At 46.1% G+C, this 72,089-nt stretch overlaps 2 protein-coding genes and 1 non-coding gene across 3 annotated transcripts; all 3 read right to left on the reverse strand.

Annotated features, from left to right (window-relative positions):
- Positions 1-33,095: 33,095 nt before the first annotated feature.
- Positions 33,096-34,557, reverse strand: LOC109778321 (cytosolic sulfotransferase 5). Its single transcript, XM_040386606.3, is given in 3 exon segments — positions 33,096-33,739; positions 33,948-34,379; positions 34,381-34,557. Coding segments are annotated over 3 exon segments (1,014 nt in total). The 5' UTR covers positions 34,467-34,557; the 3' UTR covers positions 33,096-33,243.
- A 3,306-nt stretch (positions 34,558-37,863) lies between these two features.
- On the reverse strand, positions 37,864-37,936 carry TRNAE-CUC (transfer RNA glutamic acid (anticodon CUC)). The gene has a single exon. It is a non-coding gene; the product is annotated as a tRNA-Glu (tRNA).
- An 881-nt stretch (positions 37,937-38,817) lies between these two features.
- Positions 38,818-40,863, reverse strand: LOC109778319 (cytochrome b-c1 complex subunit 9, mitochondrial). The gene is made up of 3 exons (XM_020336871.4): positions 40,618-40,863; positions 40,472-40,519; positions 38,818-39,104 (listed from the first exon to the last, which is right to left on the reverse strand). The coding sequence occupies exons 1-3, from the start codon at positions 40,708-40,710 to the stop codon at positions 39,054-39,056; spliced, it is 192 nt and encodes a 63-aa protein (XP_020192460.1). The 5' UTR covers positions 40,711-40,863; the 3' UTR covers positions 38,818-39,053.
- Positions 40,864-72,089: the final 31,226 nt, after the last annotated feature.

The raw sequence follows: 72,089 nt of genomic DNA on the forward strand, positions 1-72,089 counted from the left end.
GCGGAGCCCATGGCGTGCAACCGTGTAGAGCATGTGGGGCCAAGCGGACTCGTCCCCGGCGTCGACGAACTTAGTTATGCATGGAAGTTATTTCGGACCTGATTACATTTCCCTTTTGCCTCTTAAGGTTCTTGCATAAACTAGGATCAAGTATTGCAAATCTCATTTTAGTCACATTGACATGGAAGGAATCCGTAAAGAAAGATCTGAAGGATTGGAGTATATCAAAGAACTAGTCATGGACAGGGGTGCGTGAAAGCTTGCTATCCATGTGCCAGAACTATAAGTTGACCGCGAGATTTTATGGGTTTCACCTCTAGCCTACCCCAATTTATTTGGGACTGAAGGCTTTGTTGTCGTTGTTGTTGTTAGCTTATTGTTTTTAAATGTTCAAATAAATACAGAAATATTACCCCATCCACATCATCTATCTACCATTATCAATCTCTTCACCAAACTAGTGCACTTATACAATTGAAAATTGTATTAGGTTTGCTGGGAACACAAGAGACTTCTTATATCAGGGTTGCTTGAGAGGAAAATACAACCATCCTACACCTCCCACAGATTGATAAATCTTAAGTTATCCACTCGAGGAAAAATTATTGTTGTTCTAGAAAACTCTGTGTTTGGAGGTCCAACAAAGTCTACAAATATAGAAGTTATATGGTAGACATGGGCGAGCAAGGGATGGGGAGGTCGAAGAGTGCGAGGGGCAGAGACGGGAGGTACAGGATGAGGCGAGCTATTGTATTTGCAACACGGTGGTGGCACCGGCAGATGAGAGCGCCCAGGAAAGTGGTCATGCCATGAAGTGCTCATGCTGATGCCCAGGGATGTAGAAAGTTGTCGAGAAGCTACACTCCCAGACGATGGCTCAGCTCCATTTTTCGTACAGAGAAGTTGGCTGAGGAGTTGAGGGTCGTGGAGAGTTAATGAACAGACCCATCTTTAGCCACGTACCCCTAATTTGACCCCTCAAATGCCCGCGGACGCGCCCGGTCAGTGACCGGGCGTGTCCATTTAGAGTCCCTATTTATCCGTCCGGAAAGCCACACTTCTCATTTTCTTCTTCATATTTCCAGTCACGTGCATGTGATTGGCGAAGATGAAGAAAGAGAAAGAAAAAAATGAATAAAGAAAGAGAAAAGGTGGTCCGGGATGGGGCCGCATCCAACGTGGCGGACTACCAGGCGCGCCCGAGCGCGTCGGCGAGCCCTCATATCCTCCCCATATTTGAGATGGATATAAGGGTTCGCGGACAGCCCGAACGTATAGGATGATATGAGGGGTCCGGCTAAATGACGTTTTTCCTTCTCATTCATGTCTAGTCACTGACCGGGCACGTCCACGGGCATATGAGAGATCGTTTGAGCCGTCCGGCTGTAGATGCTCTAAGACCAATATGAGCACTCAGGTCTTGCTTAAGCCACGAGTATGAATGAAAAAGGTAAGGACTTCTTTGGTTCTAAGGAAAAGTGGAGGGAAAATGTAGGAGTAATTCTTGTGTATGGTGATACTATTTGTGCCTTTGGTTCAAAAGAATGGGGCAAATGAAGAACGAGACTAAGATCCTTAATTGCATAATAACATACTGTACTAAATTTCTATCTTTGTTAAAATGTCTATGTTTTTTTTCCGTTCGAGTGAACCAAACATCAAAGTTGATAGAAGTCCTACGTGTACCAATCAATTTTTTACGCGTGCATTTCTATCATATTTATATGTTTTTTCTATTTATGCGTTTTTAGAATCTCATGAACCAAAGTAGCCCTAAATGGGTAAGCACGGAGAGATGATACCCTATGCCATAGAACCCACAATAATGTCTAATGGCTAAGAGCATCTCCACTCGTTCGGCCCCCCAGCGCATAGGCCGGCGCTATTTCGGGCGCCCGTCCGGCGCTTTTTAGGCCCTAGGGGCGATCTAGCTCCCAGCCACGCCTCCAGTCGCGGCAAATTCAAACTTGGTCATTTCCGCTCCCAAAAAAAGCCACAAGTCTGGCGATCAGCGGCCCAGTTCGGCGATCACCTTGCTACAGTTCGGCGATCAAATAAAAAGTTCGGCGTACAAAAAAAAGAGATGACGCGTGGGCAACGCATCAAACGGCGGGGTCGGCCTCCGGCGTCGGCGGAGTCGGCGTGCGCGGGCTTGGTGGCGTCGGAGCTGCTTCTATGCTGGGCGGCGTCGGCGCGTCTTCTGTGCTGCTGGGCGTCGTGGAGGCATCATCGCTCGGGCTTGGCGGCGTCGTCGGCGTGGGCGTGGGAGTTGGTGGCGTCGTCGACGCCAGCTGGTTATGGATGAGGCCGCGCTCCACCAGGTACCACGCCTTGAGCTGCTCGTCGTTGCTCTGGAGCATGTCCGCCCCGCCCATCAGGAAAGCCAGGTCAGTGTTCCTCTTCTTTGCGACAACGTTGGTCCGGAGTAGATCGAGATTGACGGCGTTGTTCGTCATCAACACCGATCACCGCGCGTCGGTCTTCTCTTCATGCAGGGCTGCCCGGGCCTGTGCATCGGCGAGGCAATGCTCAATGGACTCTTGCACTCGCGCAGTAGTCGCGTCGGCGTGCTTCCCCTTCTTGGCCCCTTTGTTTCCTTCGGGGCGCCCGTCGCCCGCGCCCGGCGTCGGCGCGTCCGGCTGATAACCCACAAGTATAGGGGGTCGCAACAGTTTTCGAGGGTAGAGTATTCAACCCAAATTTATTGATTCGACACAAGGGGAGCCAAAGAATATTCTCAAGTATTAGCAGTTGAGTTTTCAATTCAACCACACCTGGAAAACTTAATATCTGCAGCATAGTGTTTAGTAGCAAAGTAGTATGGAGGTAACGGTAACAGTGGCAAAGGTAATAGTAGCAGTTTTGTAGTAATTGTAACAGTGGCAACAGAAAAGTAACTAAGCAAAGATCAATATGTGAAAAGCTCATAGGCATTGGATCAGTGATGGATAATTATGTTGGATGCGATTCCTCATGCAACAGTTATAACCTAGGGTGACACAGAACTAGCTCCAGTTCATCAATGTAATGTAGGCATGTATTTCGAATATAGTCATACATGCTTATGGAAAAGAACTTGCATGACATCTTTTGTCCTACCCTCCCGTGGCAGCGGGGTCCTATTGGAAACTAAGGGAGATTAAGGCCTCCTTTTAATAGAGTACCGGACCAAAGCATTAACACTTAGTGAATACATGAACTCCTCAAACTACGGTCATCACCAGGAGTGGTCCCGATTATTGTCACTTCGGGGTTGCCGGATCATAACACATAGTAGGTGACTATTGACTGATTACCGACAAGTATAGGGGATCGCAACAGTTTTCGAGGGTAGAGTATTCAACCCAAATTTATTGATTCGACACAAGGGGAGCCAAAGAATATTCTCAAGTATTAGCAGTTGAGTTGTCAATTCAACCACACCTAGATAACTTAATATCTGCAGCAAAGTATTTAGTAGCAAAGTAGTATGGAAGTAACAGTAACGGTAGCAAAAGTAGTATTTTTGGGTTTTGTAGTGATTTTAACAGTAGCAACGGAAAAGTAAACAAGCGAAGAACAATATGTGAAAAGCTCGTAGGCATTGGATCGGTGATGGAGAATTATGCCGGATGCGATTATTCATGCAACCGTTATAACATAGGGTGACACAGAACTAGCTCCAATTCATCAATGTAATGTAGGCATGTATTCCGAATATAGTCATACGTGCTTATGGAAAAGAACTTGCATGACATCTTTTGTCCTACCCTCCCGTGGTGTGGCACCCCGATCCGCATGGAGCAGGGGGCCTTCGCACGTCAGCCCAGGATTACGCCTGACGCACGACAGGTCCATGATACAGCATTCCAGGTACAATAATATTCATCAAATACATGTGTATATGATTACATCATTGATGAATGCAATTATCTGGCATAGCCCTAAGGCTATATGGATGGCAGCGGAAGTCTATTTAAATGGCGGCGGAAGTCTTGGTTTGGCAGCGTCTCATCTAGGCTGGGCTCCACAACTCACAGGACTGGCAAGATTACGGCCTAGCACGATGGAACAAACGAACGAGTAGGGCACGACCTACAAAACTGGCATGACACGCCAGGTCAGTACATTGAATGTACTTGCAAGACAACCAAATACATAGCATCCAAACAAACAGATGACAAAGCAAGAACCAAGCATATGAAACAACCTACCTCATAGCAGAAACTAAGCATGGCAATGGCGTATCAAACTTACTTCTAACATGGCTACCGCAAAGCATAACATATCAAAACATGGCATACCAAAGCATGGCATAAATTCAGTCAAAGCATGGCATGGCATCATGAAACAATGCTGAAAATAAACTACCAGTCATATCCGATGCAAACATAACATGTTAACTTTATGAAACCATCTACTGTTCTACCATAGTTCCTTAAAGGCAAATAACACTTACTACTCATGCAATGCAAACAAAATGTGCATCGAGTCCCTCGGACTCTCTTACCAGTGGGTTGCCTCGCAATCAAACGATGATCATGCACGGATCATCAACGAAACCACACTTGGTTCAACACTCACCGAGACCTTGTCTCGTGATCATACCAACTCATCATCGTGATTATTCACGACTGTCTCACAGTCCAAGTCACCACATTATTTCACATTATTCATCAACTTAGTTATATTAGGTTTATCCTCCATTTCTACCGAGACCTGATAGTGTGACCTACTACGAACTTGTGCCCATGACCGAGGACGCGGCTATCGATAGATTTAACACACACACTCTGCAGAGGTAGCGCACTGTACCCACACAACGAAACCCATGGCCTCGCACTCCCATTCGGCTGGAACAACGGCGTTCCGACAAAACCGATCTATTGCCATGACACTCTCCCGGCCACTCCGACCAACACCCCTTTTGGGTTTAGTCCTGGGTGGCCCATGCCTACCAAAGGTCTTACGGCCACCGTCGTGGCAAAAACGGTCCCAAACAGGGACAAAGCGCGCAAAACAACTCGGGCTCACAAGGTTCATGTCCGCCTACGTGATCAGGGTAGCGCGTGCCCATAACCTTCCCTACGTTGGAGGCACCAGTGAGAGGCATGACAATAGACCTATTAGGGCCTTCCCATTCCAAGGCAAATGTGGCTGCACTGGAAAAAGCCCAATTTGGTGGCACTATGACATCCCAGTGATGACGGAGGAGGTTTGTTATCCAGTCATATTATTAACTTCTTCATCATCGATCATTATGCGAGCATTATTAACAAGAATGCAACAACTAACATGCAACATACCGATGCAGTAACAAAACAACAAGCATTTCAAATAAACAATGATAGCATGCGAAACATAGCAATACCAAGAACTAGCAAAACTTATCAGTGCAACAGAATTATCATAGCATCGTTACTACTAACATGAACTAAACTAGACAGAGGCATGATATTATCAGTAACAACAACAAACTAGCATGTCAACTATTTCATGAGAGCACAAACATGCAAGACAGATAACAAAAGCATATAGCACGAATGGAATGACAACAGACGGAACAAACAAGAAACTACTGCAACTAAACACACACACGAGGTGCAAGCAAAGTCAACATGCAAGTTCGGGGCTCATGATAAGAGGTTGGCTTGCCTCGGGTCGAGAAATACTTCGGGAAAAAGTGTGGAATGATCGCGGAAAGATTTGCCAGAAATAGTTCTCTCTAGGAGGGGGCTGTTCACGGGCAAGGGTAAAGTGGTCATTTTCACTGTGTGAAAACATAATGAAAATGATACCAATGGAAAGAGTTCGATGAGACGAAGACGTGAGCGTTGGTTTCACATCAATCGGAGTTACGGTTGTCGAGATACGCAGGGTTGAAGTTCAGGGACCTATCGGTGAAAGTTTTCCAGCAAACAGGCCCCTGGAGGAAAAACTGAACGCGCCTTTCTCAGAAATATGCTTTCCAGAGAGGAAAGCGCATTCTAGCCCGAAGAGGAAGCGAATACGCTTTCGGTTAAGGGAAGCGCCTTTTCGGGAGTACGTGGTCACTTATCCACGTCAGCGCCTGGGGTCAACCCCTAGTGCGACTGACGTGTGGGCCTCGCGGAGGTGGGACCCGCCTGGCTTGCGTCTTCAACCTCCCGCTCGCACGCCCGCCGGGAAGAGGGAGGTTCTCTCCTCGACGGCGATAGCCGGCGCATCCGGCCACCGCTCGCGACGGCCGACCTACCCACGGGTTCAGGAGCGAGAGGCGCATCCCGTGGTGTTGTCAGCTGTCGTCGAGGGGCACTAGGGAAGGAGCAGCAAGGTGGGCGGCGGAGCAGGGCTTCGGCCTCCGGCGAACAGGGGGCTCCGGTGGGGAATGGGGTGGGCAAGGCAACGGGGAGGCTCACCGGACCCTGGGGAAGGCAGTGGTGGAGGTGGAGCGGCGAGAGGGGAGCGGCATCGCCGGAATCGAGGGGAGCCCAAGGCGGCGGCCGTGGCAATGGGGAGGGGTCAGAGAGCTCCTCGAGCTCGAGCTAGAGGTTCAGGGGGGCTTGTGGACTGCGAGGGGCTCGGGGGCGGGCTTAAATAGACGTGGGGAAGGCTCGAGGGGGAGGGGATGAGGTGACACGCGGCAGGCGACGTGTCCGTGCGCCGGCGATGGCCATGCGCGGCCAAGGCTCACGGGAAGCAACGGGAAGGCGACGAGGGGGATGCGGACGACGCGCGGGAGGACAAGAGGGGGAAACGGACAGGAGCGAGGAAACGACGACGAGCTCACGGATAGGGACGGTTCACCGACGGTGACGGCTCGTCGAGGAAGCAAACGAAGGGGGAAACGGGCCAAGACGCACGGCGAGGATGAGGCTGTGTTGGTTGACAAGGTTGGACGAGCCAAAGCCAGCCGGAGCTGCGCCACTGTGGCCAACAGCGGCGAGACCAACGATTTGGCCTGCATAGCCCCATGGTCACCACCGACTTTGCGCTCTCTAGTCGTCAACTAAGGGCCAAACCTTGTCTACAGCGTAGTCCTTCCAAAGCTCATTAAGACTGAGGTGATGGCACAGGCAGAGGTGTAGAGAGCAGAGGGAACCAAGCTCGACAAGTTTGCTGTTGCAAACTTGGCCACATCTTGGTGATCAAACCAGAGAGGTTAAGGGCTAAGATTGATGTCCTGGAGGTTTAAGCTAGCAAGGACTACGGTCCTGGGAAGTTGGAGGGGATTTGGACAAAGATTTAGCATAGTTGTAGTGCAACGGCCAAATCTGGTCCAGAAACCAAATGATGAAGGAGCACTCACTAGGAGTGTTGGATTGGGCTAAAACTTGGCAAAGCTTCCTAATTTGGTCATATAATGATGCTGTAAAAATATCATACCAAATGGACTTGCCAAATTGGTACTTTTTTCACAAGCATCACATCTGACCAGAAACTTTGGAAAAATCCAGGGAAATATTGGCTACATGAAATGAGCCAAAAGTTGGTCTAGGTGGGTTATTTGGATAGGAGAAGAATTGGGAATATTTTCAGTCATAATGGAGCAAGATAAAATGTACTTGCTTCACAAACTGAAAATTTGGACAGAAACCAAGAATTGCTCCTGTGCTCACATAGTTCAATTAATTGAACTGAATTTAGGTGGAGGCTAATGATTTGGAATACTTGAGAAGATGGAAAAGTTTCATCCCATTTGGAAACTCTATGAAGGTACTTCCTTCACAAGCATGCCATCTGGTCAGAAACTTTGAAAAATTGCACAGGGAGCTAGGATGAATGGATTGAGCTCATCTTTGGTATCCATGGGTGATTTATCAAGGTTAATCACCTTGCCAAATTGCAGCTCAATTGGAATTAGGAATAAAGCACTTCCTTTGCAAAAATTTCAAAGAGGGCAGAAACTTGCATTGGATCATGTGCTCAAATTATGATCTTTGGAACATGGGTTTGGATGGAACTAGTGATTATATAGCAAGGACAAGCTCCACAATTTATGTGAGAATTTTCCCTGCTATAAAAATAGTAGTTCCTTTAGAAAGTGGCAGAAATGCAATATTGGTATTAAATAGGAAAATGCAGTTTTCCATATTTAATTATGGCCAATATCTTTGCCAGAGCTTGGATTAGGCATAAATATCAACTCCACCAATTCTCATGAATTTAGGAGATGGCTAGCTATGCCTTTGGATTTTATTCCTCAGAAAGGCAAGAAAAGGAATAAATCATAATTCAAAAATATTGCATGGGACTTAGCAATATTTTTGCATATCCAAGGATTAGTAGGATAGGAGGGTCTCCAGGAATAGATGGGACGATCAACAGATTGAGGAAAATGATGGCTCCTTTGTATTCACAAAGGGCACATTCAAATTCCAAAGATTGGAACTAGGGTTTGAAAGGATTTGAGATGATGCAAAAGAGGTCTTGCCCACTGACAAAGACATGAGCAAGGTTTTGAAAGGTTGGAAATGGCAAAAGTTTCTCAGAGTCATCCAGCAAACTCAGGAGGAAATTTTGAAAATGAGTGCCAGGAAGGAATAACAGCTCAAAAATTGATAACCCAATTTTGGGGTTGTTACAAACCTTCCCCCCTTAAAAAGAATCTCGTCCTCGAGATTCCTAGGGTTACAGCACAAATGAAAGGGTAACCACTCCGGGGAAAAACCTCGGGGTTAATTTTAACCCTTTGGTTGGATTCGAAAGAGTTGGGGGCACCGATAATTGGTACACCCGGAGAGATATGGGCAAACACGGTTAAAAATCCACGGCTAGGGCACTCGAGATCAGACTCTCGAAAAATTGCTAGATGCACCCTAGTGAATAGTGGATTCACCTGCTGACACGTGGGTCCAGGGCCCACTGGCAGCCTCCTTCTTCTACCTCCGGCTAGCTGCTTCTTCGGTGATGCTGCTTCGTGTGCGGCTTAGCGCAGTGCGCATCTAGCCCCTAGGGCGATGAGGACCCTAGTGTCGTAGTGCGCGGCATGCACGGCGCCGGTGCAGCGAGCACTCACGTCGCGGGCCAGCACCTTGTCGGCACTGCGCGGATTCGCCTCCTGGATGCCGGTGATCGAGCGACGAGTGGTTCTCGTGGACCTCGCTCATCGTACACCGGGGTTGGGCTATGAAAGACGGCAGCGCGGCTCTCCTCCAACGCACAAACACAATGCCGCTCTACTACCTCTTCGGTTTGGGCGAGATCGAGCCGAGCTCCTTCGGCGAGGAGGTGTTCTTGGTGGCGCTGCGGTGATTCCTAGCTGCGCTGCTGGGCACGCTGATTGGCTCGTCGATCATCCTGCTGACGATCATCAGGTACGAGCGAGCTCGAGGCAACGCGCGGCCAGCTGCGGTGGCTTGAGGTGTGGAAGAAGATGGTGCACGGGGTGGTCCTCCGCCACGCTTGATTCTCCGACGCTTCGTGCCGGCGGAGTAATCGCGTGCTGCGGGGGAGCGGTGGTGGCGACTCGGCTGCGCTACGCTAGGCAGTGATGGTGCGGGTGGTGGGGTCCAGATGCAGGTGAGGTGACTGCGCCAGCTCAGCATCACACTGGGGTACAAGGAAGATTTCGTGGATTGCTCCACGAAAAAGTAGGTGTCGAGGTAGAATCGGAGTTGAAATCTGTATTGTGGTAGATGTACTGGATTGAATGAAATAAAGTTGGCAGCGTTCCTCCGGAAATGAAATCGGGAAAAAGAATTGGAGACAAGGAACTGCCAGACGGAAATGCCTCTGCGAGGCTCTGGTTTTGGAAAATCTGGCACACGGGGTATGCACAGATAGAGATAGGGATGCGTGACTTTGCTTTCCCCCGAGTACTGCCCGAAGATACTCGTGGGTGAACCGGGTATGCATGCAGTATGCAGTACACACAAACTAACAAACAAACCAATGCAACAAACATGCAATGCAAACACAACAGACAAATCATTCTAAGGTGTTTTAATGCTAGTGGGTATATGTAATCCTGGCATACATATACCTACACCAGCGCGCATTTTATTAAAGACTCGGGACGAGCCAATGTTGTTTTTAGTGTATGTGCTCTACTGATTAAAGTCTTATTAGCAACACATTGCCAACCCTGTCAAACATCTCTGCTTGACAGAGAGACAAACAAGCGCGAAAACAAAAGCACGAAAACACACACAGCATACGGATTACAGCATACAACAAAGCGCGAACGCTCTACGCGCTAAATGAAATTACTTACTCCGGGATACACAGTTCTATCCTCATATCGAGGATGAACCGACAGACCGACCTACTCGCAGAAACACCTAACTGCGTGACTGAGGTCATGCAGAGGGTTGGCCTTGCTGGGGCTCTCCGGGAGGACGAAGACTGAGCCAATCTCCATCTTCATCGTCTGACGGCACTATGGGTTGGGGTTCGACTACTGGGGGTGTGGCTGAAATCGATCCAAGCAAATGCTGCTCGTGGATCCGTAAAAGAGCCTTGTCGAGGGTGACGATGTTTGGTCTAGGCCACAACACAGGCTAAGAGGGTAGCATTGGTTCGGATGGCATGGGGTGGATGGCTTGAGATGCGAATTTACGAGCCTCACGATAAGCTTCCTTGACAACTCGTACCGCATCGTTGTCCAGGGTTCTAAACTCGGCAAGCATCTTGGAAATCATCATCCCCTGGGCAGTGATATACTGCACCAGGCGAGCGATTGCGGGGTCATCTCCTTGGATAGTGGGAGAAGGCTGAATTCCCGCTTCTGCCACAATGGGGAAAAAGCAGAACTCCCGCCTTTGTGCCACTTGCGGAAACTTGGTTTGGAGGTATAGGGTGGCCTCCACGGCAGCGGCCTGAATGGCTAAATCAGCGGTAGGCATGGCTCTACCCTGAAAAACCAAAGGCTGGCCATCTACTGCGGGACCTGGGCTGATGTGCACTCTTGCATCATAGCGATGAAGGTGAGGGACGGGTGTCGACTGGAACACCAGGTAATCAGGGCTAGCCTTACAGCCAAAGGCTTTGGTGAGCATCTCGGTAAGAAGGGGTGGAAAGCCAGTGTGGTTGATGGCAAAGGTGCGGCTGTGAAACTTGGGAGCTTTGAAGGTGCTAGCCATGGCTGGGGTGTTACTAGCTAGGCTTCTCTACAAGGACATGGCTGATTGAGGGGTGAACGATACGGCTAGCGGAAAGGGGGCTTTTATAGGCAGCTATGCCGGACATGACCGCATGGTGTGGCTCCCTTTCCTTAATGGTGAAGGGCATGCGGTGCGGCCGACCGGAAAAGATAGGGTTGCTATTCAATCCACTGATAACTAGGCGGGGACAGTGGGGTGAGGACGTGTCGGTCCCGACTGCGCCACCTGTTGACTAACAGTGGCCATGCCGGATGCCACGGATGGGTCTAATCTCTTAGGGCCATTACGGTTTAATGGTAGAGGTGATCTAATGCTAGGATAACCTATGCCAGCCTGGCTGCTCTGATACCATCTCCTGTGGCACCCCGATCCGCATGGAGCAGGGGGCCTTTGCACGTCAGCCCAGGATTACGCCTGACGCACGATAGGTCCATGATACAGCATTCCAGGTACAATAATATTCATCAAGTACATGTGTATATGATTACATCATTGATGAATACAATTATCTGGCATAGCCCTAAGGCTATACGGATGGCAGCGGAAGTCTATTTAAATGGCGGCGGAATTCTTGGTTTGGCAGCGTCTCATCTAGGCTGGGCTCCACAACTCACAGGACTGGCAAGATTACGGCCTAGCACGACGAAACAAACGAACGAGTAGGGCACGACCTACAAAACTGGCATGACACGCCAGGTCAGTACATTGAATGTACTTGCAAGACAACCAAATACATAGCATCCAAACAAACAGATGACAAAGCAAGAACCAAGCATATGAAACAACCTACCTCATAGCAGAAACTAAGCATGGCAATGGCATATCAAACTTACTTCTAACATGGCTACCGCAAAGCATAACATATCAAAACATGGCATACCAAAGCATGGCATAAATTCAGTCAAAGCATGGCATGGCATCATGAAACACTGCTGAAAATAAACTACCAGTCATATCCGATGCAAACATAACATGTTAACTTTATGCAACCATCTACTGTTCTACCATAGTTCCTTAAAGGCAAATAACACTTACTACTCATGCAATGCAAACAAAATGTGCATCGAGTCCCTCGGACTCTCTTACCAGTGGGTTGCCTCGCAATCAAACGATGATCATGCACGGATCACCAACGGAACCACACTTGGTTCAACACTCACCGAGACCCTTGTCTCATGATCATACCAACTCATCATCGTGATTACTCACGACTGTCTCACAGTCCAAGTCACCACATTATTTCACATTATTCATCAACTTAGTTATATTAGGTTTATCCTCCATTTCTACCGAGACCTGATAGTGTGACCTACTACGAACTTGTGCCCATGACCGAGGACGCGGCTATCGATAGATTTAACACACACACTCTGCAGAGGTAGCGCATTGTACCCACACCACGAAACCCATGGCCTCGCACTCCCATTCGGGTGGACCAACGGCATTCCGACAAAAGCGATCTATTGCCATGACACTCTCCCGGCCACTCCGACCAACACCCCTTTTGGGTTCAGTCCTGGGTGGGCCATGCCTACCAAAGGTCTTACGGCCACCGTCGTGGCAAAAACGGCCCCAAACGGGGACAAAGCGCGCAAAACAACTCGGGCTCACAAGGTTCATGTCCGCCTACCTGATCAGGGTAACGCGTGCCCATAACCTTCCCTACGTTGGAGGCACCGGCGAGAGGCATGACAATAGACCTGTTAGGGCCTTCCCATTCCAAGGCAAATGTGGCTGCACTGGAAAAAGCCCGATTTGGTGGCACTATGACATCCCAGTGATGACGGAGGAGGTTTGTTATCCAGTCATATTATTAACTTCTCCATCATCGATCATTATGCGAGCATTATTAACATGAATGCAACAACTAACAGGCAACATACCGATGCAGTAACAAAATAGCAAGCATTTCAAATAAACAATGATAGCATGCGAAACATAGCAATACTAAGAACTAGCAAAACTTATCTTTGCAACAGAATTATCATAGCATCGTTACTACTAACATGAACTAAGCTAGACAGAGGCATGATATTATCAGTAACAACAACAAACTAGCATGTCAACTATTTCATGAGAGCACAAACATGCAAGACCGATAACAAAAGCATATAGCACGAATGAAATGACAGCAGACAGAACAAACAAGAAACTACTGCAACTAAACACACACACGAGGTGCATCAACATGCAAGTTCGGGGCTCATGATAAGAGGTTGGCTTGCCCGGGGTCGAGAAATACTTTGGGAAAAAGTGTGGAATGATCGCGGAAAGATTTGCAGGAAACAATTCTCTCTCGGAGGGGGCTGTTCACGGGCAAGGGTAAAGTGGTCATTTTCACTGTGTGAAAACATAATGAAAGTGTTACCAACGGAAATAGTTCGACGAGACGAAGACGTGAGCGTTGGTTTCACCTCAATCGGAGTTACGGTTGTCGAGATACGCAGGGTTGAAGTTCAGGGACCTATTGGTGAATGTTTTTCAGCAACCAGGCCCCTGGAGGAAAAACTGAACGCGCCTTTCTCAGAAATACGCTTTCCAGAGAGGAAAGCGTATTCTGGCCCGAAGAGGAAGCGAATACGCTTTCGGTTAAGGAAAGCGCATTTTAGGGAGTACGTGGTCACTTATCCACGTCAGCGCCTGGGGTCAACCCCTAGTGCGACTGACGGGTGGGCCTCGCGGAGGTGGGGTCCGCCTGGCCTGCGTCTTCAACCTCCCGCTCGCACGCGCGTCGGGCAGAGGGAGGGGCTCGCCTCGATGGCGATAGCCAGCGCGTCCGGCCACCGCTCGCGACGGCCGACCTACCCACGGGTTCAGGAGTGAGAGGCGCATCCCGTGGTGTTGTCAGCTGTCGTTGAGGGGAAGTAGGGAAGGAGCAGCAAGGTGGGCGGCAGAGCAGGGCTTCGGCCTCCGGCGAACAGGGGGCTCCGGTGGGGAATGGGGTGGGCAAGGCAACGGGGAGGCTCACCGGACCCTGGGGAGGGCCGCGGTGGAGGTGGAATGGCGAGAGGGGAGTGACATCGCCGGAATCGAGCGGAGCCCGAGGCGGCGGCCGTGGAAATGGGGAGGGGTCAGAGAGCTCCTCGAGCTCGAGCTAGAGGTTCGGGGGGGGGGGGGGGGGGGGGGGGGCTTGTGGACTGCGAGGGGCTCGGGGGCGGGCTTAAATAGACGCGGGGAAGGCTCGAGGGCGAGGGGACGAGGTGACACGCGACAGGCGACGTGTCCGTGCGCCGGCGATGGCCATGCGTGGCCAAGGCTCACGGGAAGCAACGGGAAGGCGACTATGGGGATGCGGACGTCCCGCAGGAGGTCACGGAGTCAAGCGGGGCTCGAGCACAAGAGGGGGAAACGGACAGGAGCGAGGAAACGACGACGAGCTCACGGACAGGGACGGTTCGGCGACGGCTCGTCGAGGAAGCAAACGAAGGGGGAAATGGGCCAAGACGCACGGCGACGATGAGGCTAAGCTGGTTGACAAGGTTGGACGAGCCAGAGCCAGCCGGAGCTGCGCCACTGTGGCCAACAGTGGCGAGACCACCGATTTGGCCTGCATAGCTCCGTGGTCACCACCGACATTGCGCTCTCTGGTCGTCAACTAAGGGCCAAACCTTGTCTACAGCGTAGTCCTTGTAAAGCTCATTAAGACTGAGTTGATGGCACAGGCAGAGGTGTAGGGAGCAGAGGGAACCAAGTGCGACAAGTTTGCTGTTGCAAACTTGGCCACATCTTGGTGATCAAACCAGAGAGGTTAAGGGCTAAGATTGATGTCCTGGAGGTTTAGGCTAGCAAGGACTACGGTCCTGGGAAGTTGGAGGGGATTTGGACAAAGATTTAGCATAGTTGCAGTGCAATGGCCAAATCTGGTCCAGAAACCAAATGATGAAGGAGCACTCACTAGGAGTGTTGGATTGGGCTAAAACTTGGCAAAGCTTCCTAATTTGGTCATATAATGATGCTGTAATAATATCATACCAAATGGACTTGCCAAATTGGTACTTGTTTCACAAGCATCACATCTGACCAGAAACTTTGGCAAAATCCAGGGAAATATTGGCTACATGAAATGAGCCAAAAGTTGGTCTAGGTGGGTTATTTGGATAGGAGAAGGATTGGGAATATGTTCAGCCATAATGGAGCAAGATAAAATATACTTGCTTCACAAACTAAAAATTTGGACATAAACCAAGAATTGCTCCTGTGCTCATATAGTTCAATGAATTGAACTGAATTTAGGTGGAGGCTAATGATTTGGAATACTTGAGACGATGGAAAAGTTTCATCCCATTTGGAAACTCTATGAAGGTACTTCCTTCACAACCATGCCATCTGGTCAGAAACTTTGAAAAATTGCACAGGGAGGTAGGATGAATGGATTGAGCTCATCTTTGGTATCCATGGGTGATTTATCAAGGTTAATCACCCTGCCAAATCGCAGCTCAATTTGAATTAGGAATAAAGCACTTTCTTTGCAAAAATTTCAGAGAGGGCAGAAACTTGCATTGGATCATGTGCTCAAATTATGATCTTTGGAACATGGGTTTGGATGGAACTAGTGATTATATAGCAAGGACAAGCTCCACAATTTATGTGAGAATTTTCCCTGCTATAAAAATAGTAGTTCCTTTAGAAAGTGGCAGAAATGCAACATTGGTATTAAATAGGAAAAGGCAGTTTTCCATATTTAATTATGGCCAATATCTTTGCCAGAGCTTGGATTAGTCATAAATATCAACTCCACCAATTCTCATGAATTTAGGAGATGGCTAGCTATGCCTTTGGATTTTATTCCTCGGAAAGGCAAGAAAAGGAATAAATCATAATTCAAAAATATTGCATGGGACTTAGCAATATTTTTGCATATCCAAGGATTAGTAGGATAGGAGGGTCTCTAGGAACAGATGGGATGATCAACAGATCGAGGAAAATGATGGCTCCTTTGTATTCACAAAGGGCACATTCAAATTCCAAAGATTGGAACTAGGGTTTGAAAGGATTTGAGATGATGCAAAAGAGGTCTTGCCCACTGACAAAGACATGAGCAAGGTTTTGAAATGTTGGAAATGGCAAAAATTTCTCAGAGTCATCCAGCAAACTCAGGAGAAAATTTTGAAAATGAGTGCCAGGAAGGAATAACAGCTCAAAAATTGATAACCCAATTTTGGGGTTGTTACACGTGGCAGCGGGGTCCTACTGGAAACTAAGGGATATTAAGGCCTCCTTTTAATAGAGTACCGGACCAAAGCATTAACACATAGTGAATACATGAACTCCTCAAACTACGGTCATCACCGGGAATGGTCCCGATTATTGTCACTTCGGGGTTGCCGGATCATAACACATAGTAGGTGACTATAGACTTGCAAGATAGGATCAAGAACTCACATATATTCATGAAAACATAATAGGTTCAGATCTGAAATCATGGCACTCGGGCCCTAGTGACAAGCATTAAGCATAGCAAAGTCATAGTAACATCAATCTCAGAACATAATGGATACTAGGGATCAAACCCTAACAAAACTAACTCGATTACATGATAAATCTCATCCAACCCATCACTGTCCAGCAAGCCTACGATGGTTACTCACGCATGGCGGTGAGCATCATCAAATTGGTGATGGAGGATGGTTGATGATGATGACGGCGACGGATTCCCCTCTCCGGAGCCCCGAACGGACTCCAGATCAGCCCTCCCAAGAGAGTTTAGGGCTTGGCGGCGGCTCCGTATCGTAAAACGCGATGAATCCTTCTCTCTGATTTTTTTCTCCCTGAACGTGAATATATAGAGTTGGAGTTGAGGTCGGTGGAGCTCCAGGGGGCGCACGAGGCAGGGGCGCGCCCAGGGGGCAGGCGCGCCTCCCACCCTCGTGGACAGGGTGTCGGGCCCCTGGCCTTGATTCTTTCGCCAGTATTTTTTATTATTTCCAAAAATAATCTCCGTGAAGTTTCAGGTCATTCCGATAACTTTTGTTTCTGCACAAAGATAACACCATGGCAATTCTGCTGAAAATAGCGTCAGCCCGGGTTAGTTCCATTCAAATTATGCAAGTTAGAGTCCAAAACAAGGGCAAAAGTGTTTGGAAAAGTAGATACGACGGAGACGTATCATTGACTTGCAAGATAGGATCAAGAACTCACATATATTCATGAAAACATAATAGGTTCAGATCTGAAATCATGGCACTCGGGCCCTAGTGACAAGCATTAAGCATAGCAAAGTCATAGCAACATCAATCTCAGAACATAATGGATACTAGGGATCAAACCCTAACAAAACTAACTCGATTGCATGATAAATCTCATCCAACCCATCACCGTCCAGCAAGCCTACGATGGAATTACTTACGCACGGCGGTGAGCATCATGAAATTGGTGATGGAGGAAGGTTGATGATGACGACGGCGACGGATTCCCCTCCCCCGAGCCCCGAACGGACTCCAGATTAGCCCTCCCGAGAGAGATTAGGGCTTGGCAGCGGCTCCACATCGTAATACATGATGAATCTTTCTCTCTGATTTTTTTCTCCCCGAACGTGAATATATAGAGTTGGAGTTGAGGTCGGTGGAGCCTCAGGGGTCCCACGAGGCAGGGGGCGCGCCCTCCACCCTCATGGACATGGTGTGGGCCCCCTATTGTTGATTCTTTCGCCAGTATTTTTTATTAATTCCAAAAATATTCTTCGTGAAGTTTCAGGTCATTCCGAGAACTTTTATTTCTGCACAAAAATAACACCATGGCAATTCTGCTGAAAACAGCGTCAGTCCGGGTTAGTTCCATTCAAATCATGCAAGTTAGAGTCCAAAACAAGGGCAAAAGTGTTTGGAAAAGTGGATACGATGGAGACGTATCAACTCCCCCAAGTTTAAACATTTTCTTGTCCTCAAGCAATTCAGTTGACAAACAGAAAGTGATAAAGAAAAAGTTTTACAAACTCTGTTTGCTCTTGTTGTTGTAAATATGTAAAGCCAGCATTCAAGTTTTCAGCAAAGATTATGAACTAACCATATTCACAATAACACTTAGGTCTCATGTTTACTCATATCAATGGCATAATCAACTAGCGAGGAATAATAATAAATCTCGGATGACAACACTTTCTCAAAACAATCATAATATGATATAACAAGATGGTATCTCGCTAGCCCTTTCTAAGACCGCAAAACATAAATGTAGAGCACCTCTGAAGACCAAGGACTGACTAGACATTGTAATTCATGGTAAAAGAGATCCAGTCATACTTATACTCAATGTAAATTAATAGTAATGCATGCAAATGACAGCGGTGCTCTCCAACTGGTGCTTTTTAATAAGAGGGTGATGACTCAACATAAAAGTAAATAGATAGGCCCTTCGTAGAGGGAAGCAGGGATTTGTAGAGGTGCCAGAGCTCGATTTTTGAAACAGAGATAAATAATATTTTGAGTGGCATACTTTCATTGTCAACATAACAACCGAGAGATCTCGATATCTTCCATGCTACACACATTATAGGCGGTTCCCAAACAGAATGGTAAAGTTTATACCCCCCCCACCACCAACAAGCATCAATCCATGGCTTGCCCGAAACAACGGGTGCCCCCAACTAACAACAGTCCTGGGGGAGTTTTGTTTGCAATTATTTTGATTTGGTTTGAGCATGGGACTGGGCATCCTGGTTACTGGCCATTTTCTCGTGAATGAGGAGCGGAGTCCACTCCTCGTGAGAATAACCCACCTAGCATGGAAGATACGGACAACCCTAGTTGATACATGAGCTATTCGAGCATACAAAACAGAATTTCATTTGAAGGTTTAGAGTTTGGCACATACAAATTTACTTGGAACGACAGGTAGATACCGCATATAGGAAGGTATGGTGGACTCATATGGAATAACTTTGGGGTTTATGGAAGTGGATGCACAAGCAGTATTCCCACTTAGTACAAGTGAAGGCTAGAAAAAGACTGGGAAGCGACCAACTAGAGAGCGACAACCATCATGAACATGCATTAAAATTAACCAACACTGAGTGCAAGCATGAGTAGGATATAATTCACCGTGAACATAAATATCGTGGAGGCTATGTTGATTTTGTTTCAACTACATGCGTGAACATGTGCCAAGTCAAGCCACTCGAATCGTTCAAAGGAGGATACCACCCTATCATACCACATCACAACCATTTTAATAGCATGTTGGCACACAAGGTAAACCATTATAAACTCCTAGCTAATTAAGCATGGCATGAGCAACTATAGTCTCTAATTGTCATTGCAAATATGTTTCATTCATAATAGGTTGAATTAGGAACGATGAACTAATCATATTTAACAAAACAAGATAGGTCGAGTTCATACCAGCTTTTTTCATCTCAATCAGTCCATCATATATCGTCATTATTGCCTTTCACTTGCACGACCGAACGGTGTGGATAATAATAATAGTGCAAGCATTTAATACAAGGGAGAAGACAAGGTAATATGGGCTCTTAGTTAAATCAGCAATTATGCATATGAGATCCACTCAACATTTTCATCAAGGTCTTCTCCTCATGGCCCCCAAAGAAAAGAAATGAAATAAAACTATTTACACGGGAAAGCTCCCAACAAGCAAAAAGAAGAACAAGAAATCTTTTGGGGTTTTCTTTTAATTATTACTACTACAGGCATGGAAAGTAAGCTAGCTAAAAGCTACAACTATTTTTTTGGTTTTATCTTAAGGTTTTTCAAACACACAAGAAGAAGGCTTAGAACAGAAAGTAAACTAGCATGGATAGTACAATGAAAAAGTATGAGCACCGACAACTGGCATGAGTGTGAACATGAATGTAATGTCGGTGAGAAATACGTACTCCCCCAAGCTTAGGCTTTTGGCCTAAGTTGGTCTATTACCACGGCTCAAAGTTGCCCTCTCCGGTGTACGGAGGAGTGTCCTCTGGGTGCCACTGGTTGGCAATCTCCTCCGGATCCCACTTATAAACAGACTGTCGATAAGGGTCAAGTGGTGGCTCAGGCTCAGGCTCTGGAACTTGTGTCAGGCTCCAGTATGCATAAATGGCCTCTAGCAAGATGAGGTACGTGCCTGAAAGTAAGTTAAACAAAGAGGGTGCAGGAAAGGTAATAATCTCACAGTGAGTTTTATCAAATATCAAATTATACTTAAGCATCTTCTTCTTATTTTTAACAATAAATTCATGTGCTACCATACACTTATAATCTAGAAAAACAGGGGGCAGCAACTTTTCCTCTTTCTCATAATGCCTAATAGGTATCTCAAAGTGTTCAGCAAGGCGTGAAGCAAAGATGCCTCCGAAGATGGGTCCCTTTGTACGGTTCAAACTTAATCGTTTAGCAATAATAGCACCTAAGCTGAAAGTTGTATCACGAAACAAAGCATGGCGCAAAATGACAAGATCAGGAGCACTAAGATTTCCACTGTGCCCGCGACCAATTAAGCATCTACTAGCAAATATCGCAAAGTAACGTAGAACAGGAAAATGTATACTAGTAATTCTTGCATCGGAAACTTTCCTCGTTTCTCCTACATCAATTTTATCAATAAATCCATCCACATCACTACGGTATGGTTCCTCGATGCTGCCCACAAAGGGTATCTTGCAGACCCGACAAAAATCATGGAGTGACATCTCCTTAACCTCATCATATAAGTGAAACTCCACTGAAGGTGGTGATTTCTTAGCATGGAAATAAAAAATTTGCACGAAAATATTAGTGAGAAGGAGATATTATTCGCGCTGGTCGTGGAGGAAGTCGGTGAGACCTGCATTCTCAGCCAAGTAATAAAAGTCATCATAAATTCCGGCGGCTCTCAAGAACTCATCACAAGGCCATTCACACGGCCGAACCTCTGCAGTGCGAGGAAGATTGTATTTGGGCTTTTTATTCTCCTCATTTTGCTTATCCTTCGAGCTTCGGCTCGAAGAGCCTCTCAACAATCTCTTCAACATTTTCTCTCTCTGAAAATTTCTGAATTTTTTTAGTGACTCAAAATAAAAGTGAACCAAACTCAACAAGATTGATAGCAACTACTCCCACAAGTGCCTAGAGGCTATATCATGCATTAAAACTACTTTGGACCATATAAATTACATGCAAGCTCAAGAACAGGGTCACCTTAGCAGCAAAAATTTGCAATAATTAAAGCACTAGAACAAAAATTAATTGGACCATTGAAGGAGGCACATACCGAAGAACAATCCCCTAAAATAATTTTGTGAATGAAGCTTTGAGCAAGGAGATCGAAAATGGCAGCAAGATGAGCTAGAACACGGGTTTGAGTTACGAGAGGATTTTTTCTGGAGGAAGACGAAGTGAGTGGGTGCAGGAATAAGTGGAGGGGGTCCACGTGGGGTCCATGAGGCAGGGGCGCGCCCTGGACTCTCGTGGCTAGGTGGTGGCCCCCTCTGGTGTGTTCTCAGTGCCAGATATTCTTAGATATTCTACAAAAAATCATATTACATTTTCGAGACATTTGGAGAACTTTTATTTTCGGGGTATTTTTATTGCAAGGATAATTCAGAAAACAGACAGAAAATACTATTTTTGCTTTATTTAATCTAAATAACAGAAAGTAAAAGGAGGGTACAGAGAGTTGTGCTTTCTAACTTCATCCACCTCATGCTCATCAAAAGGAATCCACTAACAAGGTTGATCAAGTCTTGTTAACAAACTCATTCTGAATCGCATGAAACCGGAGAATTTTCGAATAGCACTAGGTCACCTCAACGGGGATATGCACGTCCCCAACAATAAGAATATCATGTTTCTTCTTGACAGTAGGAAGAGGAAATTCAAAACCTCCAATAATGATCGATGGAGTTTTTCCAATAGAATTGATACTGTGGACTTGAGGTTGTTTCCTCGGAAAGTGTATCGTATGCTCATTACCATTAACATGAAAAGTGACATTGCCTTTGTTGCAATCAATAACAGCCCCTGCAGTATTCAAAAAGGGTCTACCAAGGATAATCGACATACTATCGTCCTCGGGAATATCAAGAATAACAAAGTCCGTTAAAATAGTAACGTTTGCAACCACAACAGGCACATCCTCACAAATACCGACAGGTATAGCAGTTGATTTATCGGCCATTTGCAAAGATATTTCAATAGGTGTCAACTTATTCAAATCAAGTCTACGATATAAAGAGAGAGGCATAACACTAACACCGGCTCCAAGATCACATAAAGCAGTTTTAACATAGTTTCTTTTAATGGAGCATGGTATAGTTGGTACTCCTGGATCTCCTAGTTTCTTAGGTATTCCACCTTTAAAAGTATAATTGGCAAGCATGGTGGAAATTTCAGCTTCCGGTATATTTCTTTTATTTGTAACAATATCTTTCATATACTTAGTATAAGGATTCATTTTAAGCATATCAGTCAAACGCATACGCAAAAAGATAGGTCTAATCATTTCAGCAAAGTGCTCAAAATCCTCATCATCCTTTTTCTTGGATGGTTTAGGAGGAAAAGGCATGGGTTTCTGAACCCATGGTTCTCTTTCTTTACCGTGCTTCCTAGCAACGAAGTCTCTCTTATCATAACGTTGATTCTTTGATTGTGGGTTATCAAGATCAACAGCAGGTTCAATCTCTACATCATTGTTATTGCTAGGTTGAGCATCAACATGAACATCATCATTAATATTATCACTAGGTTCATGTTCATTACCAGATTGTGTTTCAGCATCAGAACTAGAAATATCATTGGGATTCTCAGGTGTGTCAACAACAGGTTCACTAGAAACATGCAAAGTCCTATCATTTTTCTTTTTCTTCTTCTTAGAAGGTTTAGGTGCATCAACATTAGTTCTCTGAGAATCTTGCTCAACTCTCTTAGGGTGGCCCTCAGGATACAAAGGTTCCTGAGTCATTTTACCCCCTCTAGTCATAACTCTAACAGCATTATCATTTTTCTTATTATTTAATTCATTGAGCAAATCATTTTGAGCTTTAAACACTTGTTCTACTTGAGTGGTGACCATAGAAGCATGTTTACTAATAAGTTTAAGTTCACCCTTAACTCTAGACATATAATCACTCAAGTGTTCAATCATATAAGCATTACGTTTCAATTGTCTACCAACATAAACATTGAAGTTTTCTTGTTTAACAATAAAATTATCAAACTCATCTAAGCATTGACTAGCAGACTTATAACAACAACAAAGCCTTTAGTCCCAAACAAGTTGGGGTAGGCTAGAGGTGAAACCCATAAGATCTCGCAACCAACTCATGGCTCTGGCACATGGATAGCAAGCTTCCACGCACCCCTGTCCATAGCTAGCTCTTTGGTGATACTCCAATCCTTCAGGTCTCTCTTAACGGACTCCTCCCATGTCAAATTCGGTCTACCCCACCCTCTCTTGACATTCTCCGCACGCTTTAGCCGTCCGCTATGCACTGGAGCTTCTGGAGGCCTGCGCTGAATATGCCCAAACCATCTCAGACGATGTTGGACAAGCTTCTCCTGAATTGGTGCTACCCCAACTCTATCTCGTATATCATCATTCCGGACTCGATCCTTCCTCGTGTGGCCACACATCCATCTCAACATACGCATCTCCACCACACCTAACTGTTGAATATGTCACCTTTTAGTCGGCCAACACTCCGCGCCATACAACATTGCGGGTCGAACCGCCGTCCTGTAGAACTTGCCTTTTAGCTTTTGTGGCACTCTCTTGTCACAGAGAATGCCAGAAGCTTGGCGCCACTTCATCCATCCGGCTTTGATTCGATGGTTCACATCTTCATCAATACCCCCATCCTCCTGCAACATTGCCCCAAATACCGAAAGGTGTCCTTCCAAGGTACCACCCGGCCATCAAGGCTAACCTCCTCCTCCTCACACCTAGTAGTACTGAAACCGCACATCATGTACTCGGTTTTAGTTCTACTAAGCCTAAACCCTTTCGATTCCAAGGTTTGTCTCCATAACTCTAACTTCCTATTTACCCCCGTCCGATTATCGTCAACTAGCACCACATCATCTGCGAAGAGCATACACCATGGGATATCTCCTTGTATATCCCTTGTGACCTCATCCATCACCAATGCAAAAAGATAAGGGCTCAAAGCTGACCCCTGATGTAGTCCTATCTTAATCGGGAAGTCAACGGTGTCGACATCACTTGTTCGAACACTTGTCACAACATTATCGTACATGTCCTTGATGAATATCACCTTCATCAAATCTATAGAGAGAGTTTACCTTTACTACCTGTGTCGGGTTATCAAGACCATGTATTTCTTCAATAGGTGGTAAATTCTTAACATCTTCAGCTTTAATACCCTTTTCTTTCATAGATTTCTTTGCCTCTTGCATATCTTCAGGACTGAGAAATAGAATACCCCTTTTCTTCGGAGTTGGCTTAGGAGTTGGTTCAGGAAGTGTCCAATTATTATCATTATTAAACATATTATTCAATAGCAATTTAGCTTGATCAACAATTCTTTCCCTGAAAACACAACTATCCAGGTGGTCTCTGGAAGCATCGGTTAGTCCATTATAAAAGATATCAAGTATTTCATTTTGCTTGAGAGGATGATCAGGCAAAGCATTAAGTAATTGGAGAAGCCTCCCCCAAGCTTGTGGGAGACTCTCTTCTTCAATTTGCACAAAATTATATATTTCCCTTAAGGCATCTTGTTTCTTATGAGCGGGAAAATATTTAGCAGAGAAGTAATAAATCATATCCTGGGGACTACGCACACAACCAGGAGTAAGAGAATTAAACCATGTTTTAGCATCACCCTTTAATGAGAACGGAAATAACTTAAGGATATAGTAGTAATGAATTTTTTGCTCATGAGTGAATAGGGTGGCTATATCATTTAATTTAGTAAGATGTGCCACAACAGTTTCAGATTCATAGCCATAAAAAGGATCAGATTCAACCAAAGTAATCAACTCAGGATCGGCAGAGAAATCATAATCCTTATCAGAAATACAGATAGGTGAAGTAGCAAAAGCAGGGTCATATTTCATTCTAGCATTCAAAGATTTTTCTTTTAGCTTAGCTAACAGTTTCTTAAGATCATATCTATACTTGCAAGCAAAAAAGTCTCTAGCAGTTTCTTCATCCATAACATAACCCTCAGGTACATCAGGCAATTCATATCTAGGGGGAGAATCTTCATCATCACTTTCATCAATATTATCAGTTTAAATAATTTCATTCTCTCTAACCTAGCAAGTTGTTCATCAAGAAATTCACCTAATGGCACAGTATTATCAAGCATAGAAGTAGTTTCATCATAAGTATCATGCAAAGCATAAGTGGCATCATCAATAACATGTGACATATCAGAATCAATAGCAGGTGTAGGTGTCGCAAGTTTACTCATAACAAAAGGTGAATCAAGTGCAGAGCTAGATGGCAGATTTTTACCTCCCCTCGTAGTTGAGGGATAAATCTTGGTTTTTTCGTCTTTCAAGTTCCTCATAGTGATCAACAGATATAAATCCCAAGTGACTAAAAGAATAGAGCTATGCTCCCCGGCAACGACGCCAGAAAATAGTCTTGATAACCCACAAGTATAGGGGATCGCAATAGTTTTCGAGGGTAGAGTATTCAACCCAAATTTATTGATTTGACACAAGGGGAGCCAAAGAATATTCTCAAGTATTAGCAGTTGAGTTGTCAATTCAACCACACCTGGAAAACTTAATATCTGCAGCAAAGTGTTTAGTAGCAAAGTAGTATGGAGGTAACGGTAACGGTGGCAAAGGTAACAGTAGCAGTTTTGTAGTAATTGTAACAGTGGCAACGAAAAAGTAACTAAGCAAAGATTAATATGTGAAAAGCTCGTAGGCACTGGATCAGTGATGGATAATTATGTCGGATGCGATTCCTCATGCAACAGTTATACCCTAGGGTGACACAGAACTAGCTCCAGTTCATCAATGTAATGTAGGCATGTATTCCGAATATAGTCAGACGTGCTTATGGAAAAGAACTTGCATGACATCTTTTGTCCTACCCTCCCGTGGCAGCGGGGTCCTATTGGAAACTAAGGGATATTAATGTCTCCTTTTAATAGAGTACGGACCAAACCATTAACACTTAGTGAATACATGAACTCCTCAAACTACGGTCATCACCGGGAGTGGTCCCGATTATTGTCACTTCGGGGTTGCCGGATCATAACACATAGTAGGTGACTATTGACTTGCAAGATAGGATCAAGAACTCACATATATTCATGAAAACATAATCGGTTCAGATCTGAAATCATGGCACTCGGGCCCTAGTGACAAGCATTAAGCATAGCAAAGTCATAGCAACATCAATCTCAGAACATAATGGATACTAGGGATCAAACCCTAACGAAACTAACTCGATTACATGATAAATCTCATCTAACCCATCACCGTCCAGCAAGCCTACGATGGAATTACTCACGCACGGTGGTGAGCATCATGAAATTGGTGATGGAGGAAGGTTGATGATGACGACGGCGACGGATTCCCCTCTCCGAAGCCCAGAACGGACTCCAGATCAGCCCTCCCGAGAGAGATTAGGGCTTGGCGGCGGCTCCGTATCGTAAAACGCGATGAATCTTTCTCTCTGATTTTTTTCTCCCCGAACGTGAATATATAGAGTTGGAGTTGAGGTTGGTGGAGCCTTATGGGGCCCACAAGGCAGGGGGGCGCGCCCCGGGGGGGTGGGCACGCCCTCCACCCTCATGGACAGGGTGTGGGCCCCCTGGTGTTGATTCTTTCACCAGTATTTTTTATTAATTACAAAAATATTCTCCGTGAAGTTCCAGGTCATTTCGAGAACTTTTATTTCTGCACAAAAATAACACCATAGCAGTTCTGCTGAAAACAGTGTCAATCCGGGTTAGTTCCATTCAAATCATGCAAGTTAGAGTCTAAAATAAGGGCAAAAGTATTTGGAAAAGTAGATACGATGGAGACGTATCACCGGCTTGTACGTCTCCTTGGCCTTGGCGAGGGTGCGCCGGACATCCGCCCACCTCTCGCACTTCTCAATCCGTTTGAAGACATGGAGGTACTAGAAATCTTGGTCGCTGCTGTCCTGGCGATACATGGCGAACATCCGCAGCAGCTGCGCCGAGGAACAAACAGTTGGTGGGCGCGCACGGCGAAGAAAAGTGGGATACCGGCGTGCCATACCTGATCCTCCATGCTGGCGCCGCTCTCCAGGCGAGCCGCGATCTCCTCGATGATCCTATGCCATTTGTTGCACGCCGTTTGGATGAGCCCTCAATGGTTCGCCATTGCCTTCGACCCGCGCTGCATGTAGATGCCTTTGAAGTAGGGGTCGACGAGCTTGCGCTCGTCAAACTCGGCCTTGATGCGCTCCCAATACGTGTCGATGCTCTGGTTCGTGCCAGTGATCGGGTCGAGGCAAATGACTTTCCACGCTTCGGCGAGACACTCCTGCTCCTTGGACGCCCACTTGATGCGCGGCTCGCCGGTCCTGGCCGCCCCCTTCTTCTTCTTCCGTTTCCTCACCGGAGCAGGAGTCGGCTCCTCCTCCTCCTCTGGCTCCTCCTCACCGTAGTTAAGCTCGCCATCCATGTCGCCGTTGAGGTCCATTGTGTCGTCCTGGGCAGTGAACCCGGGGGACGCGGCAGCGGCGGCGAGCCGGTCGTGATGATGTCGTCCATGTCGGCCTCGGTCGCGTCTGTGTCGCCGAGATGCAACGTGGAGGCTTGTGAGAAGGGAAGCGTGCCACGGCGGAGAGGGGGGCGTCGGGGAGGATGCGTAGGCCGGCGGTGAGTAGGTGTACGGAGGGTACTGCACGCCGGCGAAGGCGGGCGAGGGCGTGCGCTGACCATGGGGGAAGGTGATGTTGGGGTTGAACCCGCCGTGCGCGTCACCGTTGGCGTAGCCCGGCGACGGCGTGCAGCCCCAGGGTTGCGGCGACGACGAGAAGCCGGCCGGAGAACCGACGCTTTGCTGGCTCCAGGGCGCGTACGGGGCGTGGCCGCCGGGTGGATTCATCATCCCCGCGCGAGCCGCCTCGGCTTTTTGGGCCGAGCGCTCCGCCTGCTCCGTCGCCGCCGCAGCCGCGAGCGCCATGCTATCCCGGGCCTTCTTGGCGTTGGCCCTGTTCCGCCGGTCGGTGGTGACAGCCTCCCGGCGCTGAACTTCTGCCCTCCAGTCGGCGTTGGACATGCCCGGGGGCTTGGACGGCGGCGCCCTCGGCTTCCTCTGCTTCGGCTGGGCGACGGCGACAGTCGCATCCGTCGCGGCGCGGGGCACCACGTACTTCTTCAGCGGCATGGCGGCCGGCTGGGAGGGGAGGAGGAGGAGATTGGCGGGAGGAATGGAGAATGAGAGGGAAGCCAAGGGGGAAAGCGGGAAGAAACGGCGGGAAAAGGCCCTCCTCTAGCCGATGGAGCGGCCCCACGTCCATTTTCGCTTGTGCCGGCGCCCCAGCGTGCCGGGTTCAGCTCGGGTGCGCCGGCTGTTATTTCGGCCCAAACCGACGCTAAATGAGATCGTGGGAGCGCGACTGGGCCGATTTTCGCCGGCCGGCGCTAAAAAATCGCCTGGGGAAGAGACGTGTTGGGGACGCGGCTGGAGATGCTCTAATGGGTTCGTCAACCGGGACACGTTGAGCCTCAACGCAAATGTCGGTCAACCTATCAATACCACATTGTCGACATACGTGACAAACCATGCATGGAAGTGAGATGCCTACCGTGGATTTCCTGATCCTCCGAAGGTCGAGATACAATTGTATTTTTGTAAAGGGATAAGTATATTTTTCGTCCTCGAACTCTGACGATAGTATAGAAATCGTCTCTCAACTCCGAAACCACTAAAACGCAGTCTCTCTACTATTTAAACCGGATACTTTTCGTCCCTCACGACGTTTAAAGTGGTTTTGGTACGACGTGTACCCAGTTTTGACTAAAATCATCCACGTGGCCTGGTTTTGACTGAAAATGTGACCGTAAATGTGCAGTCTAGTTCATCATTTACAGCAAATGTGCAGTAATATTTCAGATGTCTGCTTCAAGTTCAAATGTGACAGTAAATGTGCAGTCTAGTTGATCATTTACAGTCAATGTTACATCTGGTGCTGCAAGTTTTCAAGTTGGAGGAAATAAAAGAGCAAAGAAAGTCCCAGCAAAACTACTGGACTAGTGTACTTGTACTCATGTTTGTGGTTATCCGTGGTTATGTCAGAATTCATGTTTGTGGTTGCTCGTAGTATTTCTCACTTACTTTGTCAGAATTTGAGAATTCCCTTGTGGTTTGCTTGTAAGACTAATCAGTACTATGTTTGTGGTTGTCAGATTATGTTTGTCATGCAATCTGTTCGGTTCAGTACTCTATCCAATCATCTATTAACAAGTGAACAATTCAATGCATTCAATTTACACAATTGTCTAAAATCGTATGAACAATCTGCTATGAATCCCATTCAGTTTATAAAATGGTCTGGAACTGAAACCATCTATTTAGCATACAATTTGCCGTTACCGAACTGGACAAATATGCGACTGAAATGCTCTGAGCAAACCCAATTTTTCATAAATAACATAGGTCAGATGACATGCAGGTCAAAACCAGGCCACGTGGACGGTTTTAGTCAAAACCGGGTTCACGTCATACCAAAACCACTTTAAGCGTCGTGAGGGACGGAAAGTATCCAGTTTAAAGTAGAGGGACTGAGTTTTAGTGGTTTCAGAGTTGAGGGACGATTTCTATACTATCGCCAGAGTTCGAGGGCGAAAAATATACTTATCCCTTATGTAGGAAGCAAACAATAATTTAACGAAATATGTATGTGGCAACGGTGTGGCAGATTGCAAAACTGCTACACCATCTCATCAACGTCCGCGGACACAATCCCGCCTGGCAGCCCCGATCACCGTTCCGCTTCTCCCGCGCGCACGATCGTGCAATCCTTTTTTTCCTCTTCGGGCAAAAAAATTAGCGCTAAGTGGGTTCAATCCCCCGCCTGGCAGCCCCGATCGCACCGTTCCGCTTCTCCCGCGCGAGCGATCATGTAATCCTTTTTTTCCTCTTCGGGCGAAAAAATTAGCGCTAAGTGGGTTCGATCCCTCAACCAACAGGTTCGCATGTAGGCTGAGTACCACTGGCATAATTTCATTTGCATGCGCACAAGCAAATTAGCTAAGTATTCAGGCTGTCAAAGTTTAGATGGATCCAAACCAAGATTGATCCATCTCGTGCTCGCATAAATAGAAAAGCTTGGGCACTCGCTAAATTAACCGACACTTCTATAAATAAACAACTGACTAGTGTTCAAAATTTGCTGCTACTATATATATCGGCATCTCAATTTCGGTACATCTCAACTTCTGCACTTCTATATTTGTTTTAGCTGATGATAGTACCTTTGGCCTGAATGAAAAAATTGTTGAACCATTCTCCTGGTAACCTCTGTGTAAATAGCATGTTAATTTATGCACCGCAGGCCTGATAACATATGAACACACACCATGGTAACTTTGACTGGGAAAAAAGTTGTTGAATTTTACCATGGTAACTTCTATGTTCATAACATGGAAACTTAAGCTCTGCAGATCTGATAACTCACATACAAACACAGTGGTGACTTTTGACCTAAGGAAAAGAGTTGGTGAAACACTCTCTTGTAATTTTTGTGTAAAATTTTTGGTAATACACGCACCACGGTGTTGGTCAATTACGTACAAACACCATGGTAAACTTTGACCGAAGAAAAAAATTGTTAAAAACATACCCCAGTAATTTCTACGTAAATAGCATGATAATATATGCGTTGCAAACCTAATAACTTAGATACAAACACCACAGTATCTTTTACCTAGGGAAGCCAACTTACAAGCATGTCTGCACCTCCGCGCCCCTCTTGACCACCTAGCTGGCATCACCACCGCCGGCGTGCGACAACAACATTGGCAGGAGCAGAAAGAGACTTCACTGAAAGGTTACATTGCCTAGTAGGCTCGCGAAATGTTCGATGAAGTGCGTGTCTGGTTCTTCCTGGTGTGGACAGTAGTTGTGGTCAAAAATGACATGTAACTTTTGATCAAATAAGATTTTTAAAGCAGCATAGGCTTGATAATTTGCATATAAACATCATGATACCTTTTTGACTCAAGGTAAACAAATATTGGAAAATATACCTACGATAATTTTTGTGTAATAGCATGGTAATATACGCATTGCAGACTTGATAACTTACGTCCAAAACATCACGATGATTTTTTACCTGGGAAAAAATACCGTTGAAACAATACTCTGGTAATTTTTAGGTAAAAAACATGGTTTTTAAGTAACTCAAACATGATAACTTACAAACAAAATCATGTTGATTTTTTGAACTGAGACTTTTTTGTTCGAAACATGTCCGGTAATTTTGTATGTAAATAACATGGTGATATAAACTCCAATAACCGATAACTTAGATACAAACATGGTAACTTTTTGACCCAGGAAACTTTTGTTGAAAAACACATCGTCGCTAGCTTATGTGTAAATAGTATGCTAATATACCTCCCACGTACTCGATGATTTACGAACAAAACACCGCAGTAACATTAATCAAGGGATATAAAGCTATTCAAAAATATACTCGCGATAACTTTTGTGAAAATAGCATGCTAATATATAAACCGTTCACCTGATAACTTGCGTATAAACAACGCGGTAAATTTGACTAAGGGGGAACACCTGAGACGAACCGTTCACCTGGTAAATTTTTTGTAAATAGCATGGTCACATAAGAATTCCATACTGATAACTTAAGTACAAACACCGCCGTGACATATTTGACCATGGAGGAAAAAGTTGCTGAAAAATATAGCATGGTAACTTCTATGTAAATAGCATGGTAATATAAGAATTCCATACCTGATAACTTAAGTACAAACACCGCGGTAATATTTTTGACCAAGGAGGAAAAAGTTGCTGAAAAGTATAACACGGTAATTTCGATGTAAATAACATGGCAATATAAGAATTTCATACCTGATAACTTAAGTACAAACACCGCGGTAACATTTTTTACCAAGGAGGAAAAATTTGCTGAAAAATATAGCACGTTAGCTTAAGTACAAACAGCACGGTAACATTTTTTAACAAGGAGAAAAAAGTTCCGGGAAAATATAGCACGGTCAATGTAAATAGCATGGTAATACACGAACGTCATACTTGATAAATTAAGTCCAAACACCGCGATAACATTTGACCAAGAGAGGAAAATTTGTTGAAATACATACTCGACAACTACTATGTAAACGGTATGGTAGTATGCAAACCTCATATCAGATAAGTTAAGTACAAACACTGTGATGATTTGCATCTGAAAAGGGAGGGAAGGGGACGCCCGAGTTTGTGAACCATCTGAACTGGTGTAAAACGTCCAGAAAAAAGGTTCCAAATCCCAGACAAGTGAGTTCAGGAAGGTACAAGTAGTGTGTAAGTTGAAAGAAACCAATAACATGGCCTAGCCGAGTTGTTCGTTGTTGCTAAATTAGTTGTGGTAGGTTGTCGGTTCGATTACTCTCCCATCGCATTTTTTCGCGTTTTTTCGAACTGCACACGTGTGTGCGCAGAATCGGGACAGGCCCGCCCCCAGCGGGGGAATCCGGGTGGCCCATAAAATCAGGAGAAGAGAGGGGTTCGTGCGGGGGGATCGGGATGGCCCAGAAAATCAGGAGAAGAAGGGATGGGTTCGTGCGGGGGGATCGGGATGGCCCAGAAAATCAGGAGAAGAAGGGATGGGTTTCGTGCGGCACGAGGGGGTGTGGTGGATTTGCAATCTGGCACACAGTTGCCAGTTATCACAGTCCATAATTTAATAGGTAAATCACAACTGCAATGCATATATTATGATTTAAGATCTGGGTTGTTTGGAATAGCAGTACGATATGAAAGACTACAATAGTGCAGAGAACAATTTATTCATAGCACAATCAACATAAAAAAAACATAACATCGGGAACAACGCCATTGCAGAAGAGAAGACTAACTAGCCAGTGGCGGAGCTATGTGTATAGCTGAGGGGGCTGTGCCCCCCCCCCCCCCCCCCCCCCCCAGCCCAACACAAATTCCTGAAGAATTTCTTTTAGGGTGGCATAATTAGAACAAAGTATTCTCATCAGCCCCTATAAACATGTATACTTTGCTTCTGCCCCCCCTGACATTGCAGTCAAGCTCCGCCAGTGTAACTAGCATCACTAGAAAGTGAAGCCTGACCCACGAAACTTCTCCTTGCATATCGCATCCAGACGTTTAGCCATCTCAGGTGTCAAGTGGTTCACCCAGTCTCCCACCACCCCATTCCTGAAATAGGAGTCATGCGAGAACTTGAAGAACACTCCTTGGGAGCCTTTCTTGTTCGCCTCTAAATTTTTCAGATTCTCCAAGCTGCAGAGCTGAACAATCTCTGCAACGACACCGGCCTCCTCCTCTGTGTCAGAGAATGGCCTCCCAAGGAACTGAGCTAGCTTCCTGACTTTGTCGAGCGGATCCTGAAGCATCTGCTCGTAGGTCAGGAAAAGCACTCTGCTTGGCTCTGCATTGCTTGCCCTCCAGTATCCGAGGATGTGATCCCAAAATGGCCCGCCGTTACTTGTGCCCTCACAGACAGTCTCGAACATCTCTTGGAGCGATATGTCAGGTTGAGCACGATTGACGAAGTGCCACAACGATACCACCATGTCCTTTGGATCCCTGCCAACGAGCCTACGATGTCATCTACTTTTTTAAGGAAAAACGTTATCATGGCTTACTTTATTTCAAGGTTTAGCAAGGGCTTGCATCATTCACAAGGAGAGCTGGAATAAAATCTGTTATGATTTAAGATCTGGATTGTATTCTTTTATGTCCTTTATGTTATACTATATCCCACTAAATTAGATAATTAATACAACAACACTACCTGCAAATGTAGACGATTTTGCAGTGGGGTCCTCCGGAGATGGACGGCGGCAGCACCGACAGCGGCATGTGCGTGCACATGAGCCTCGGCGAGGGCAGCGCGTCCAGCACAGCGTCGCGGCCGACGGCGAAGAGCCTGTCCACGAGAGGCACGCAGTCGTGTGGGTTGAGGCGGCGGAGCGGGTGGGCGGGGCTAGCCGGCGGGCACGCGGCGCGGGCCATCGTGGCGAACGTCAAGGCCTTGAGCCACGTGGTGCCGCTCTTGGGAACGCTCGCAAGAACCACGTCGCCGGGGCGCGCCGCGAAGCTGCGCTGCATGGCCATGATGCCTGGTGCCCACTCCTCTCGCACCCACACGCCCTGGTAGCAGCGCCGCTTCAGCTTGCTGTTGCTAGCATGGTTCTGGTTCGTCGGGAGGGACGCGACGGCGGCGGGGAGGGTGCACTGGGATGGTGCCGTCGTCGGCGTCCTTGAACGCCACGGGGCCATGGAGGAGACTAGACGTTTCGCTACCAAGCATCTCATCTGCTGAATGAGGTGATGGAAGGGTAGCTAGTGATCACATATACATATATGCCGCTGGGTTAAGGGCATCTTCCATGCACATACGTCTGAACCACACTGCTTGGGCGTGTTCTGTCATTCAACACAGATTTGTATTGATTCATTTGGTGGTCTAGACACATTTTTTTCTGCAAACCAAAGATAAAGTGGAGGGCTATACGGGCGTCCATTCGCTACCACGTCCGTTTCTGACTGCCCTGGCCCACCCAAACTCCCTCCTTCGCTCGCGCGCGCTTCCTGCCGCCGCTTCAGAGCGTCAGTGCCGCATTCATGCTCGACTAGAGCGGACGCGGCCTCTCACTTCTACCGGCATTGAAGCGGCACGCTGGTTGAGAGAGCATCGCTCGCGCTGCTTCCCAGTGCATGCGACTGCTCCGCGTTTAAACGACACCACGGTTGTATGTCACCCTACATTAATGAAACGCGGTTTGCCGAGGAACCTACTCCGACGCCACTCGTTCGTCTGTCTGCCATGCACCATTGCCATCCGCCCGCTATATAAACTCTAGCCCTGACCATAGCCGCAGTCATCATCCTCCGGTCCCTTTCTCCTCTCCGCACCAGTCCACCATGGCCTCCTCGCGCTTCAAAGCCCTCTAGGACAGACTCTCGTCGGAGCAGAAGAAGAAGATGGCCGTCATTGCTGCCGGCTGGCAGGTCGGCCAGCAGACGAAGGTCGTCGCCGCTGCAATGGAGGACGATCTGGCGCCACCCACCTCGCCGGTGCATGTCGGCCTCACCATCTGCGAGGCCCGTGCGCACTACACGGACATGCTGCGGGAGGAGCAGGAGGCCAAGTTTCAACACGCGCAGGCCGACCAGGCCTACAACCTCGGCCTCCTCTAGGAGCACCGGCAGGCGGAGGTGCAACTTGCCACTGGCATGGCCATCGTGTCGGGTGTGGACGTGGCAGAGCATGAGGCGTTGGTCGACTCCTACCGCTTCATCTGCAACATCCGCCGCGACCGCTGGCGGTACCGCCTCCATCAGGCGGAATTGGAGGCCGCCTGCAGGGAGTTTTGCCGAAGCGGCGGATGAGGTGTGGGGCAAGAGCGACAACGAGAAGGACATCACAACTCCGCCCGGCCGCGCCCGCCACGGCCATGAAGCTAGCATGTCTGCAGGCGCTGCCGGCGGCAAGGAAGAGTATTGCATGGTAGGTCGCCGCCACTCGGGTCCCAAGAGGGCCACCATTCCTCCCCTCCCGTTGAAGCCAAACTTGATGGACCGAACATCCTCGGCCTATTAGCCGCTTGGCGTCGATGTGGAGGTGGACAACTTCACTTCCCAGGGCTCTGGAGGCCGAGGTTACGGAGGTGGAGCTGGAGAGCGCCTAGGCCTAGGCGGAACTGAAGAAGGCGAAGGCAAGAGCCGGAGCTTCAGTTCTCGGGGCTCATGGCCAGACTTGGGAAACGGTTGTCGGCGATCATTTAGGTTAGGTTTAGAGTAGGGTTTAGTATGGTTTATATTTAAAATGTAATGAATCTTATCTGGTTTATATGAAAAATGTTCGAAATGTAATGAATGTCGTCCGGTTTGTATGAAATCCGCCGTGTTTGTATGAATTATGTTTCGTCCGGTCAGTTCAAATAATGGTTAAAATGTATGCATGATGTGTTGGATGGCCGGCTCCCGCATTCGTGTCCGCATACTAATCCCCTACTCACGGACAAATACCGAAACAAATTTACGGGTCAGCGTTGGAGATGCCCTGGTACATGCATTTTCAGCTTCCGAAGAAAACCTGCATTTTCCTCGACAGCAAGCATCTTTTCTTTCTTCTTTCCCGTGGAGCAAGCATCTGATCCTATGGAATCTTTTCTTCCCATACGGATGCTTGTGGTGTATATTAACTAGGGTTTTTTTTTTGTCCAACAAGGATCTTCTTTTTGGCCCATATATGGATGTCGTCCTGGTCATAATTCGTGTCTCTAGCATGTGTAGCTTTAAAAAATTTAAATTTTTGAACAGAAAACTGTTTCAAATGTCTCCCACATGTCAAGTTTTCAAACAGCTTTCAAAAGTTTTGAATACACACTATTCCAGACTAGCTTAACTCGAGAGAAACTAGAACTTTAAACATCTTACAATAGTGTGTGTGGGGTGAGGTGGGGGTGGGGTTTAATAAAGAAAATTGCAACTAAAAGAAACTCTACAAGAGTCGTTATATGTTGCATATGGAGCGCAAAGTCACCATATCTCAGCCTTCATAATATATTTTATGTTTTCTCATTCAGAAACTTTGATTGACTCCAAAACCAGACGTGTTATCACTTCATTTCAAAAGCAATCATGCAAAAAATAATTTAACAAGTTGCTTGAACAAATGCATTTAACCGGCGACACATGCAAATCACATGTTGCTGGCATGTGGACTGTACCTTCTCTGGCATGTGCACTGTCCTCTGCTCTCTCGTGTGTGTTGTCCCCTCTCCGGCGTGCACCTTCCCTTGCCCCGGCAGGCCCTGGAATGTATGATCACCATTCATCTGTCATCTCAAATTCTTGCGCCACTGGATCTATGGTATTCAAATCCAACATGATGAATCATTTATCGTCGGCTATCCCTTCATGTGTCGTTTAACGCCCCTCGGTTTCGAGCCTACATGCACCCATCAGTAGCTCCACCGACCGGAATACTGAGAGAGCTCCCGCTTTCATGACATCGTCTGCTCTCTTGCATAGTGATGGTGTCCCAGTCCAAGGGTATTTCACCACGTCGGTTCCTGATCTGGTGGGTCGGGCTAAGGACCCCTAGGTCGGTTCCATCCTGGGCCATTTTGGGCAACCCATGACACGCTACGAAGAAGATTATGGAAGCCTTGACGTTCAAGACAAGTAGTCAATATCCGTAGAGTACCCCGTCCACCGACGCAGCCGATTAGGACTCTTGTAATCCTAGGACTCCGGTGATGGTGTCACGGATTAGGGGGCACTCACCATGGCGCCTCCCATCTAGATGTCGACATGGCTTCAGAATGCCTGTGACACATCTGGTCTTGACATCTCTGTATGAGCAGGCTAGTTACTGATTTGGAAGATTAGTGCATGGCTAGGACTCTTGTAATCCTAGGACCCCGGTGATAGTGTCATGAATTAGGGGGGCACTCACCACGGCGCCTCCCATCTAGATGTCAACATGGCTTCAGAATGCGGGTGACACATTTGGTCTTGACATCTCTGTATGAACAGGCTAGTTACTGGTTTGATAGATTAGTGCATGGCTAGCCTTAGACAGCCGTGGGCCTGCCTCGCACACTGATGAATGATGAATGGCAAAAACGAAGGTTTCTCCTTAAAAACAGATAATTTAAGGTGTCTCGCTCAAAAACGGCTAATTTATTTACCAAAAATTCCGTCGCCGGGACTTGAACCCAGATCTCTTGGGTGAGAGCCGAGTATCCTAACCACCTAGACTACAACGGATTTTGCTATGATTTGGAATTTTGTTTTGAAGAACCGCAACATTAGGTCTGCGCTGAAAACCGCAGAAAATCCTGCCAGGCAAACCTAAGTATACTTCGGGTCCGCCAAATGACGAATTTGTGTGCATGAGCAGAAATGCGAACTGAAATATGATGGTTCATCAGCTGAATCAGGTTCAGGAGCATATCAAGTTATTGAAAATGCATGTCAAAGAGTTGAGACAAAGGACACGCAACTCGCCACAGATGATACCAAGCATGCAAGGAAAAAGAGATGCTGAATCTATTTGCCAGCAAAACTGGAGTACATTCGGGGCCCAGGAGTGACTAAATAATAGACGTGCGCATAATAAGGAATTCAACAACAACAAAGCCTATAGTCTCAAACAATTTGGGTACACTAGAGGTGAAACCCATAATATATCGCGATCAACTCAAGGTTCTGGCACATGGATAGCAAGCTTCCACGCGCCCTTGTCCATGGCTAGTTCTTTGGTGATACTCCAATCCTTCAGATCTGTCCAACAAATAAGGAATTCATGTGCCTTTAATTGAAACATCAAACTTGTTGTCGATAAGATTATCATGCAAGGCATGATCATATCAAGTTGCAACAATGGATGTCAAAGGGTTGAGAGTTGAGAATGTTGCCAACAACCACAGCACACTCTCCTTCAGATGAATGCAAGGAAAAATACTCCCTCCATCCCGAAATACTTGTCGGAGAAATGAATGAATTTAGACGTATTCTAGTTATAGATACATCCAATTTTAACCATTTCTTCGACAAGTATTTCAGGACGGAGGGAGTATATATCAACCAAATATTCATTAGCTTGTCCAAAAGAGACGAGAAACAGCATGCCAATTACATATGAGACATTAGAAAGAAGTCCAATTCATAATTTGGATAGTATTGAACTGGTTCCAGAGCGACCAGACATAGCAATCACTTCACTGTGGAACAGATTGGTACCATAGTGCTCAAAGGGAGTGAGTAACACCCAGCAAGAGAGTTTTACAATATTATTGTGCCAAAAGAAAATGCCAAAACATGGAGCTTTATAAGGTGCCTAATTTCACTTAAAAGATCATGGGAAATCTGGGCTTCAATGTCTTCACTCCTCAACCGGCCTTTGCCCCAGAACTGATATGTCTTGATACCGTTTCTGCATTTCCAAAGAATGACGAATTATAAGCCATGTGGCCTCAGCATTTGAAGCATTTAGCATATGCATTAATTGAGCAATACAAAGTTGTGCACAATCATACTCAATGAGTGAACAATGAGGTTGCTTAACCAAAATACAGCAACAATCAACAAGTATTCTGTAAAAGATAGACCATCATCCTGTGCTAAGCTAAAATGTGTAGGCACTCGTTTCCACGGCATTGTAGAAGTATATACAAGAGACTGTGCGCATATGAACTATTGAAAGTACACAGAATCAGAAGATGCAGTTCACAGTAAGAAATATAGGCTAACGGGAGTTTAAGAGAGAACTGCGGAAGGTTTGCTAATTGGTATAATATGATGTTGTGTTAGGTTACTAGTTACTAAAAAAACTTCTTATATTCTACTACTACATGAGTGTGAAACAAGCATACAAGAGCATGCAAGGACATAAAAGAAAGATTAGTTAGCATATATGGTAATCGAAAAAACTGTGCAAAGGATGTTGTGCCTACACATGGCGAATATGCATCAATATAGTTGTTCTTCGGTGATTGTAAAAGCTATGAATACATTTGTGAGTCAAACTCATCTATTATGTATCGTCAGTCAATATGCTATACGATATGTATATCTGCATGGAATATGCATTCCTCTCACCCAAATTGTTAATCATACGTGACAAGAATATATATGATATGTGGTCCAGGACACTATTAAAAGCCCTACAATCAAATATGATCATTACACACAATACCCGATTACATAGTCAGCTGAATTTAGCTATTTACAATGTATCACCAAGGCATTCCACATTGTCAAGAAATTATTGGAGAGTTTACACGCAAAATAACATATAAGTATCCACATGCAGAGAAATCATGCATTTAACGAGTATGAAATGCTGTGCCTACTCAACCTATACTCATTTTTGCTCAGTGTTACAAGATCACAAAGAACATAAGAAAACCCTGACCTCGGAATGAAGAATTGGCAGAGCATACAACCTTCAATGCGATTTTCAGAAGAAATTAGAAACCTAATTGAATTTTCTTAACCGCTTGGTTGATCCGGCAAAGATCAAACACAAACTAGATATCCTTGCAGGTGAAACTCACACTTCAAATAAAGTAAATCAACAGAAGTATGAAATGCCCTCATTTCGCAGGAGAAACAATAACCACACAGCATTATTCCTATTTGATCTTGAAAGCCAACAAAATTACGAGAAACATGTCTCTGATCATAAGAATGTGGACTCTGTCCCGTACTACCCGAATCGGAGATGCAAGATCTAGTATCCCACGGATCACGAAAGGTCAAACGAACAAACGATGGGAAGGCCCTGGAGAGAGAATATTACCCGACGTTGTTCATCTCCCAGACCTTGTTGACGCCGTAGTCCACCAGCTGCAGCCAAATCAAACCCAAGAGATTACGAGGCCGAATCGAACAGCGCAGGAGGACGCGCAGATCTGAAGATGGGGATCGGGGAAGGGAGGGGTTACCCGCTCGCCAGCGAAGGCGCCGGCGACGACGAAGGTGACGTACACGCCGTTACGGCGCATGACCACGCGGTACATGGCATCCCAGAGACCCATCGTCGACGGCGGAGGCGGTGGCTGCGGCGGCGCGCGCGGGGGGGGGGGGGGGGGGGGGGGGGTGTTGGAGATTCGGTACGCGACGACGGACGAACCAGTTGCGCTTGACGAGCGTTTCTGATGGGAGCTTCTGGGGTACCTCAGGCGATTTCTACGGTGTTATCTCTTAGATGGGCCATCCTGAGCAGTGGACTCTGAGGGAGAAAGGGTCAAGTATGAGTTTGGGCTGAGCCCAGTGGGCCGCTGTGGCCGGGGTGCGTGTATGTATTAAACACCTGGATCTCGTGAGACAGATCAGCGAGATAAACGCTCACAATCTGAATCTCATCCCCTTTCTCCTACCTCCGCTCGTCGCCTTCCTCTCCTCGTCCCCAAATTCCTCTTTGTGCGATCAAATCCAACCGATCGGTCGTCACAATTGGTAATCAGAGCCTTTGATCTGAGCCCAGAATTCTTTTGCGCCGCGGCACCGCTACTCCCTTGGCCAGATCGGTAACATCCATTGATGCAGGTGCGATTCATTCCGGTGAAGCGCATGAAATCCTACATGGGGTTCGATCCGCTTAGAGCAGGCGACACGGCGCCCTCCGAGCCTTCCGCTCAGACGCGGCAGCTCCTCACCACCATGGGGGAGCAGACAGCCAATCTCACCGCGCTCATCGAGACGCTGCTCTCCCGCTTCGACGAAGAGAAGGTGCTTGCCCACAAGTGCGCAGAGGTGCAGACGGCCTTCAACAACCAGGTGTCCCAGGAGCTACAGAGCCTGACCAAGCAGTTTGGACTCACCCAGGCGGATGTGGATAACGTACGCAAGGTCACGTCCCCATCGGCGTCGTCGGCTCCGTCATCCAGGTCACAAGTGGATGATTGAAAGGATCGAGAAGAGGTGTCTAGAGGGGGGTGATTAGACACTTCAGCAAGTAAAGGTGGCAATTCTAAATTTCTTTAAGTTGAGGTAGAGTTTTAGCACAAGTTTTAGCATTCATAATACATTTCAAGCAAGCATGGCAAGAGTATATGAGCAGCGAAAAGTAAAGCATGCAAGTTGCAATAAAGTAAAGGGATGGGATTTGAGTTTGCAAACGCAATTGAAGACACGAAGATTTTTGGCGTGGTTCCGATAGGTGGTGCTATCGTACATCCACGTTAATGGAGACTTCAACCCACGAAGGGTAACGGTTGCGCGAGTCTACGGAGGGCTCCACCCACGAAGAAGCAACCTTGCCTATCCCACCATGGCCATTGCCCACGAAGGACTTGCCTCACTCGGGTAGATCTTCACGAAGTAGGCAATCTCCTTGCCCTTACAAACTTCTTGGTTCAACTCCACAACTTGTCGGAGGCTCCCAAGCGACACCTAACCAATTTAGAAGACATCACTCTCCAAAAGGTAATAGGCGGTGTGTTGATGATGAACTCCTTGCTCTTGTGCTTCAAATGATAGTCTCCCCAACACTCAACTCTCTCACACAGATTTGGCAAAGATGAAAAGATGATTTGAGTGGAAAGCAACTTGGGGTAGGCTAGAGATCAAGATTCTTGAGGTAGGATTGGAATGTCTTGGTCTCAACACATGAGTAGGTGGTTCTCTCTCAGAAAATGAGTAGTGGAAGTGTAGGCACGTTCTGATGGCTCTCTTACAAATGGAGATGGGGTGGAGGGGTATATATAACCACCACACAAAATTCAACTGTTACACACATTTGACCCATCTCGGTCAGACCGAATAGAAGAACTCGGTGAGACCGATTCGGTTCAAGATGTGAACGTTAGGAATCTCGGTGGGACCGACTGGAAAAACTCGGTGTGACCGATGTGCTAGGGCTAGGGCAAACATTAACTCGGTGTGACCGATTACCTCAACTCGGTGAGACCGAAGTGAAGTAATAAGCAACAGAGCCAATGACAAGCAATCTCGGTGTGGCCGATTGCACTGACTCGATGAGACCGAAGGAGTGCAACATGTCACAGGGAGAATGCAAGACCATCTCGGTGAGAACGAGATCCGTATCGGTGTGACCGAACTGTCTAGGGTTTTGGCAGTGGCTATGTCAAATGAACTCGGTGGCGCCGGATGGAACATTTCGATGGGGCTGAGTTTGACTTTGGGTTTTGGACATATTTGGAGTGGGAAAGTGGTTGAGGGTTTTTGGAGCAATATCACTAAGCACTTGAGCAAGTAGACCATTAAGCAACACCTCATCCCCTTTTAATAGTATTGGCTTTTCCTATGGACTCAATGTGATCTTGGATCACTAAAATATGAAATGAAGAGTCTTGAGCTTTTGCCAATCTTTGTCCTTAGCATTTTGAAGGGGTTCCACATCCTCTTGTCCTTGCCATGCCATTGTTGAACTCATCTGATGTACACTAGGTAAAGGTATTAGTCCAACAAGAGATATGTTGACATTAATTACGAAAATCATCTAGGGAGCACTTGTGCTTTCAATCTCCCCCTTTTTGGTAATTGATGACAACATACATCAAATCTCTAGATTAAAGATATACATGATAACAAGTAAAGCTTTGAAAAGACATGTAACATGCATAGGCTCCCCCTACATGTATGCAATCATGTGAAGATAGAATATAAGAACATGTGAATGCATAGGCATGTCAGAGCAAGCAATGAGTTACATGTATCTTGGCTATATGCATCAGAGCAAATGATGTAGATAAAGGAAGTGTACCTTCATGTTCATGAATCCTTCTTGAAAACAATATGTACATCAGCAGAGATCATCATGCACATGAGCGTGATGCATATACTTACCTTGTGGTCTTGAGCTAGCTTTGGAAGAGATGGTCTTGAGAAAAACAGGGTTAGGTAACCACAAGAACATTCTAGTTAAAGCAATTTCGGGAAACCCCAAGAGTACCAAGACTGGGATGACATGTAATGAGTGAGTACTAAGTACTTCATTTAGGTATAAACATGTCCCCAAAGATTTAAAGATATGCAATGAATTTCAAAAAAAGTTCTTCCCTAGAAATGGACTCTTTCTCCCCCTGAATCTGATATTGGATAATGGGAGAAGGTATGGTAAGAGAAAATCAAAGCAAGAAAACTCAGAGCAGGAAATGGTGCAAAGCAACACGAATGTTTGCAATAGCTAAGATTAACAAAATATTGACATGTCTTGCCCCTCAAAAAGACATATGACTTCTCTCCTGTTTTTAAATGTGCATCTTTTTAGAAGAGGCTTTGATGCTCTCTCTCTCTGATAAGCTTTGATTAAGCATTTGATTAAGCTTGATGTTCTCTCTCTCCCCCCTTTGACATCAATTTCCAAGAAGGGTTCTTCAGGAATTTGAGTCAAGTAGGTTTGGTCTTGAGAGATACTACAAAGCAGCGTGTAGCTCGAGATGCAGGTAGAGGATAACAATCATTAAGTGGAGCTGGAGAAGAAATAGGTAAAAAATGCAACGGAAAAATTTGTCTCAGCAGTGAAATCGGTGACACTGAGTGGTTTTCATCGGTAGCTCCGAGTGATTAGAGCAGCGAGAGTGCGCATCGGTCAGACCGAGGTACTCCTTTTCGGTTGAACCGATGAACTATGTACAAGGAATCCTTGTGCTTTGGTCTAGCCAATAGGCTGAATCGGTACGTCCGAGTTCAATGTAGAGGAAAGTTTTGTCAACTCAGCTCACTTGGCAAATGAAATTCCACAAGAATTTGCAAGGAATTAACTGAAGGATTTGCAATGAATTAAATACAAAAGAACAGAGAAAAAAGGCAAAAGAAAAGAGATCTAGGTGAAGTGACCAAATAGCAAGAAACATATGCAAAACACAAAGTACTAGAGAACTTTCATCTAGAAGGGGTCGGCGCAAAGTCACCTATGTTAGAGTATATTGACTTATGAGTCAAGTGAGATCACTTGATCATAGGTCATACTCATTGTTTAAGCTCAAAATGGGGTTACCATTTTTTGTTTAAGCATTTTGATGTATTCACACCTTCTTGAGTTGCTTTGACTCATGACTTGGAGCAAAGCTTCTCTAAGATGGAATATCAAACCTTTGGTTGTGATGTTGATCTTGATCATGTAGCCGAACTTTTGTTGCATGCTCAAGGTTAATGTAGTTCATCAAGAGTTTGGAGCACCATTTGTAGTTGAAATTCATCTTCCTACATGGGTTAGTCTAGCAAGGAAAGAGCACTTGTGTATCCAAAATGACAGTTAGAAACTTGATACCAAATGAAATTTGATATATAGAAATTGTCAAAGGATATGTTGAGTGAGTTCATGCTTCCTTGTAATCAACAACCATATCATAGGAACTTGGTGATGTAGAGATCGCTCAATATGTGAGTGGCTTGCAATCTCATAGATTTGAGTTTATCCAAGTACGTACAAGGATTAGATAACATGCAAGGGTACAAGTATATATAGATCCAAGACATATGATGATCATCATAAGAGAAATATCAAGGATTAGTCCATAAAGGCGAATGCCTTGCATGTATCCAAATGGAGTTTCTACTCCAAGTTTGAGGCATCAATGATGTTCAATTCACCTCTCAAATGGCAAAATACTTTCTCATCAAGCGGTTTGGTGAAAATATTTGCCAATTGCTTATCGGTATGAACATGTTTAAGATTGATGTCTCCATTAGCAACATGATCACGAATGAAATGATGACGAACTTCAATATGCTTAGTTTGAGAATGTTGCACGGGATTATGAGCAATCTTAATAGCACTTTCATTATCACAAAGCAACGGAACATGTTTCACATGTATCCCATAGTCTTTAAGAGTTTGGGTCATCCAAAGTAATTGAGCACAACATGATCCAGCAGCAATGTATTTCACTTTGGCGGTAGATAAGGATACCGAGTTTTGTTTCTTGGAGGACCAAGACCAAGAGATCTACCAAGAAATTGACAAGTACCCGAAGTGGACTTCCTATCAACCTTGTCACCGGCATAGTCCGAATCGGAATAGCCAACAAGATCAAAAGAGGACCTCTTAGGATACCAAATGCCAAAGTTTGGTGTATGAATTAAGTATCTCACTATCCTTTTCACAGCCTTAAGATGACACTCTTTGGGGGCCGCTTGATATCATGCACACATGCACACACTTAGCATAATATCGGGACGGGAGGCACATAGATATAACAATGAACCAATCATAGAGCGGCAAACCTTTTGGTCAACCGGCTTGCCATCCTTAGTCAAGTCAAGATGTCCACTAGTAGGCATGGGTGCTTTCATACCTTTGCTTTGTTGCATGTTGAACTTCTTGAATAGGTCCCTGGTATACTTTGTTTGAGACAAAGGTACCCTCCTTAGTTTGCTTGATTTGCAAACGGAAAGAATTTGAGTTCACTCATCATAGACATCTCAAACTTCTCCGACATTAGCCTTCCAAACTTTTCACTAAAATGAGGGTTACACTACTGGAATTAGCTTATTTGCCGTCTGCTAGCTGATGGTAAAGAAGGTCTTTGCCGTCCGCTTACAAAAAACGGATGGCAAAGAACTGGCTGATGGCAAAGAAGGATTTTGCCATCAGCCAGTTCTTTGCCGTCCGCTAGCTGACGGCAAAGAGAGAGGTGGCCCCACTTACGGGCTGATTAGATAAAACTTAACGGCGGGCCTCTTTGCCGTCCGCTAGCGGACGACAAAGACAGAAAAATAGCGGACGGCAAAGACCTAACTTCACTAACCTAACTAACGGCCGAGCCCCCCACCCCCTTCCTCTCTGTTTCTCTTCCCGACGACCAGATCGACCCCCCCCCCCCCCCCCCCGCCCGGCGCCGCCCCCCACCCGGCGCCGCCCCCACCACCCGCCGCCGCCCCCGCCACCCGCCGCAGCCTGCCCCGTCGCCCCACCACCCCGCCGCCCCCACCCGCCGACGCCCCGTCGCCCCACCATCCCGCCGCCCCGGCCCCCACCACGTCACCGCCCCACCATCCCACTGCCCCGGTGCCCCGCCGCCCCCACCACCCGCCCACCATCCCGGCGCCGCCACGGCCCCATCGGCCCCGCCTCCCTGCCGGCTCCCCCGGAGCTCCACCGCCCCGGAGCCCTGCCACCCCCGTCGCCACCGCCACCCTGCCGCCCCCGTCGCCACCGCCACCCCCGAGCTCCGTGAGTTTTTTTCTTCTATTTTTTCTTTTTTTGCTGTTTAATTGTTTGTGTTAGATTTAGGTCTAGATATGTGTTAGTGTTAGTGTTAGATTTAGTGCTAGATATGTGTTAGTGTTAGATTTAGTGCATGGGTTTTAGATAATTAGTTATATTATTAAAAGAAGTAGAAAAAATATGAAAAAAGAAGAAGAAGAAAAGAAGAATATGTAGAAGGGGAAGAAGAAGAGAAGGAAAGAAGAAGAAGAAGAAAGGAAAGAAGAAGAAGGATAGAAGGAAACACCCCGACCCCGACACCCCGACCCCGACACGACACCCCGGCCCCCTGACCCCGACACCACACCCCGACACCCCGACCCCCTGACCCCGACACCCTGACCCCGACACCACACCCCGACACCCCAACCCCGACACGACACCCCGACCTTGAAACAGCACCCCGACCCCGACACGGCACCCCGACACCGACACGACACCCCGACCCCTGACACCTCCCGAAATGGTGCTCTTTGGCCTTCCAGAGGCCGACGGGGTCATATATTTGTGAATTATGAGTTAGGTCATATATTTTTCGATTTTGTTATGAAAAACATCATATATAATTGTGTTGATCGGGTAGATTTAAATGTGCAGTTGTTTCATCGCTGCGAGGTTTGGTGTTCGACGACCTCCCCGTGTGTTTGACGAGCTCTGCCCCTTCGTTCGTGGGTGAGCACAAATGACATGTCCTCCTCCCCCCTTAATTATTTGCTCTGTTCCGGTGTTCGTGCCGATGAAACTTGATAGCTAGCTATATATCTGTCTTGAATCATCAGTATGCGTAACCAATATGTGTCTCCCGTTCGAAAGCGTTATAGTTATAAATATGCATGCATTTGCATATTTATAACCGTGATTCTTTTTGTCCAACGCTATCCATGGACAGCCCGAGTATGTGTAGATTGGGTTCGTTTTCCCATATACTTTGCTCCGGATCCGACGCATAAATTTCGTCAGTGCCTCCCCTATTGTTCTCCGGGTACACATCCTCTCTGTTTATTGCAGAGACGTGTATCAGGAAAACAGCGGGGAGGTGCTGCCGAAATTTTGCGTCGGATCCGGAGCATAGCATGGGAAAATGAACCCAATCTACACATACTCGGGTGGGATTAGGACCTATCATTACCTATTAGAGTGTAGGTTGCATGGATGTAATAAAATTGACAAAGTAGATCAACTGATGAATATATACATGGTGAATTATATATATATATATATATTTGTTGTGTGTCCAGTAGTTCTGAAAGTCAAGATGAGTGATCGTGCGTGGATGTACACCGGTCACACTGGTCAGAACAAATGGAGCACTGAATGGTTCACAAAAACCAAGGGGTTTGTGCAAGCCGCATTTGCAAATGGCCAGAGGAAAACCTGGTGCCCCTGTTTACGGTGCGGCAATTGGGAAAAGAGGACAGAGGCTGAAATGGGCAAACACCTGCAGAAGAGTGGTTTTACGCCCGATTATACGGTGTGGACATATCATGGTGAGTCTGCCCAACGTGACCGAGCTGAGGTGGATCTTCGTCGCACCGACGAGCATGGTACCGGGATGGAAAACATGGTGCAAGACTTCGATGATGCTCGGGATTCGGACGAGGAGATGGAGGAATCTGCAAAGGCCTTCAATGAAATGTTGCAGTCTTCAAAATGTCCGCTCCACGAGCACACTGAGCTTTGTCAGTTGGATGCCATCTCACAAGTAATGGCTCTGAAGGCTCAGTTCAACTTGGGCAGAGAATGCTACGACGCAATGATGACAGTATTTGGACACTTTCTACCCAAAGGCCATGTAATGCCTGCAAACCTGTACCAGTCGGACAAAATCCTCCGTGCACTGAAGATGCCCTATGAGAAGATACATGCCTGTGAGAAAGGATGTGTCTTATTTAGGCTTGACTATGCGGACTTGAACTATTGTCCCATTTGCAAGTCTTCCAGGTATGTTGTGGTAGACAACGGTATGGGTGAGAAGACACAGACCAAAATCCCCGTTAGTGTTCTTCGGTATATGCCAATCGTACCAAGACTTCAACGTCTTTTCATGGTCGAAGAGACGGCCAGACAGATGACATGGCACAAAACGGGCAAAAGAACCGAACTAGATGCAGATGGGAATCTGATGATCGTACACACATCGGATGGTGTTGCGTGGAAAAAGTTTGATGAATTACATGCTGACAAAGCGGCAGATCCGAGGCATCCTCGAGTCGGCATCAGCATGGATGGGTTCATGTGTTTGGTCTGACGGCATCCCAATACAGTTGTTGGCCCGTATTTGTCTTTCCACTCAATCTCCCCCCCGGACAGATTATGCAAAGAAAGAACATTTTCCTGACGTTGATAATTCCAGGGCCCAACTATCCGGGGGAAAATATGAATGTGTACATGCAGCCGCTTAAGGACGAATTGCAAGAAGCCTGGGATAATGGGTTCAAGACATACGATGCCTATAGCAAACAGAACTTCATAATGCGTGTCTGGTACATGTACTCGACGCATGACTTGCCGGCGTATGCGCTATTCGTTGGCTGGTGTGTGCATGGAAGGTTCCCGTGCCCCAAATGCAAGGGAGCTCTTGAGTTTCGTTGGCTTCAGGCCGGTCGCAAGTTTTCTTGCTTCGACATGCATAGACAGTTCCTGGATCCTCGCCATAAGTTCAGGAAAGACAAGAAGAACTTCATCAGAGGTAGAGTTGTCAAAAACTCTGCACCACCTGCGTTGACAGGCCAACAGACCCTGGATTAGTTAAACGCTCTCGAGCCAGATCCAGAGCGTCCAGGGTACTACAAGGGGTATAATTCTAAGCACGTCTGGACTCACAAGACATGCTTATGGGATTTGCCTTACTTCAAAGACCTCCTTTGCCTACACAACATCGACGTGATGCACACTGAGAAGAATATCGCCGAGGCACTTTTTGGTACATTGTTCGGCATAGATGGGAAGTCAAAGGATAATACTAAGGCTAGAGTCGATCTGGAGGCGCTATGTGATAGGCCGTTACAAAACATGAAAGAACCGAAAGGAAAGCAGAACTGGACGAAGCCAAAGGCATGGTTCAATCTTGGAAGGCTAGCTATGAGGGAAATTATCTTGTGGGTGAAAATGCAGTTGATGTTCCCCGATGGGTATGCAGCGAATCTAAAGAGGGGAGTGAGTCTTGATAAATTGAAGATATTTGGTCTCAAGAGTCATGATTGGCACATATGGATTGAGCGGGTAATGCCGGTGATGTTGCGTGGCTTCATCCCTGAGGATGAATGGCTAGTACTGGCAGAACTCAGCTATTTCTTCCATGTTCTTTGTGCGAAAGAACTATCGCCTGGCGTGCTAGAAGAAATGGAAGAGTTGGCGCCGGAGTTGATCTGCAAGTTAGAGAAGATCTTTCCACCGGGCTTCTTTAATCCAATGCAGCATTTTATTTTGCATCTCCCGACCGAGGCAAGATTGGGGGGGCCCGTGCAAAATCGTTGGTGCTACCCAACTGAGAGGATGCAGAAGACGCTTCGAGAAAAATGTAAAAATAAACGTAGAATTGAAGCATCGATGGCTGAGGCATTCATCACTGAGGAGGCAGCAAACTTCGTGACAGCACACTACGAAGCCAAAAATCGTCATTTGCATAATCCGAAGCCTTGGTACAATGCTGACGAACCTCAAAAGGGTGGATCCAACCTCAGCCTATTCAAAGGGAATCTCGCACCAGCCAGTGGTTCGAAACCAGTATCTTTGGATAATGAAGATTGGCGGACCATTACGTTGTATATCTTCAACAACCCGACAGAAGTGCGGCTGTACATCGAGTAAGTTCTCGGTACATTGTTTCGCAACTTCTATTTCCTTTGAACTGTTCTTATTCCTGGATATTTCATACAGTCGATACGTCGCCATATTCTCGTATGGAGCGGTGATCCAAAAGGATTCCGTCGAAGAGTATGAGCTTCTCGCAAAGCAAGGAGGCGGCTATCCCGGTTTCATCTCTTGGTTCAAACAAACGGTAATTTCTATTAGACCATTTCATTTCATTCGCTAATTTCTGCCTAATGCAACAATCCTTTCGTATTAAACTTGTAGGCTAATTCAGAGTCTATGGACGCCGAATTGAGACAAGTCGCTAATGGTTTTGACTATAAGGTCCATTCATTTGACAAATACTACATCAACGGGTATCGCTTTCGTACCTATGGCAAAGAGCTATCTATGGCCGACCGAAAGTCTACAAATTGTTGTGTATCTGCTATCGGCGAAGGAGGTACCGAGTATTATGGGAGAGTTGAAGCAATTTATGAACTTCTATTCTATGGTGACAACCCACCGAATGTCGTACTCTTCAAATGTTATTGGTTTCAGCAGAAGGAGACTAGAAGGACTCATGAACATATAGGGCTAGTTGAAATCAAACAAAGCACCCATTTAGATGTTCCTGATGTCTATATTACGGCTCAATAGGCGACCCAAGTATTCTATCTACCATGGGCCTGCCAAACTAATCCAAATCTGAAAGGTTGGGATGTCGTTTATGAAGTACCGCCACGTGCTAGACTATCTCCCCCAAAGGAAGAGGATTATGAACCTCACATTAACCCAGACACATGTGAAGGAGAATTCTTCCAAGAGACACGTCTTTCCAAAAAGCGTTTCAAGAACCGCTATACTTCACCCCAAAACATTGAAGTAGACAGCGACAGTGAATCCGACATCAACCCAGAGGAGGAACAAGAAGAGCCGGAACAAGAAGAGGTTACTGCTGCGGATGACCTGTCAATGCTTGACCGATTACGTCAAGGTGGCCTTCCACATGTTGATGCCACTGAACTCTATGAGCCCGTCATTGATTATAGTGATGATGATGATTATGCATTTATTGATGATAGTGATTGAGATTATTAGTAGTGTCAGGTATTCAATTTTTTATGTTGTACTTGATGATGATACACTTAAGTGATATACATATTATTATTCATGTCGGTATTTTTTTATGTTGTACTAATTTCATTTACTCTTTGTCATGGCAGGTGTTGAAAGATGGTGGGCGCTGGTTGGGAGCGCTCCGAGGCCCCTTCTTCGTCGGCGTGTGGTGGGAGGTCTTCCATTCCACATGCACCTCTCCGCCGAGCGTTGCTGGACAGTATGGCGACACCGCCGAGCCCTTCTTCGTCGACAGCGGTGCCCAGCAGGGGACGAGGTAAGGGAGGGAAGAAGAGAGGAGTTGGAGCACGTGGTCGCGGGAGAGGAGGTAGGGTGACTGCTAGGGCGCCTTCCTCGCCGCCACCCCCAGCTGTTTCACCCGAGAACGTGTCTGCTAGGGTGGACTCGCCCGAGGAGGAGGCTACACGGACTCCGGTCCACGAGCCTTCGGCCCACGAGCCTCGGGTCGACGGGCCTTCGGCCCACGAGCCTTGGGTCGATGGGCCTTCGGCCCACGAGACCCCGGAGGAGCACACGTCTGGATGGGGTACCTGGCCGGATGAGCCTGAGGGGCCGAGTGGCCATGCTGATGATGGCGAGGAGCCGACTGATATTGAGGAGGAGGGGGCACCATCTACCAACGTGGTTGTACACGGCTCCCGTCCGTGCCGGCGACCCGCGAGCAGAGGTGGTTGACTTTCCCTGATGGGGAGAGGTAAGTGCATTTAATCTTTTTGTACCTTCTGCATTCACATTTCTTCAAATATCTAATGCGTTGGCCTTGTCATGCTGTAGGGGTTGGGACCACCATCATAGTGTCCGCCGGCCCAACTCCGTCCTTGGAGTTCTTTGTCGGCAAAACTTCCCGGGGTTTGTCACGTTGCCTGGCGAGGGCCGGCTTCCAGAGCTTGGATTGAGCTGGGAGCACTACTTGGCTGCCTCGGCCCCGCCGGGTGAGATTATCGACGGTGTCTTGTGCAAGACGAGGGCAGACGTGGTGATCAGAAAGTTCTGGGTAATTTCTCCTTTACACAATTAAATATCTTCAACTAGCTAGTTATTAATTGTACTAATCAATATTGTCTCATTTGATTGCAGACATTCTACAGGTGTGAGGAGGGATACGAGGAGGACGCGGCAAATGTTATCGATAACGTCTGCAAGCGCCTACTACAGAACTTACGGCACGAGGCTCGGGTGCAGGCTGTTCGAGACTACTACGCCTTGCGTGGTATCAAGAAGACCAAGCCGGCGTGTCGCGAGAAGTTCCTGAGTAAGGAGCAGTACAGGAAGGTAATTCTTAAGGCCTTGTACTTACTTCCTTCATTTAGTAATTCATAGCCGTAGCGCTCCAGTTTCTATTTGCTAACTTAGGCGCCTCCGAGATGGTGTGCAGATCGGATGGATTGTTGGGAGGTGTTGGTCAATGAGTGGTGCTCAAAAGAATGGCTAGCCCTCCACAACGAGGCCAAGGACAAACGTGCCCAAATGGAAGGTGTGCCACACCATCAAGGCAGCTCCAACTTATATCAATTCGGGCGGAACTGGGTATGTGGTTTGCTTCATGATTCATGCAATTCATTCATCATGCTAGCTTGAGCCCTTTAATTACTAATTTACTTTGTTTCTCTCTTTCAGGCACGCTACAATAAGGCGGATAAGGTGCCAGAGGTGTACGACCTGTATGCCATGGCCCACACTGCCTCTTTCAAGAAAGTCAAGGCATTCTCTCCGTCTGACCTCGATGATGCAAACAACTTCACCAACATCTCCTCCCACGACAAGCTCGTGAAATATAGAGATGAGGGGAAGGCGAGGAAAGGGGAGGACTTTAACCCGAGCCAGGGTCCCATTGATCCAGAGCTGGTGATGATATCTAGTGGCGGGAGGTCCCATGGCTCCATAGCCATTGGAGATGGACTTATCCGTTGTCCTAGCACTTTCCCGGAGATCAAGGCGCGCCAGTCGAGCTCCGCTCCTGAGATAAGGCCTCGTGAACAGCCAGTCCAACTCACCATCAAGGTTAGTTATACGTACTCAGCTATCTTTCTCCATTACATATTGTGTGTGCTTCCATCAATGATTACAAATGGTAACGAGGAGTGGTGTTGTAGGCTGCTATACAGAGTGAGAGAGATAGAACGGAGAAACTTCTGGCGGAGGCGGCGGAGAGGCAGCGGGAGTTGGAGGAGAGGACGACAAAGATGTTGGAGGAGGAGAGGGCACGGAATGACATGCAGGAAAGGGCCATGTACGAGCTCCTTGTGGTAAGTTTCTTCTGCAGATTAGCCAAAACATTCATGTAGTGTTTGTCTCATTACTAACTAGTATGACTGAGTCGTCAAAACCAAATGTGTAGTCTGTGTGCGAGAAGACCGGTCAGACCGCTCTGCCGATGCCAGTGATTGCTCCTGGGACCACGGTGAGTTTAATTTGAATGGACATTACTTGATAGTCTTAACATTTGAGTGTCATCATGCTAACGAAACATTGGAAATGATCTTTGGTGCAGCGTAACTCCAGACAAGCATCACACGATCCTTCTCCAGCTACCGGCATGAGCCATCCCGCTCCTACACCTCCATGATCATGGTAAGTTTCTCTAGTGTTTTGCTTAACAAATGCATAAAGACCTAGACTTAGCCTTATTTCCTCCAATATGCTTACCACAATGACCTAGAGTTAGCTTCTTTTCCTCCAAAATGACTTAATAAGCTTACTGACCTCCAAAACCATCCATTTTACCTAAGTTAGCTCTAAAACGATCTATACTTAGCTTTGTTTCCTCCAAAATGACCTAAGTTAGCTTTAATATGCTTAGTTAACTAGGTTTGCTCAATAATGACATGTACTTAGCTTACTTATGTCAAAAATGGCATAATTAGCTTAGTTAGCTCATAAACAATCCATTTTACCTAAGTTAGCTAGTTAGCTCATAAATGATCCATTTTACCCAAGTTTGCTCTAAAATGACCCATTTTACCTAGACTAGCTCCAAAATGATCCATTTTACCTATGTTAGCTCTAAAATGACCCATTTTACCTAGGTTAGCTCCAAAATGACCCATCTTACCTAGGTTAGCTCCAAAATGATGCATTTTACCCAAGTTAGCTCTAAAATGACCCATTTTACCTAGATTAGTTCATAAACGATCCATTTCACCTAGGTTAGCTCACAAACGATCCATTTTACCTAGTTTAGCTCCAAAATGACCATCACACCTAGGTTAGCTCTAAAATGATGCATTTTACCTAAGTTATCTCATAAAAGATCTATTTCACCTAGGTTAGCTCATAAACGATCCATTTCACCTAACTTAGCTAAAAAACGATCCATTTCACCTAGGTTAGCTCCAAAATGACCCATCTTACCTAGGTTAGCTCTAAAATGATGCATTATACCTAAGTTAGCTCATAAACGATCTATTTCACCTAGGTTAGCTCATAAACGATCCATTTCAACAAAGTTAGCTCATAAATGACCCATTTCACCTAAGTTAGCTCATAAATGGCATATACTTCTTCTTCTTCTAGTCACCTTTTTCTAACTTTCTTATTTTCCATTTTGCAGATTTCATTCACTTCACGGAAGCTAGCTTTCTATGATGGAGTGCTTGTTTTTTCTTTCATTCTCCTCTAGTATTCTTCTAGCTTGCTATGATGGAACTTGCTATCTTGATGAAACTTTGCATTGTAATATGTATGGATGGAACAATGTGTATGTGCAACTTGCTATGTATGAATGGATGGAACTATATATGTATGCACGATGAAACTTATGTGCTAGATATGTCATATGTTTGCTGTTAAATAGCCATGTGATATATATATATATATGTATGTCATATATTTGCTGTGAAAATTGCTGGATTTAAAAAAACAGAAAAAGAGGCACCTTTGCCGTCAGCCGCTGATGGCAATGGCTCCTTTGTCGTCTGCCGCGGATGGCAAAGAAGCCACGCGGCGGCCACCTGTGCTCCCTGGGAGCTGACCCATTTGGTCAGTTTGCCTACAGCGGCGGACGGCAAAGGCTTTGCCTACAGTGGCAGACGGCAAAGGCTTGTCCCGCAGTGACGTCCAGCTGACGTCATTCGGCGGACGGCAAAGGCCGGATGCTCTTTGCCGTCAGCGGCGGACGGCAAAGGCTGCCGTTAGCCGCCTAACGGACTAACAGCGCATTTATTGCCGTCGGCTTTCTTTGCCGTTAGCCGCTGATAGCAAAGGCCCCTTTGCCGTCCGCTTCAAAAAGCAGACGACAAAGTAGCTGATTCCTGTAGTGTTAGTCGAACCAAATATGATATCGTCCACATAAATTTGGCACACAAATAATTCACCATTAACCCTTTTAGTAAAAAGTGTAGAATCAATTTTCCCAATTTCAAAGCCTTTTTCAATAAGAAACTTGGTCAAGCATTTATACCATGCTCTAGGAGCTTGTTTAAGACCATAAAGAGCTTTGTGAAGTTTGTAAACATGATCGGGTTTCTTGGGATTAACAAAGCCCGGGGGTTGTCCAACATAGACTTCTTCCTCAATTTCACCATTTAGAAAAGCACTTTTAATGTCCATTTGGTATAAAGTAATATCATGATGATTGGCATAAGCAAGTAGATGCGTATGGACTCAAGTCTAGCAACGGGGGCGTATGTATCACCATAATCCATACCTTCAACTTGAGTGTAGCCTTGGGCGACGAGACGGGCCTTGTTGCGTACAACTTGTCCATCCTCATCTTGCTTATTCCGAAACACCCATTTGGTACCGATGATGTTGTGGTTGTTGTCGGGCTTCTCAACCAAAGTCCATACTTGGTTTCTCTCAAAGTTGTGTAGCTCTTCATGCATAGCTATTATCCAATCCGGATCATCAAGAGCTTCTTCAACCTTCATAGGTTCAATACTAGAAATGAATGAGTAATGTTCACAAAAGTTAGCTAAACGAGTTTTAGAGCGAGTAATTCTCCCGGTTTGAATGTCATCGAAGATTTGTTCGACGGGATGATCTCTTGAGACTCTTGCTCTAACTCGTGAGAGCTTTTGTTTGGGTCGGGGTGGAACATCCTCTTCATTGTGTTCTTCTTCCTCTTGTCCTTCTTCATTGTTGTTGGCGTTGTTGTTCTCTTATGGAGGTGGAGAAGGAGGTCAATGAGGTTCATCTTGTTGTACTTCCTCGTTTCCTTCATCTTGATGTGTGCCTCCAAGTCAACTTGTGATTCACCTTGTCGTGAAGTTGAGGCTTCCACTTGAACGGATGAGGTACTCTCCTTCACCTCCGTTGGGCGAATCTTGCCACTAGACAAGTCTTGGATTGCTTCCAAAGGATCTTTGTCTCCTACATCAATTGGCAATTGCTCTACTTGTGAACCGTTAGATTAATCAAACTTCATATCTACCGTCTCTTCAACCTTTCGGGTGAAATTGTTGTAGACACGGTAAGTGTGAGAGTTTGAGCCATAACTGAGTAGGAAACCTTCATGAGATTTAGGAGCAAATTTCGAACAACGATGCTTATCAAGAATGTAACACTTTGAGCCAAATACTCGAAAGTATCCAACTTGGGGTTTGTTACCGGTGAGAAGCTCGTATGCCTTCTTGCCGAGAAGCTTCTGAAGATATAGTCGATTTGTTGCATGACAAGTTGTCTCAACCGCTTCCGCCCAAAAGTATCTTGGCGTCTTGTATTCATCAAGCATCGTTCTTGCCATCTCGATAAGTGTTAGGTTCTTCCTCTCAACAACTCCATTTTGTTGAGGTGTGTACGTAGTCGAGAACTCATGTGAAATCCCTTCTTCGTTAAGAAAGGTATCCACATTGGCGTTCTTGAACTCCGTTCCGTTGTCGCTCCGAACCTTCTTGATCTTCACTTCAAATTTGTTTTGGCCCTTCCTAGCGAAGTCTTGAAGATCTTTTGGACCTACGATTTATCATCAAGAAAGAACACCCACGTAAATCTTGAAAAGTCATCAACAATGACCAATCTCAACGAGTTACCACCGAGGCTCTTGTAGGCATTGGGACCAAAAAGATCCATGTGAAGTAGCTCAAGCGGTCTTCTTGTGGTCATGATGTTCTTCATGGGATGACTTCCTCCAACTTGTTTTCCTATTTGACAAGCACTACAAAGTCTATCCTTGCAAATACAACATCTTTAACACCAAGGATATGATCTTCTTTAATAAGCTTATCAAGATTTCGCATGCCCACATGACCTAACCTTCTATGCCATAACCAACCTTTAGAAGATTTAGCAATTAAGCAAGTTCAAGGTTGAGCTCTCTTAGTGAAATCAACAATGTATAGATCACCTCTACGAATACCGGTAAAGACCATTTTATGATTATCTCTTCGAAACACTTGGAAGTCTACTTCAGTGAATAGAACATTAAAACCGAAGTCGGCTAGTCTAGATACAGAAAGTAAATTGTAGCCAAGAGATTCAACGATCATAACATTTTGGATAGAGCTGTTATGAGAGACGTCCACCTTACCAAGGCCAACTACTTTACCCTTTGAGTTGTCACCAAACGTGACATACTTTCGGGGACCGTCGTTTTCAGCAAGATCACGGAACATGTCTTTATCTCCGGTCATATGATCAGTGCATCCATTATCAAGAACCCATTCCTTTCCTCCTGCCATGTATCCATGTAGGTTAGCCATAAGACCAAAGAGTCTCATCGACTCATCAAGATCAAAGTCACTATCATCATCCTCATCATAATATCCATGTTCAACATCATCATGTGAATGATCATCACCTAGAGAAGGTGATTCATTAGATGTATGACCATAACAATATGCATCTTTATGGATTCTAATTAATGACTTGTGAGATGATGCTACTAATGACTCCAACATCTCCTTTGGCACGCATAAGGTCACGAAGCTCAAATAGACAATCACCAAATTTAGGATCACTAGGATTCATTTTATGAAAAGCTATGGACTTTTGAAGAATCTCATCTAGATTTTTCAAGGAATAGTTTGGAAAAGGCTCCTCAAGATATCTCCATATGGTATAAGCACATTCAAATGTAGGCAATCACACAAGCAAGTTTCTAGGCAATCATCTTATGATAAGGTTGATAGTTCTAAGATTGCGGGTCATGTCAAGATATTCATCGGGGGTAGGATGCAAGGGATTAATAGGGGGCACACAAGGGCTAGTAATGTACTTGTTCAAATTATATTCATTGAAAATCTCAAGCATCTCATTTTTCCAAGCACTATAGAACTCTCCGTCAAGTATAGGTACTCTACGTCTAATACTTCCAATCGTAGACTCATCCATCTTCCTCCAATGGTGATTAAACCAAAGCAATGGAGACCAATGCTCTGATACCAATTGAAAGGATCCAGAAGAGGTGTCTAGAGGGGGGGGTGATTAGACACTTCAACAAGTAAAGGTGGCAATTTTAATTTTCTTTAAGTTGAGGTAGAGTTTTAGCACAAGTTTAAGCATTCACAATACATTTCAAGAAAGCATGGCAAGAGTATATGAGCAGCGGAAAGTAAAGCATGCAAGTTGCAAGAAAGTAAAGGGATGGGATTGGAGTTTGCAAACGCAATTGAAGACACGGAGATTTTTGGCATGGTTCCGATAGGTGGTGCTATCGTACATCCATGTTGATGGAGACTTCAACCCACGAAGGGTAACGGTTGCGCGAGTCCACGGAGGGCTCCACCAACGAAGGGTCCATGAAGAAGCAACCCACCCTATCCCACCATGGCCATCGCCCACGAAGGACTTGCCTCACTGGGGTAGATCTTCACGAAGTAGGCGATCTCCTTGCCCTTACAAACTTCTTGGTTCAACTCCACAACTTGTCGAAGGCTCCCAAGCGACACCTAACCAATCTAGGAGACACCACTCTCCAAAAGGTAATAGACGGTGTGTTGATGATGAACTCCTTGCTCTTGTGCTTCAAATGATAGTCTCTCGAACACTCAACTCTCTCTCGCAGATTTGGCAATGGTGGAAAGATGATTTGAGTGGAAAGCAACTTGGGGAAGGCTAGAGATCAAGATTCTTGAGGTAGGATTGGAATGTCTTGGTCTCAACACATGAGTAGGTGGTTCTCTCTCAGGAAATGAGTAGTGGAAGTGTAGGCACGTTGTGATGGCTCTCTCACGAATGGAGATGGGGGTGGAGGGGTATATATACCCTCCACACAAAATTGAACCGTTATACACATTTGACCCAACTCGGCCAGACCGATTCGGTCCAAAATGTGAACGTTAGGAATCTCCGTGGGACCGACTGGAACAACTCAGTGTGACCAATGTGCTAGGGCTAGGGCAAACATTAACTCGGTGTGACCGATTACCTCAACTCAGTGAGACTGAAATGAAGTAATAAGCAACAGAGCGAATGACAATCAATCTCGGTGTGACCGATTGCACTGACTCGGTGAGATCAAAAGAGTGCAACATGTCACAGGGAGAATGCAAGGCCATCTCGGTGAGACCGAGATCCGTATCGGTGTGACCGAACTGTCTAGGGTTTTTGCGGTGGCTATGTCAAATGAACTCGGCGGCGCTGGATGGAACATTTCGGTGGGGCCAAGTTTGACTTTGGGTTTTGGACATATTTGGAGTGGGAAGTTGTTGAGGGTTTTTGGAGCAATATCACTAAGCACTTGAGCAAGTAGACCATTAAGCAACACCTCATCCCCTTTTAATAGTATTGGCTTTTCCTATGGACTCAATGTGTATCTTGGATCACTAAAATATGAAATGAAGAGTCTTGAGCTTTTGCCAATCTTTGTACTTAGCATTTTGAAGGGGTTCCACATCCTCTTGTCCTTGCCATGCCATTGTTGAACTCATCTCAAATACACTAGGTAAAGGTATTAGTCCAACAAGAGATATGTTGACATTAATTACCAAAATCCCCAGGGAGCACTTGTGCTTTCAATGATCCATCGGCAGCGGTGCTCCACACCCCCGGAGCACTGGTGGGGTCACAGCACCAACCACCCCCGCCACCTCCACCGACCGGCGCCGCCTCTGCCCGATTCGCGCACGACGCCTCCTCCGAGTGCGCTACCCACTACTGTAGGAGCTGCTAACGCGACACTACAATCAGAGACCCTTCGACGAAATTGTGTGCGATGCCATAATCGCAAACGGTGGTGTAAAAAACCCGTCAAAAAAGGTGCAAAACGTTTGCGATGGAGGATGCATCAAACATGGTTTAGATTTTAGTTGCGTGTGCGATGCAGGGCATACGGTTCAGTTCAATTAACTGTTTGCGATGAGGAGGAACAAAAGAAACGGGCAGCCAGATGGAGGTGTGTGCGATATACAACATACGGTTCACTCGGATGAACTGTTTGTGATTAGGAAACACAAAAGAAACGGTCAGCCAGATCAAGGTGTGTGCGATATACGGCATGCGGTTCACTCGGATGAACTGTTTGTGTTGAGACAAGAGAACATAAACGGTTCAATATAACAAGATGTGTGTGATACGCGACAAATAGGTCTGTAATTAGAAATGTGTGCGAAGACCGATAATAACACAGACGGTTGCTGCTAATAAGACGTGTGTGTTGTGCGATGGGATTGCATACAGAACAACAATATATATATATACACACACACTTATAAGGACATGGTGCATAACCAAATTAAACATCCACTTACATAGGTGGCTACTACAACCATGGCATTTGCGCACACCAAAGTAAACTATTACATGCATAATTACATAGGTGGCTACTACACACATGAAATTTCCACACACCAATAAAGTAAACTATATATTACATGCATGATTAACTAGCATAAACGATCATCTGATCATCATCTACTTCTTGTGACGCTTGCTCTGCTTGTGGCTCGATCCGGGCTCGTCGATTTGGGTAACGAGGCACTTCCTTGTGTACACACTCTTGGCCGCGAACCTGAGGTGAGGTTCATCCAGTTGCCGCATCCAGGCCCTGTGCCAGGATAGGGGACTTGTTCTCTGGGCATCCTGCTTCATCTTTTTGTAGTAGGGGTCGATGATGGCCGAGGCGAGTTCGACCAGGGAGTCCTTCTTCGTGCTGCCCCAGACCCTGTAGTGGTCACGGATTTCGACAAGGTTCTTGCTGGCCAAGCCCGTAACACTGAGCACTTTTACATTGTCGGTGGTTTCCACTGTGGCGAACTTGTAGTCGGTGCTATTGACAAACCTGTTGAAACGGCCGCAAGGCTCTATGACCATGCAGTAGTGGTAGATGAGGACATGATGGCGCACGCACAACTGGGCGACGGCAACCTTCTGATCCATGCCGGGACGGCCGGTGGTGTACTGGAGGTCGATGCCGACCACCTTGTACTTGTCTCGAGCAAGCAACTGCTCAACGCTGTTGATGTAGTCGTCCACCACGGCCGGGTTGATGGTGTACACCAGCGAGAGATCCGCCTCCCTCGCGTGGGTCTCCAATCTATGCTCGCCAAACTCCATTGGAGCGCCGCTAGACATCCCCTCTCTATGTCGTCGTGGGTGTCCTTGTTGTGTTGTGGGGCGCGATCGAAAGGTTGAAGAGACTAAGGTTATAATGACCGCGGGAATTAAAGGGGAAGCCGGACAGCCAGGAATATCGGCAGGCCCTGATGGCAGTTCTAATTTGCAACGCGTAACTCCATCGTGCCGCACGTAACTGCATCGCGTGGCAACGCGTGCGGTGCAACCGCATGCATATGGGGCCCCAACGTGATCGTGCGCACGCCCAACCGCTGGCAGAGCGTGCGCGGAGGGACGCCAGCAGAGCGCTCCGCGATCGCCTCAACGGCAAGCAACCATATATATATGCATATAGCAGTTGAACACGCAAGGAAAAGCTGTCCACAAGCCGAGCGCGCCGACAGACGCGAGCAGAGCACGCCAACGGACGCGAGCAGAGCGCGCCGCGGCGCCTAACGGCGATCACAACATGCTGCGGTGCCTAACGGCGAGCAGAGCTTGTCGAGGGACACGAGCAGAGGCCGGCACAGTGATAGGTGGCAAATAAGACGAACTGTGCGAGCGATGTCGGAGACATCAAGCACGATTCATATTAGAGTTGCGTGTGCGATACGTGGCATACAGTTGATCCATCCGAGCTGTTTGTGATGGAATAAGCCGTGTGTGTTGCGGGCAAATGCTTGTTGGCATATAACCTTAAATTTAACCAAAAAAGTGTTAATGCATGTTACAAAAATTGTATAGCTGGAAACTATGTTCAAATATGACTCCAACGATACAATCTTTGGCGACATGCATTTGTATTTTATTAGTTAAATCCTACTTATAAACCAGGACGCACTACAAAAAAAAGACACTTCCGTGATGATACATGTTTGTCACAGTAGGTCACGTTTTCTGTCATGCATGTACATCCATGACAAATTTATGACAGAATCAAGATAGTCATACCTGTGCTGTCGTAGAAGTGTTCCATGACATTACGAAAATTATCATCACGGAAGTGTCCACTTCCATGACGATAAATCGCGCGTCATAGAAGTGCTTTCGTTAAGGGTGACCGACACATGGCATCCACCGTAACGGGACGCCGTTAAGCTATCGGGTCTGGTTTTGGATCCGATAACCCGTTAACAGCCCAGACCAATGGGAATTTTCCATGTGTAAAATTCTCATTGGCCGGAGGAAAGACGTGTCGGCTCAATGTTCGGACAGATGTCATCCACTCATTGGACAGGAGGCGCCTATGATACGTTGACATGTGGCACGGCCCAACAGAGGCCCATTCTGGTGAAAAGGCCGGTCCTGTCAAAATAAGCGGGCCGGGCCATTAGCGGCCTACTTGAGTCAGGCCCATTTACAAGTATGGCCCATACAAGTTACACAGAATCGGCCCATCAAAGGCCCATTCTAGATTCGACAATTTCCAGCCCATCGTCAGTTTAAGCCCGTTAACGGCCCGCTACATTTTTGGGCCCAATATCGGCCCGAGCTTCTTTCGGCCTGTTAGCAGCCCATCGTCAGTTCCAGCGTGTTAACGGCCCGGAATGTCTTTCGGCCTTTTCTCGGCCCATTCTGCAGTTGGGCCAATTCTAGCCCGCTGTGACTTTAGGCCTGTCCTCGGCCCATTCAGTAAATGGGCCAACTCTTAGCCCATTTTGTCTCTCGGCCTGTTAAGGGCCCGCACAACAGGTGGGCCTTTGACTTTAGGTCCATTAGGGGCCCACGTTCCGCAGGGCATCATTTCAGCCCAACGCGACTTTCGGCCTGTTAAAAGCCTAGTTTGCAAATTGGGCCTCCTCTGGCCCATAACACTTTCGGACTCTTACTGGCCCGTAAAGTAAAAGGGCCGAGACAAAATTGACATTTATTTTGGCCCGCTAAAGGCCCGCATGGCATTTCCATTTATACGGCCCTGTCGAGCTTTAGGCCTGTTGACGGCCTGCTAAGAGCCGTTGTTACGGTGGGCCCATTTGGGATCCACTTAATATTGTTTTGACTAGCCCAATTAAGGCCCGCTTTGACTGCACATGTTTGTTCGTTTGTATGGCGTCCAGGAAATGTTTGGGCGTGTTGGCCCCCGTTTCAATGATATAGCATATTCAACAAATATCCTACTCTATACTATCGCCTCTAAAAAACATACACTATACAATAAAAAACATAGAAACATAGAATAATCCTATACTATACAATAAAGAGATTACAGCCGAATATACCCACTGGGCATTATAGTTCGGCACCAGTGATTATAAAGCATACACAAACAGTAAATTACATACACTGGACAAATAAAGCTCATACATCATGGACACGCATCAACAGAACTTACCATTTGAACTATAATCTCTTCAGAAAAAGGGATTGGCCGGATTCAGATAGCACAAATTTCAGTCTGCAAAATCTCCAATTCCTTCATGGTTACCTTAGTGTCTTGTTTCATTTTTTGGACTCCTGCATCTAATACCTGCATGTCCAGTCTCAACTTGTTGATTGTACGTTGAGAATCATGTACACATTGTCTTGCCACCTCTAGTTGATGCTCGAGAACATCAGCACATTCCAATTCCAATCCATAATCATTCGGTAACAGCCATGCCGCACTGCTCGCAGATCTTTGTGTTGATGTCACTTCATCCTGAAATGTTTCTGTAAGTACACATGACTAGGGCAAAAATATAGTTACAACAGTGAAGCGAGCAAGACAGACTATTTTGTACATGGAAAAACATGACTAACAATAATGTTACATGTCATGAAGCATAAGCAGGTGATATTTTAAAAATTATAAAAAAGGTAGTCTGTGCAGCCTGCATACAAAAATCTCTCTTAGCTCACCAGAGGAGAATGATGTTGGGGCCCAATCCAAAACACAGACAAGTTACAAATTTGGACAACATGTTGCGTATAAGTAAGCAAGCAGTTGGCCATTCTGTAGCTCAATTAAAGTCTTAGGGAGCATAATGAATAGCAGAGGGATTCATACAAACCTACTACAGCAAGCAAAACTACGCAATCATTAGCCTAGTATAAACTAGATTGTGAGCCTCATGCAATAATAGTTGGTTAATAGACTTCAAAGCTTCAAGCACACTTCGCTAGAGTAATTAAATGGTAAGGCCTTTAATTATGTCAACTAATAGTTATACAAGTACCCAACATCAGGCATCATTGTTTGGGCATCTCATTAACTGAGGACAAATAAAGCAATTGAAAATAGCAAATTAACTATGCCTGAAACAAACAAGGAATTGAACTGTTGAGTTGGATACAGTGACTTACCTTAACTGGTTGAACAGACTCAGGCGCAGCTCCTACTTCTCTTGCAAGGCTCAGCGCAGCTCCTACTTCTCTTGCAAGGCTCCTTCCTAACATCTTGTACTTGGAAATCCTCAATCTTATCTTCATTGCACCCCCTCTGCAAGGTCACACAAACTAGTTACTCGTCTCCTTGGAAGATAAATATGCATACTTTCCAGTCTGTGAACAACACAAAAGGGTGAGATTATAACAAAACAATACCACATAATGAAACATGCCACATCTCTTGCACTTGCACACAATGAAATGAGCATTTACTATGTCCGCACTATGTAAAAACTAGGCATACCTTCGAACTGGATCTCCAGGTACTCCTGGAGAGCCTACTTTAGTGTACAGCCAAACCTTTATGTCACCTATGAGTTAGACAAGGCCCCACTACAGCAGCCCTTAGTGTTTAAATCGTTGACAAGCTCTGTTAGAGTGTTAGTTCAAGAACAACAAGCAATCAAAGCAAACAGTCCTAGTATGGCTGGCTGATGCAAACAACAATTGAACAGATGTGTGAGAAAATCTTACATATCAAGAAAAGAAGCAAAGAAGGAGGCTTAAAGACCATCACTTGACTGACCAAATTTAAGGGGCATTTAAACATCATGTGCAACGTATGAACTAACATAAACATTGCATATTCCAGATTCTACAATGGAATGCACATGTATTAGGTTATGCCATGTATGATGATGCCTAAATGTACACTATAGCAGGCAGGAGTGATTCATCATTGCACGCACAATTGAATTGCAGGTTAAGGGCCAGTTCGATTCCGCCTTTTCAGGGCTTATTGTCAAAATAAGCCATAAAAGATGTAAAAATGTCATTTTTGAGTTATGGGCTTGGGCTTAACTTATTTCGCTTTGGAGGGGGGTGTTTCGGGTAGAAGCTCACTAAAAATTGAAGGGAAGGGGAATAGTGAAATGACTCTGTTGTCTGCCTATATTACACTCAAAATGCAACTGCTCACGCCCGCGTCACACCTGACCCTCAAGTAAAAACAAACACGCAAGCGTTCATTTCCCTGCCCGCTTGCATCTCCTCTCCCCTTTCCCTCTACCTCGATCCCCTACCTGCAGCCCTAGGGGTCCTCCAGTGAGCCGTCGCCTCTGGTCCCATCTGGCCTGGTCCTCAACGATGCTCTGTCCAGCTAGGCTACATGGCCGGCAGGTAGGGGCAAATCTCCCTGGCTGCTCCTCCCTCTGGTGCCACCCCTCATTCTCATGGTCTCCAGCAGCTGCTCCACTGTGATCCGTCCAACGCACTACTCCGGCGGGTGCCGCACAACTACGGCTGATGCCACACTGTAGCAGAAGGCATCTTATTCCCCCTCCCCTCCTCCCAGGCTGTGGCCTTGAGGTGCTGTTGGAGGATGAGCTCATCCAACAAGGTGAGGATCTCCTCTGATTTTTTGCCAAATTTTCATTCTGATCCACTATACGATGGATTGCTATGAGTTGCTCCTGCTATATGATGCATTGCTATGAGCTGCTCCTGCTGCTGCTATATGATGAATTGCTATGAGCTGCTGCTGCTATATGATAAATTGCTATGAGTTGCTGTTGCTATATGATGAGTTGCTATAAGCTGCTCCTACTGCTGCTGTATGATGAATTGCTATGAGCTGCTCCTGCTGCTGCTATATGATGAATTGCTATGAGCTGCTCCTGCTGCTGCTATATGATGAATTGCTATGAGCTGCTCCTGCTGCTGCTATATGATGAATTGCTATGAGCTGCTGCTGGTATATGATGAATTGCACACTGCTACTGCTGCTGTATGATGAGTTGCTATGAGCTGCTGCTGCTATATGATGCTTTCAGGTGGTGCTGCTATATGATAATAACCAGCCACTTGGACCATCGAGTTTCAATAAATAATTGTTCTTCATTTAAATGTGGGTCATGCGTTCTTCGTTTAAATTAGGCAATGGGATCTCTATGGAAGACATTGACCAAAGTAGATTGTGCCAAGTAGATGGTATCTTTGTGTTTGCATTTTGAACAAATAGTGATGGTCTGTTTTCCTATCATATTGATGACTGCACTGGGTTCAATTTGTGATGTTTGCAAGTCAAATTATTTTTCATATGGGCAGCAAAATGAAAAAATATAATGCAATCTAGACTTTTCACTGATCATACCAAAGATAAGCTGAAAAGAAAGGCAATGAAAAGAACTGGTTGGCTTATTACCTGGAGCTTATATTCACAGGTGCTTATTTTCTTAGGATAACTCGTAATAACTGTCCCTAAGAAACTGGGCCAATAGAACTGACATACAAATAACATGTCATGATGATTGCAATGGAGGAGTGACCTACCATAGCACATTGTATAGGCTCACAGCTGCCTCTCCTTTTTTGCGATGTTCCATGAAATTGCCACATACATCTTGTACTTTTTCATTGTGTAACCCTATCTGCAAGTTGACACGGCTAATTTCAGACATCTCTACATGATAATACATTGCATATCCCTTGCGCATATTTAAACCACCTATTAATGATTGTGTGCGTAGCATAAACTAGCCATGACTCCCTGTGCTGGACTAGCAGGCACTCTAAGGGAGCCTAATGTAGTGCACTGGAATTCCTACATGCCACCTACCATTTTGTGTAATCTACTGCCTCTGTTCCTAAATATATGTCTTTGTAGAGATTCCAATATGGACCACATACAGATGTATATAGATGCATTTTCGAGTGTAGATTCACTCATTTTGCTCCGTATGTAGCCTATAGTGGAATCTCTAGAAAGACTTATATTTAGGAACGGAGGTACGAGGTAGTATCATGTATGACATCTACATATCTAATTTAGCAGCCAGTAGTAGAAATCATTGTCTGCACAAAGGGATTACTGGTTGAAAATCCTAGCAAAGCACGCTGGCAGGCACACAACAATACAAGAGAGAGACGCACTTACAAGATCATAGCAATGCCTCAGTCCAGGATCTTGGTTGGCCAAGCTGTTAGATCCAGAAGAAACATCGTCCTTGTAGTTTTTGCCAGCTGCATAAAGGTAATAGTGACCTGTTAGTATATTTGAAGTAAATCGGGCAGGTGGTGCTGGACGGGTTTAAAGGTGACAAGTACCTAGGCCGTGGCGCATGGTTGGCATCTTGCCAGACGGTGGGAATCAGGTTAGAAACGTCAAGGGTGATGACGCTGCGCTGGCTGTCGGGGTCCGGTAAGGAGATCTAGAACCGCCGAGTAGGTGTTTGTGGAGCGGCTCCGGTAGGGTGGACTACGGTGTGGGCGAAGCGGATCTGTGGCCGTGGACGAGGGCGTCGGTGAAGCTGCTCCGGTGGTTGGGTTAAGGATGGTGTCGACGATGCAGATCTGCGGCCGTGGACGGGGCGTCAGAAGCTGCTCCGGTAGGTTGGATGAGGGTGCGACGAAGCGGATCTTTGGCCGTGGACTTGTGAGTTGGCAAAGCGGCCCCGGTAGGGTTGAGAATGGTATAGGCGAAGCTACTCCGGTAGGGTTGACGGTGGTGTCGGCGAAGCGGCTCCTGTAGGGTTGAGGAAGGTGTCGGCGAAGAGGATCGGAGGCCGTCGGTGGGGCGGCTCCGGGGGGTGTGGACGAAGCGTCTCCGGTGGGGAGTACGAATGAGCCGCTGCAGATGCACTGCGGTTGACGAGAGTACCGGCGAAGCAGATCCGGCACCGTGGACAAGGCCGGCACTGAATGGGCTGTGGTACAGTGGTGGATGAGCAGTCTAGTTGTTTCTAGTGGAGGTGGGAGGGGTAAATGCGGCCGCAGAAGCAGATCCGGTGAGGTGGACGCCGCTGGCAGTGAATGGGCTCTGGTACGCTGGTGGATGAGCAGTCTAGGGTTTCTAGAGGGGAGGGGTAGAAAGGCCGATGAAGTACGGACGGCGTGATGTAAGATGCTCTGGTGCTGTGGAGTTAGTCGTTTTTGCGGGAGGGGGAGAGGAAATGGGGGTGTCGTGTGGTGGGGGGGAACCAGAAGTTACCAAAGCAGCCCCGACCTATTATGTAGATGAGGGCGGCATTGTTACTGTTGTTCTCCATGCACCAAGGACAAAAGGGGAATTTCGCATGCTAAAGACTAGGTGGCGGAAATTTTAGAAGGAGGCGGGAGATTTTTCCACCCGCGGGATCGTTCGTATCCAGTTTCAACTAATTTTGGACCGTGCTAGCGGGAAGGTCATGCGAGACTGTGTACACGGGGCACGCGTCAGCAGTTAATAACTGGTGTGAAGTCCACCCTAGAAAAAAAGACAATAACTCGGGATGATGCGCCGATAACTTGGACGTTCACACGGGCGCGACCAACCATACGGGTGTAGAGGCGCGTTCACAAAAAAGCGATCAAACGCTCAGCCTATGTATTTCTCGTGTAAATAGATAATTTAGTGCCATTGGTTATTTACTTTAAACATAATGCATTGACGTGTTAGTGTAGAGGCGCACAAAAAGAAATGGATATTGTAGTCCCACAAAAGAAATGGATATTGTAGTCCGCTACTTAAAAGTGTTACCTCATATGATTACATAGCCTCCATTTCATAAATTGCGTACCCGTTGAATTCATATATGAATATTACATATATTACTTCATAATAGAACCTTAAATCATCCAAGACTAATGAATTTGAATGCAAGAGTAACAATGGTGCATGTACATGATAGCTACATTGGTTGTTTGAAGAAACATCACTGTAACTTTGGCATGCACAATTGGAAAGGTTTATTTATATAGAAAAAAATGTGATATGTGAGTGTCTAATCTTTATAGCGTTGAATCAATATTGTACCTTTGGCCACGATACGAAGTAGATATTGATTTATGTTCAAGCGATGCACGTCCACGATTGCTAGGTAGTGATATGTGAATGAATTGTGCAATCTCTCTCACACGCATACATATCTCATTTCCCCGTGGGCATCGGAATCACACGCGCACTTCGTGTATTTCTCTCCCTCCGTCAAGGTTAGAATTTGTCTTTCTACCCCGTCCTACAAGTCTCTCACACAGAAACACACACACTCTCTTTGTCGAACATGCCCACCCCTTTAATTCCGCCCACCCACAGCCACTAATGTCTCAAAGGATAATTATGTCTCTCACACATATTCCTAAGGTTAACTCAAGTTCCGGAACCATATGAATACATACAATGAGATTCCAGCAGAGCACCTTTTGTTTTGAGATCTCGCTCTCTCTCTCTCTCTCTCTCTATCTCTCTCTCTCACACACACACATGCGTGCGTAGACATTGTTTATCGCTTCATTTTTTCTGGCACTTGCATGCACACCATTTGTTTATCACCGTGATGCTTTAAGTATGCCTCGCACACATCCTATCTACCTATCCCTTAATATAGATATGGGTCACACAAACTCCTTCTCCCTACTAGCAAGATGCCCATGCGTTGCACGAAACATCAAGATGCATTTGTATGATTAGATTATCTTGTGGGAGAAAAAGATGAACGAGGGAATGCCTTATTTGCAAATGTGGAGAGGGGTGTGGGTATCCTTTTGCAAAATTGCCATAGTTTCCTTCCTATCCGTCAGATATTAATCGGATGGCCTATATTGCAGGATGGCAGGAACACCATCATCACCAACTCAGTTTTTTATAAGAGTAGAGATATGTAAGTGTCACTGCCCCCCACCCACCCACCCACCCACACACACTTCCCGACACCGGAGGAGTAGGGTGACACCTCAATCTTGATACTAATCTATCGACTGGCTTCTCTCTACAAACACACACACACACACACACACACTACCCGACACCGAAGGAGTAGGGTGGCACCTCGATCTTGATAGTAATCTATCTACTCCTCTTTCAAACACACACAGACACACACACACACACTCGCTAGTTGTGCCTCTGTGCTTACCGCGCACACTCTCGATACATCTTTCTCCCCCTCCCCTTCCCCCACCCCCAACCCCAACAATGACAGCAGAAGGGTGACAACTCGATCTGATCTTAATCCGTCAATCAGTTTCTCTCTCAAACATTGTGTCTCTGTGCCTCGCTCAAACACACGAGATTCGTCTTTTTCTCCGTAGCCCCATCGATACGTAGACTTCTCGCGCGCGCACAGCTGTAGTGACGATGACGCTGAACCCAATGTGCCTTGTTTTCACCGGCCTCATGTGATAGTGTTCACCCTGTTTTCTGTTAATTAACAAGACAACCTTTTCTTTGTTACTACTAGTGAATCTGAAATCATTCGGGACAGACATATAATATATCACTTCAACCCAATTATCGTAGTAACTATTTTAAAAGAAACTAGCTAGATGCCCGTGCGTTGCACAGAACATTAAGATGCATTTGTATGAGTAGTTTATCTTGTGAGAGACTAGCAAGATGCCCATGCGTTGCACGGAACATCAAGATGCATTTATATGAGTAGTTTATCTTGTGAGAGAAAAGGATGAACGAGGGAAGGCCTTATTTGCAAATGTGGAGAGGGGTGTGGGTATCTTTTTGCAAAATTGCCATAGTTTCCTTCCTATACGTCAGATATAAATCGGACGGCCTATATTGCAGGATGGCAGACACACCATCAT

This window comes from Aegilops tauschii, chromosome 1 (assembly GCF_002575655.3).
Source record: "Aegilops tauschii subsp. strangulata cultivar AL8/78 chromosome 1, Aet v6.0, whole genome shotgun sequence".
NCBI classification, from domain to species: Eukaryota; Viridiplantae; Streptophyta; class Magnoliopsida; order Poales; family Poaceae; genus Aegilops; species Aegilops tauschii.

Bases quoted from the DNA above. Each gene is read 5' to 3' on its own strand.
- LOC109778319 (XM_020336871.4), bottom strand. From the start codon at position 40,710: ATGGGTCTCTGGGATGCCATGTACCGCGTGGTCATGCGCCGTAACGGC. The intron at 40,520-40,617 runs GTAACCCCTCCC...ATTTGGCTGCAG, and splicing joins GCGCCTTCGCTGGCGAGCGG to CTGGTGGACTACGGCGTCAA. The intron at 39,105-40,471 runs TAATATTCTCTC...TTGGAAATGCAG, and splicing joins GGGAGATGAACAACGTCGGG to AAACGGTATCAAGACATATC.